General features: G+C 40.7%; 1 long non-coding RNA gene across 1 annotated transcript; it reads right to left on the bottom strand.

Annotated features, from left to right (window-relative positions):
• Nucleotides 1-31145: 31145 nt before the first annotated feature.
• Nucleotides 31146-46126, bottom strand: LOC122466653. Its single transcript, XR_006292342.1, has 3 exons — nucleotides 46114-46126; nucleotides 45417-45421; nucleotides 31146-31278 (listed from the first exon to the last, which is right to left on the bottom strand). It is a non-coding gene; the product is annotated as an uncharacterized LOC122466653 (long non-coding RNA).
• Between the last annotated feature and the right edge of the window lie 25963 nt (nucleotides 46127-72089).

The following is a 72089-nucleotide window of genomic DNA, read 5'->3' as shown; positions in this document are numbered from 1 at the left end:
TGACTATAGTAGCCAATATATAAAACACACCTGATAAAAATCAATGCTTCAATACATAATGACCATTTGCATTTCATATTTAATTTCTGCTGCTTCTGCAAGAAAGGCAAAATAACTTACAGAAGGCTATCATTTGCTGGCCAGATTTCCCAAAGAGCTTCATTCCTATTCAGGCGCCAAAATAAGTGGTCTGATTTTTAGAAATGCTCAGCACAGGGGGGGTTGAATTGTTTTGAAACATCTGGTCAGAAGTGTCACATTAGCAGCCAGTGGCAGCTGGGCCCTTTTGAAAAACTGGCCCAAATGGTGGGTTCTTTTCTGAGCACTTGAGAATCTTCCCCCCACTCCATGTCTATAGTTGACACTTCTGAATCAACCAAAGCAAAATTTACAATTGCATCTTTGTAAACTAGAGATGCCACCAAAAGAGTTGAGCTTGATTTAAAAAATTGGCTGCCCGGGCCACATCTGGCAAACTGAAAGGGAGTGAAACAATAACAGGTGACCAGTGAGAACAGAGCATTTTATTTTTCTGTTCCTTGTCTGGGATGCTGGTTTTTTTGCTCCCATACCCCTTTTTCAGCACCTGTCCCCATTATAGAATTTACTGTTCCACCTGAAGTATGATCCTACTAACAGTAGGAGGCATTTTTCAGTATTCCACAACATAATCCCTCCCCCCCCCCCGAGATAACGACTATTACATCATTGATGTTCCCATCTTCTGCCAGTTGGGTGACCAGATAGCTACTATGAAAAATCAGGACTTTTTTTCAGAGTGGGGAGGGTATAGTTGTGAATACAAGACAAAGCCCCTAATATCGAGGTAGTCCTGATAATATTGCCAGATCTGGTACCCTATTGGCCAGCCCTGGCATACCAAAGTAGAGCACGAATGCAGGTTTCCAGAGTAATAGCACATTAGCTATCAGCTAAGCCACCAAATGCTTGTACATTCATTCCTTTTTCCCATGAGAATGACATAACAGTAGTAAGGGACAATGGATTCTGTTAATGAGATGACTTATTTCAATCATAAATAAAGCTTAAATGTCATTTGAATTAATTTTTTTTTGTGATTTCTTAAATTGATTTTCATAAAGAAACAGACATCTGCAAATGTGATTTAATAAAATGTGCCAAGCAGCACTGAGACAGTTGAGGTTGCAAGTTAAGCACTCAAAAGCCAAGCAATGGCAATGCTAAAGTTGCACATTCCACCTTAACTCTGACCCTTGTGCATGACCATATACTATTTTCAAAGCAGTATATAATATACATGCTAAAGGTAAATAGGATGTAATGTAGCCTTGTAGCTCTGCTTGCTCTACCAGATGCAAAGGCTCATACAGAGCCCTGCTTCTATCTTAGATATGTACATAGACACTAACACTGTAGTATCTGAGTGCCTTATAATCTTTCATATATTAATCCTCTCTACACCCCTGTAAAATAAGGAAATGCTATTATCCCCATTGTACAGATGAGGGACTGAGAAACTAAGTGACTTGCCAAGGATTGCATAGGATGTCTGTAGCAGATTCGCAGACGACATCATACTAAATGCTGAAAGCACCAACCAACTGCAAAGCATGCTATGAAGACTCGACAAGAAAAGCAGTCAGGTCGGCCTGAAAATGAACTGCTGCAAAATGAAATACATGCGATCAGACGTCTTACGAAAAGCCCGAATAATGGTAACAGGAGAAGAAATCGAAGAAGTGGAACAGTACATATATTTCGGCCAAGAAGTTAATATGCGCCAAGACCTGAACGGAGAACTCTCGCGAAGGATTCAGGCAGGATGGTGTGCATCCTCAAAGGAAAAATCAACAAGACCACACGTGCAAATATCTTCAATTCAACGGTGCTGCCAGCCATGCTGTATGGCAGTGAAACGTGGGCACTGATGAAGAGAGAAGAACAGCAGCTGTCGGTAGCTTAAAGAGCAATGGAACGAGCTATGTTGGGAATTTTCTTTCTGGATCGCATCCCAAATGAAATGGTCAGAGAACGCAGCGGTGTGAAAGATATTGTTGTGGAAAGCAGACATAACAAGATGTGATGGGCGGGCCACACAGCACGGCTCACGGACAATAGGTGGACCACAATCATTGATGAGTGGTACCCGCGAGAACAGAAAAGACCACCCGGTCGGCCTCCAAGAAGATTTGAAGATAACATTGTGAAACATTTCTGATGAACGGCAAGAATACGAGAAAAATGGAGGACGTGTTGTGATCAGCGCAGTCTTAATGACAGCTGAAGACCAATAGATCCAGGTGATGCAGGTGAGGTTTGTAGCAGATCAGGACTTGAATCTAGGGTACCCACAGCCCAGGCATAAGCTCTAACTATTGGACTGTCCTTCCTTTCTTCATTCACTGACCACCTTACAATGCATGCAGGAAGTGAGGCAAAAGCTCCAGAGTCACATGCCTCATTCATTGTGCCCACTTTCCCCAGATTTGTCACTGAGTCCAGGTAGCATTACATGTGTGGCATTCTTTAGCTATGCTTTTTACCATCTTATCTCTACTGTTGTTGAAAATGTACTGTGAACGCATGGTATTAAAAGGCTAACAGCTTGGTCAAATCAAAACCAGTTTTCATACTAACACCCACAGACCCTTCTCATTGCTTTACCAATTTATAACTTTCTTCCCCCGGCCATTGCCTTTAAAGGATTATTCATAAACAGGTTCCACACATTTTTTTATGATATAGAAAGCACTGGGTTGTTTTTTTCTCTGTCCCTATATGCCCAAATGACTGAATAAATGTTTGCCTAAGCTTTATAAACAAATTCACTCTCACGCAGAGACCACGCCTGGAAAATGGAACACAATTTATTTTGTGCTTCAGTTGTATTAAAGATGTTGGCATCATTCTAGGGATTTCCTAACTTGGCTTCCCTCTGCTGGTTTTGGAGCAGAAGGGCACAAAGTGCAATGCTCAGAGAAACACAAACTGTGAAGCACTTTGTAAGTCTCACTGTAACAATGCTTGTTGGTTTCTTTTCCCCCATAAAACTTCTTAGTGATAGAACAATGGTTTTAAAGATAAATGGGAAGATTGGATGGTTCAGGAGAGTAATTATGGGTTTCAGAGCCTCATGGGCACTGGTTATCCTGTGGTCCACATTAGCTATAACCACATGTTTTCACCCTCCGACAGCTCTTCAGTGGTCTATAACTAAGGAAGGAAGGATTGTTCAGTGATTAGGGAGCTAACCTAGGACTCTGCGTTCAGTTCCCTGCTGTCAGATTTCTTGTGTGTCCTTGGGAGAGTCACACAGGGCCAGATTTTTAAAGGTATTTAGCCACCTAAAGGTGCAGATAGGCACCTTAGTGGGATTTTCAAAAGTGCCTATATGCCTAACTGCCACTGACTTAGAATCACTCTTGGCAAAAATTGTTGCCATTTAAATTCTGCCCTGATGTACATATCAGGCAAACCCAGTAGGATTGCATGGGTTGATGTAAGTCAGGACAGACCCAAAGTTGTGATTGATATGGAGCTGTTTGTTGACCTGGTTATTGGGATGTTTACGATATGAATATGTTGGTTTAATTTAATAGTGGGCAGTAAGTAAAATTAAGCAAGAAGGGGAGAAGAATAGTCAAGGTAATGACTAACACTTGGGGGTTGTTACAGGATAATGGCAGATCCACTGGCTCAGAGGAATCTGACTCAACCACCAGCTGAGATCTCCAGACTGGTTTGGTCCAGAAAGGCAAAATCCTGGGAACATAAAAAGGTCCAACAGATTACCGCAGTTAAACAAGTCTCTCTCTCTCCAGACAGCAGCCAGTTGTTGGGAAGCTGTTCAAGGAGGAACCAGGCTGTGACAGAGGCACCTGCTGGGGTTTCCGTTTGAAGAAGTTAGGCCTGCCTTGGTTATCATCGGGGATGGTAAGGCTTAGGTAAAATAGACAAGCCTGTAGACTATTTGGTTTTTTAAAATCCTTTCTCTCATGCTTTGTTCCTACTGTGAAAAATAAACAGTACTTTGGTTTCAAACAGACTGCCTGGTCATGGTATACCTCTGGATCACACACTTTCCAAGGGAAGAACTGCAGTTGCCAAATCCATTCAGACTTCTGGGTAAAAATGGTTAATACACAGGGTGTGGTAGGCCAGGGCCCAGTCTAAGAGTGAGGGAATTACAGAATTCCACCCCAGGGCAAGTAAAGGCACCAAGCCTGATGGCTAAAGGGGTGCACTCAGAGAGACTAGAAAGGGACATAGAGAGGCCAAGGATTTGGGGACAAATCACATCCTGATTTATATATCAAGTAAACCCAGTAGGATTGCATAAGTAAGTGGAAATCTGGGCAAAATTTGGCCTGAAATAATCATTGTATCTGCCCTTCCCTTTCACCTCTAGAGATGCTCCTGGCAAATCAGAGTGGAGAGCATTTATGAGACAGGGAGGGGGAAGCTAGCTCAGTATGATAGCCCATTAGTACCTCTTATTCAGCAATGTATACATCACATAATGAGATGCACATATCACAATGAAACTTGCATATTACATGCTGAAATCCATATTACATGCTGAAAACTGTCCGTCACACACTGAAACAAATACAACACACAATGAAGTGCATGCATCACAGACTGAAAAGTGCCATCTGTCATGAGTGTCTTAACCATGTCCCTACAGAATAAGTTCCAGAGAACTCAATATGAGTTCAGTCTGCCTCAAAGCTGCCCTGCTGTTTGGTTGTTTAAACTGTGGCTGCTAAAGGAGAAAAATAAAGAAACAAACATGGCTTGGTTTCTCTCTTGGTTACTGCAAGTTGGTGGGGAAAAAAACTGTAAATGGTAAAATGCTTTTATCTTTTGAATTTTCTGGAATTAAATGAGAGAAAATAAAAAAGACACTATTACCTGAATGATTATTGCATGTTTCCACACCCCAAACCAGACTCTCACAATTTCCTTGAGGCCTCAGTCATGCTCCCATTAAAATCAAGAGCAAAATTCCCATTGTCATCAACGTGTGGTGGATCGGGCCCTGAATATGGATTTAAGGTCTGATTTTTAAAGGGGATTTTCAAATGTTCCTAGGCACCTAGCTGCCATTGAAATCAATGAAGATTAGACACCTGGGTGCTTCTGAAAATCTCAGTAGGCACCTATCTGCATCTTTAGGTGCTTAAAGAGCTTTAAAAACCTGCTTCTAAATGCTTAACTGTAGGCACCCAAGTCTGAAAGTTTGGGGCTGGTGCCATTCTCTATGTGCACATTCAAGGGCAGTATCAGATCTTCTAAAATACTGACGGCAAGACTAGCGTCCGAGGAGAAGACAGAACCCCTTTAGAATAGTCCACCGGGATATCAGACATTTATTTGCAGGTTAGTCAAAATGGAGACCTAATTGTCTCTCCAGTTCAAAAACGGTATTAATGGGGTTGACTGAAACTCGTGAAAGCAAAGAAATTCAGAACCGAGACAGCCACTTAATATTTGGTCTCCTCTAAATGTGTCTAGGTACATCACTTCGTTTAGCCCATGATCAAGACATCACAGACTACTAGGTAATCTAAGATTACATACAACATGCCAAGGCATACCAGCATGTGTTCGTGACACAGATTGACAGTCAACTGTTATTTTCCTTGTTTTTTTACTGTGTTGAGTAAGTTACACATTCTCTCATTTTTACAGTCAACTTTATTTGACACAGAATGTTTTAAATAGCTTAAAAATATAACAGCCAAGGATCCAGATAACCTCCTCCACCCTCATCGTTCAGAATTTGATAGCTTATTTAAATTATAAATTTAAGGACGCTTAGCTTTGTATACCGTCAAAAACCAGCCTGCCCCAATTTGCTCATTAGCTCTGATTTTATACGTGTGAGATGTCAACAATGGGGCATCGGTAGTGAGAACTGTTTAAACAGATTCTAAGCTCATTCCTTTTTCCATTGAAGTCAAGGGGAAAATGCTCATTGATTTCAGTGAGAGTACAATGAGGCCTTAATTATGAAAGAGAGAGAAAAATGTGTGTATATAGAAGTACAGATACTGATATATACCTAGAGATATAGCCACACATCTATAATAGGGTATGAAAAAAGCATAACATGTTTACAACTACAGCCACTAAAATTGTTGTAATAAGAATCTTTTGCTGTAATAAGAATCTTTTCCAAAATGTATAATAAAAATATTAAACAATTAAATTATTATATTCACAAAACATAATAAAGGTGCGTTAAAAATTATTGGAGATTGAGAGGGGATTTTGTTCAATGTATAATCTTAGGGTCTGATTATGAAAACAAAGTTAGGTGCACAATTAACTTGCATTCACAACTACTAGTATTCCGGTTTTGAATTAGGCACCTCCTCATACCAATAATGAATTCAGGTCATCTTCATGCACAATTATTTGATGTACATGGTGTAACAATGGTAATTGTGAAAGCACAACATTTAAGTGCATGTGTACATGCAACTGCACACAAACCTTTTAATGCTCAGTCCTATGTTTCACACTTTATATGGTGTACTGTATTTCATAAACCACTTGGAAGTCATTTTATATTGTTTTCAATGGACCGCAGCTGATAGTATCAGGAAGGCTGTATGTTTGGTCTCCGTAGTAATTTGTCAGATAATCATCACCTAACCACTTTTTTTTAAAAAGATGCTAATGATTACAAGTTTGATTAATAACTGAAATAAAATGTTATTGTTTGAAATGCCATAACAAAACCTGAAGAATTGTGACATAAGAAAATATGTTAAGAACAACAGAGTTGATAATGCTTCATGGAAGGAATGTACAACCTATAGTCATGTTTTGTTTTATCCTGCCATGCTTTTTCATTAGATCTTTGAATAGTAACCTTACATGGGTCATTCAGCGGTCAACTGCTCATCTCTACTGTTGTTCTAAGCAGACTTACCCAGTCTCTACAGGAAAGGCAGGATGATTCCTTTAAGGAATCGTGCTATTTATAAAATAAATATAAAATCTAATATCTATTTTGCACCAATGACAGGTTATAAGAACTCCAGCAGCTATATATTTGTTGAATACAAGCCTCCTGTGAGTATAAATTGCACCTTACTGAGTAGAAATATAATACAGTCCACCAGAGACTTCGCTGCAAGGTGTAGCTGCTTGTCTATGGGCAAGTAATGACTTGCGTTTTCAGCTGCTTCTTAGTAAGAGCCTTAGTAATTGGAATCAGTTATTCAAAACATCTCTAAATGTGATTTAAATGGCAAGGATTTAATAACATAGAAAGAAGTCATTACAGAGGTTCAAGCAGGGGAGAAGGGAATTCCGTTTTTCAGAGTAGAGGGAGAAAAATAAAGCAATTACTTGATGTAAAGGCCAGAAACAGGACTCCTGCTGTCACAGAGAAATCAAATCTGTCAGCAATTAGTGGGATCTTAGAAGGCAAAGAACCCTTCAGTGTTGAACAGTGAATAAGGGGTTAGCAATTATATGAACTGATAAAAGTGTTCTGGTTTTCAAACAGCAGGTTAACAAGGCTTACTTTTTTCATAACGTCATGCAGATGTGATGAGTCACATTTTATGACATTTTTCAATGGGTTTGTATGTAACGTAAAATAAAATAATAATAATAATAAAGTGCATTGCACTGGCTCTTCTCATCCAAGATGCTGATGATTTACCTCAAAATTATGCGCGGCATAACAATTTCAACAGCTTGATGGCGATGACTTTTGCCCACTCAAGGCAATAACATCCTTCCTACCTCCCCAGAAAAGGACCTTTCTTTTAAAATGCCCACTTATTCTGTGAGTGAGCACTTCTTTCTGAGGAACTAAATTCAGGCCTGAGTCAGCACCATGCTGAGCACCATCCTGGAGAGGTTATATACCCAGGAGTTGAGGGCACCCAACACCAGGAGGTATTCAGCATCTTGCAAGAGAGGCCTAAACATTGTTTCTCAAAGAGAAGTGCTCAGACACTGAAGAAAAGTATGCATTTTCCATAGAATGTAAGAGGGATGTTGCCCGGTTCAGGCCTTTTAATAATACCAGGCATTTTTATAGGGTTCTATGTGTTCAAAGCACTGTACAGGCATTAACTGAATACCACCACAAAGTACTGTTATCACCAGATGGGGATATTGAGGCAGAAAGGTGAGGTGACTTCCCCAAGACCACATGGTGAAGCCAATGGCTGAGCCAGGATTAGAACTCAGGACTTCCTACCTACCAACCCTGTGACCGTTGCCCCAGAGTCAACAATTTCTATTGCCTACCTTTTCTATCTGTCTCAGGTACTTATATGGCCCCCATTATCATAGTGTCGGCACTTCAAAGTCTTCATTTCATTTATCCTTACAACACGCTTATGGAGCAGAGAATCATTATTCCCATACTACGGCTGGGAAACTGAGGCACAGGGAGACTAAATGATCAGCCCAAGGTCACTCAGGAAGTCTGTGGTGAAGCATAAAACTGAACCCTGCAGTCCCAAGTCCCAGACTAGCACTTTAACCACTAGATCTTCTTTGGGAATGCTGATATGAACAACATCAGTTGCCACAGGGTAAAGAATATTAAATGTTTTACGTGTAATTTTTAATGATGCATATATGTAGAACCTTGTTCATAAATTTAGAGATAATCATGATTAGGTCCTGATCCTCAATGGATGTGGAATACCATTGTGGTGTTGGAAATGGAGTTGCTCTGTAGTAATTTATGAATACTATATGTTCACCTGGTTATTGGAATGTTTACTGTATTAATATACTGGATTAGTTTAACAGGGGGCTGTAAGGAAAACAGCAGGAAGGGAACAGAATGGGTTCCAAGCCAGCTCTCGGTAAACACTTGAGGGACGTTAAGGGACAATGCCTAGGCTGTTAGCTTTGAAGATTTTACCTCTTTCCTGTCAAAGCCTGGGAACTCAGAAGAACTTTGGCAGTTTAAAAAGGGGGGAGCACTTCATGGGTGAGTCACAAGTACCCCGCTGGGGATGTCTGAAGAGTTGGACTTGCCTAGCTTGCCAGAAGGAGTGGATAAGCCTTCAGGTAAGGTTGACATGGATGAAGATTATTTGTTGTTGTAAAATCCTTTATTCTCTACATGCTTTGTTCATACTGTTAAAATAAAGAGTTACGAAGGTTTTCCTTCACTATGCACACTCCTGGTCACAGATTTCTGAAGGGAAGAACTGCAAGTGCCCAAACTCAGTCCGACCTGCTGGGTAAGCACTGTTGACACAAAGGAAACTGTAGTGCATAGTCCAGTCTAAGAGTGGGAGAACTGCAGAATTCCACCCCTAGAGAGGAAAAGGCATGAGGCCCAAGCATGCTGGAACAATTTTTATAGTGGGGTGCGGAGAGCCATTGAACCAAACTGTAAGGCTGTATGTAATGGAAACCACTTCAAGCCAGGAAGTGCTGCAGCAACCCCAGCACCCCTAGTTCCAGCACCTATGATGGGGCCTGACACCTGAGGGGGTGCACCCACAGAGACAAAGAAGGGGGTCCATGTGCAGATAGCCGTCACTCCACTTGTTACACCTCATTACACCAGATGAGGATGTTGACCAATTTTCTCAAGATTCTTAGAAATTACGCTCTAATATAGAACTATCAGTTTACGATTGATCTTGTTTAAAACGTCAATTCTTTTTTTTTTTTATCATTTATATGTCTGACAACACTCAAAACTGTGCAAGGCATGTCACAGAGTAAGTAAAAATACATGTCCCCTGGCCCAAAGAGCTTACAATCTATTGTAAGAATAGGGGAGATGAGAGAGACAAAAGAGAGGAGATGCGAAGACACAGGTTACATTCAAAAGATTTGATTGGCCATTAAAAGCCATATGTCAAGGTTCCTTCCCCACTCTGAACTCTAGGGTACAGATGTGGGAACCTGCATGAAAACCCCCCTAAGCTTATTTTTACCAGCTTAGGTTAAAACTTACCCAAGGTACAAACTATTTTACCTTTTGTCCCTGGACTTTATTGCTGCCACCACCAAGCGTCTAACAAAATATAACCGGGAAAGAGCCCACTTGGAAACGTCTTTCCCCACAAAATCCCCCCAAGCCCTACACCCCTTTCCTGGGGAAGGCTTGATAAAAATCCTCACCAATTTGCATAGGTGAACACAGACCCAAACCCTTGGATCTTAAGAACAAGGAAAAAGCAATCAGGTTCTTAAAAGAATAATTTTAATTGAAGAAAAAGTAAATGAATCACCTCTGTAAAATCAGGATGGTAAATACCTTACAGGGTAATCAGATTCAAAACATAGAGAATTCCTCTAGGCAAAACCTTAAGTTACAAAAAGACACAAAAACCGGAATATACATTCCATTCAGCACAGCGTATTTTATCAGCCATTTAAACAAAACAGAATCTAACGCATATCTAACTAGAGTGCTTATTAACCCTTTACAGGGGTTCTGACCTGCATTCCTGCTCTGGTCCCGGCAAAAGACATCCACAGACAGAGAGAACCCTTTGTCCCCCCGCCAGCTTTGAAAGTATCTTGTCTCCTCTTTGATCATTTTGGTCAGGTGCCAGCGAGGTTATCCTAGCTTCTTAACCCTTTACAGGTGAAAGGGTTTTTCCTCTGGCCAGGAGGGATTTAAAGGTGGTTAGCCTTCCCTTTATATTTATGACACCATATGATCCATCAATCAACCTGACATCTGAATGGTGGTTGATGAGGACATTAGAACATGCTTACATGTCATAGCCTAAGCAGTCCAGGAAAGGTAAATAATCTAACCTTAAGTCAGATACTTATCCTAAGAATAACTAAAAAAACTCTTTAACTTTCACGCTCAGGCCAACTGATTCCTAATTTGATTTTTTTAATAATTTTCAAGACCCTACTTAATTCATGATATTACAGAAATTGCAGATCCCACAATATTAGTCTTCCACCACAATTTTTGCCAGTGGGAGCCCCTGCCCCTCTGGAGCTGCCCACAGTGGAGGCTGCCGCCCTCAGCCCCAAGCTCCTGCTCTCAGCTCCAGGTGGCCAACAGCAAAAAATTGGGGAAAAGTAATAATGGACCTTAGTACTGCAAACACTGCAAATAATAAGGTCCATTATTACTTTTCTGTGATTTTCCATGGCTTGTCCACAACTCAGTTACAATTTTTAGAAACTCATCCCGTGATTCAAGTAGAGCCTTAATAGTGCGTGTTTTAGTTCTTTGGAAGGTTTGGAAACCATCTATTATTTAAAGTTTTGAATAAGTATGACAAGCCACAAAATAACAGGGAAGTGTGTGCGTTGGGTGATAAGCCTACCTCATGGAGTGCATTCCTGCCTTATAAAAATGCTTATTTATTTATTAAAATAACACACTTTTTGAAGAAAATCCAGTTTTCAGCTGTTTGTGTCCTGCATCCTGTTCTAAAAAAAGCTCCTTTTTAAATTGCATTTTTAGGTTAGGCTGGGAGAGGGATATTATTTCCCAGCCTTCCAGCCCATCCCACCTCACATTCTCTCCTGCGTATTTTAGGGATTACTCGAGCTAAATCCCATGCCATCTGTGAAAAGCTCCTTGTCTAGGGTGAGGGAAAGGCTCCAATGCGTTCTTTTTCAAATGATTTCATCCAGTTGCCCTGGCCCTGGATAAACCTTTCGGACATCACCTCGAACCCCATTAGATTATCCTAGCGTTTCCGTGCTTTTTGAACCCAGCTCTGAACTTCCCCACTGTCCCGCTGGGTCTCGTGCCTGGTGTTAACGTGCACCACTGTCAACAGATGAACAGGAATTCAAGCATTTCGAGATCAATCCCTGTTTGAGGTGTTTCCCTATTGAACTTTAGGGTCTACCTAACTAGTAAAGATTGATTTTTTTTTTAAATATCCTGTGTGGGTGATTTTAGGAAATACCTCACAAGAAGAGAGGCTGCAGACGTTAATGATGAGGGAGTGGTAGGAGTAGAGAGAAAGCAAAAAGCAAGAGTCAAAATATAGACTTGTGTGATGAACTCTATAGGGTTGTGGTCATGTGGGCTATGTGAACTGTACCCTGCTCTCAGGGACTGCCTGTGAATTGTCCTGCCAAGCTCAAGGACAGGACCAGCTGTTTGCAGTTATTTGGAGGTGGCCCTTCTCTCATGCTCTAGAGGAGCCTGTTCTGTGATGATAAACTGCCCCACATGCCCAGGCATAAGGGCACATTCTTTCCACACTGGTTTCATTAGTGTTGGAGTCCAGTCTCAAACTCTTGGCAGTGATGATCTCTCTCAGTCCTGGAGCAGACCTTGGCTCTGTTTGGCGGTCTCTCCTGTTTAACTGCAGTAATGATATATCCAAACTTTTGAAGAGTGGGGAGCTCCAATCCTTCAGTTCAATGTCTTGAAGTGCCAACTCCTCTCAGAAAAATGGTCATTTGGACCTACTCAAGAAGCTTGTGCCAGATGTTGGCAATTTCACCCACCATCAGCCTGTCTCTAACCCTCCCTTCATGGGGAAAAATAATGAGGTTTGTGCCAAGGCAGCATTGGTGTAAATTGGAGTCCTCAAATTTCCCTAATCCCTTTCAGTCCAGTTTCAGCAGTGGATATGGCACAGAAATGATACTGGTTGAGTGGGTTGATGATTTCTTCCTGGCTGTAGATAACTTTCAGGTTTCTATAGTGGTTCTTTTAAATCGAAGAATATCATTCAATACTGTTAGTTATGTAATGCAAATAATGCTCATCTGTCCCAAGAAAGCTCTCACGTGGATTTCCACAAGGCTCTATTCTGTCATTTCTTCTGTGCAATGCATACCTGAGGCTGTTGTTAAGAGACCAGTTAAGAGGCAATTTGGGTTGCAACATATAAGCATCCGGTGGCTGCTGGCAGGACACTTTCAATGAAGGGAATGCTGCTCTGGAATTCACTTCGCTCATTGGTCCGACAGAGCTCAGTACATTGACCTTTAGGGCACAATACAAAGCCCTTTTATTTTTTTCCCTTGATTATTTGATTGAGAAGGCATGTGAATGTGGGAGACTGTCTGTTCTTTTCTTTTTGCTCCTTGAGAGAGAAGTGACTTGTGCATTTTTATTAAATATTGTGTACGCCATGTTATATTAGCCAATTTTCTAAATAAATAAAGACAAGTGCCTCAGCTCCTGTGGATACAAATTCATGGAGATGATTGTCACTTGTGGGCCACTGTCTAGGATGGCTGTGCTGGGGCAGCCTGGTCCGTCGACCAATAGTTTTCGGTAAGTATTAGTGGTGTTATGTGACTGCAACAGGAGCCTCGAACTTGCTCCTTCATTGGACTCTAGTGAATTTCCCTTGACATCTTTATTGAGTCATTTTCTCAATCACCCTTTCAACATCTCAGTGACAAAGATCATATACCTTTGACAACTTTCATCCTGAAGGAGCCTAAAGCACTTTGCAAAACGATATACAAACTACACACTATTATTTGCCTATTACTTAGTAAATTGGCTGCATCATACTTTAGGAGAAAATGCCTTTCTTGTCAATGAGAAAGGTGATCCCATAAAGTCTCTTGGACAGCATGTATTGTAATAATTTTGCATTGGGTTACAAAGACTGGAGATTTATCCCAATTATACTTCAATTTTCCTTTAATAAGAATTTTTCATGGTTTAAAATCCAGCTGTAGTAAATTGATAGAACTCTATACCTCTTTATCTTGCTAACCTGTGGGTGGAATTTGAAGGGGTGATTTTTTTTTTCTTATCAGGAATCTGAAGGAGGAGAATTCTTTTCCGATAAGTAAAAAGTGAAGTTTCAAAATAATCTGCACATTATAAACACTCAGACTCTCACCTTGCTTGACTTTATATTTCTTGTTTGTTGCTTTGCCTTTTCTGGACACGGATTATTTCCTTTGCTGTTGAATGCTTGTTGGGCATCTTGTCTGGACTGCAAATTTGACAGAGAGAATCTTCTTTTACCATTATTTGCCCTGAAATGGCAAATGAATATTATTTCAGTGGATTTAGAAAGTGATCAAGTCCTTCTAGATATTACTTTCCCATTTTAAAGAAAGGGGATGTTGGTGGGCAAGGAAGCAGCAGCAACAGGAGCCACGGGCTGACAATCAAAAGTGAGTGGCCATCCTCAGGCATGAGTTTAGCAGCTGCACAGACTGACCGAGAAGGAAGCCAGGGCTGTGTGCTAGCCATATACAGTGGAGGATTTGCATGCTGGTTGGTAGAGGAAGGAGTAAAGTGATATCCCTAGAAGTGAAGAGGAGAGATGGGCTGGGGAAAGGAGCTATAGAGCTGGATAAGACTCAACACTGAGTGGGAAAAAAAGTGTTGCAATAAAGTGGGAGCAGCTGCAACACTCTGATCTTGGGGCTGGAAATAGGGAGTAAACAAAAATCTTAGAGACTTTGCGTCTTTATTCCGTTGATTTGACTCCTGATACCCAGCTTTACCAATCACTCTTCCTCCTGATATTTTCTCCACCAACTCCTAACCTTCAATGGAGACTTAACTATTTAAGCTGGCAATGAAGAGCTTTTAGGTCCTTGCTGATCCTAGCACATTGGCTATTCTGTGTCCATGAGCACCATGCAGAAGTGGTGGCCTTTCTCGCTGTTATTGTTGGGTGAAAGTCACCTGAATACTTGAACTGTGGAAGCAGTAGTGTTCAGCATCAAGTCAGTTTCAGCTCTTGAGATTTGAAAGGCAGCCACTTGGAGTTCATTACACAGTTCTGCTCAACACTCATGCCTTAACATTGTATTGCACAGGAATTCTTAATTCATTCTGGCTGTGTTACAAGGCCTGTTTTTTCTGCCTGGATGCTCAGGTCTTTCTTTCCATTGTGTAGCTTGGTGTCCAGGAATAAAGGATACTTAACATTTGACTGGGGGCGGGGGAGAGTAATTTGTAAAGAAAATATTCCCACTAGTTCAAGTTTACTGTGGGTTTTTATAGAATCTGCATTTAGCCAATCACTTCATTTTGAAAATTGGATTTATTGTCTTACAACATAATGCCAGTGGCCTCTTTATCCAGACTGCAGTTTATTTCCTTCATTTGTGACTGATATCCAGGAATGACTGACCTTTTCAGAAAATACAATTATTTCATATTGGAGCTAGTCAAAAAATAGAGAAACTATTTTGCAAAAAAAATTCAAGTGCGAAAGCCCCTGCTCCTCCCTCCCCTTCAGAGGTGTAAAAATGGGCCAATTCTCCATTTTGTGAAGTTTTTTCAACAGCTTTCTGAAAAAACACATTTTTTCACTGAAAATTGGGGTTTGGGTAAACAAAAAATTTCAAAAATGGTTACTCCCTCCTCCCCCCAAATGTCAGTAAAAGTATCAGGAAAATGTGGATGATGAACTAATGCAAATATTAGTAGATTAAAGTTGATCTGTCACACTGTATCAAGTATTGTTATTTTGATACAGACACAATGCCAGTGTCACAGATGTAAAAAGGGCAGTTAACAACATTGGAGTGTTCCCATTTCAGGTCAGGCACCTCTTGGGACTTTCTCAGCAAACCTGAGGAGCAGGATATACACATACCAGGTTATTGCATCTATCTGGAAACCTCCTGGGCAAAACAAGAAATTAAGTATTTAAAACAGCAAGGTAAAAATGGTATAAGAACCTATATAGAACAGACCCTATACAGAAATGTCGACTTTTAATTGCTCATTAACAAGTCAAAATATTTTAATTAATATTTTGCAAACCCTTTTTATTTTCAGAAGGAAAGGCTATTACTACCATAATCACATATATCACTTCTTTGATCAGTTTCAGATACCACAATGCCTGATACCAATGGGAAAGTCACCCTTTGACTTCCATCATCTCGGTTTCAGGCCCACAGGTCTTTTTGCATTCAAAGTTTTATAAATAGGAGTCTATCCATGATAGTCAGACTTTTGTTCTGAGGCCTATGGTGCATTCTGAGATGCAACAGCAACTATGATAACAGATAGGCAGGTGGCAGGCTGCAATTACTGTGATTAACTGTTACGGCTTGGCTACAAATTTCAGACATAGTTGCTCTATGTCGAGCATCCCATTATTTTTGTTAGTCTGTCCTCCAAGCTTCCCTCACCATCCTGTTTGTCTTGTCCACCTGTTATGTGTAAACCCTCTGAGGGCAGGGAGTGTCATTTACCATATGTTTGTACGACACCTAGCCCATTGGAGCTCTGACCTGGTTGGAGCCTCTTGCTCTTACTGCAATAGAATTGCTAAATAAGAATAATGCTGATGATGTATTTGGGACACAAGCTTTGATTTTGTGTTTTCCAGGTAGCTCCTGGTCCTCAGATTTTTAGGGTGTTTTGTCACATTAGTTGCACAGAGAGAAAGAAAACTAGCCCACTGGCACTGATCTGCCTCCATAATAGCCTTAGTGCTTCTTGCTTCATTCCTCCCTTGCCTCTAAATCACTGCAGGGTTTATTACTATTTTTACAAAAGAAGATTAATGGACTTAAAATGGGCACAGGTAATTCTGCATTGTTCAGAGTCTCTACAAATAGAACCTGCTGTAAATTCTGGAGTGCTTGTTATCTCTGCAACACATCTCGCTCTTTAAACAGTTTGTACGGGTGGAGGAAGGGTGTGAAGGGTCAATGTGCCCTGGGTGTTTTTCAAAAGTTTCTTGTTTTTATGGATGCCCTGAGTTCTTCCCAAGGCTTGCATCCACTACACAGTCCCGCCACAAAGCTCCACAGAGCAGCAGCTCTCCAAATGAACATGTTTCTCTCTGGGAACTCATGTTGCTATTACAGGGCTCGCAGAGTCTGCGGGAGTAGTGCCCATCCTAATGGCTGCAGTCATTAACTTTTTCTTTTGTAATTTCCTCTCTCACAATATGTTTGCGTCTCAGCTGAGCTTTGTTCCAATAGCCCGGGGGAGATGTGACTTCACCAAGATATAAAACACCCACACACACAAAAAGAAAATGCTGGAAAAATTGCAATGACATGGTTGTGTTGGTAGTTTGTGATTTACTGAAATGAAATGTTCCTACACAATGAAGGTTGAGTCAGGGTACTATATTGTGCAAGCACCCTTTGTAGCCTAGAAAGAGTCTAATTGCAAAAGCTATGGACCACCAACATATCTGCCTTGTGCAATATCTTTCCCAAACCAGACTAGTGTTGTAAAATATCAGAGATAATATGGTATTAAGTAAGGTTAGAGCCTGTTAAGCTCATGCAGCAGGTTATGATGGATGGAAAGAAAAATCCAGTGGAAAATCCAGAGGTCTAGTTTACAGAGACTACATTGCGGGATACTCAAAGCTCTGCATGCATGTCCATCACAAGAAATAAAGCATTTTTAACTAGCCTCTAGAATTGCACACACCAAACTTCCCACTCTACAAACTTTCCTTTGCACGCAGACTTGTGTATGTGAAATCAGTATTTTGACATTCAGATCCCAACCGAATAGTGCAAATATTCTTTTCAGCATGCAAATATGGGATCATTGTACATAACTATTTGTAGGTGCAAAACCATAGGCAGTTTCAAGAGGCGGCTTTGAAAACTTGGCCCACTGGGTTTACATTGACTCATGGGCACCTGACGCACAACAGCATGGGATAGTGCAGAAGTGTCTTGAACCTCCTACTGGAAGGACACAACAGAACTGTACTTAAATGTCAGGAATTTTTTAATGTGTTGTTGCAGCCCTGTTGGTCCCAGGATGTTAGTGAAACAGGGTGAGGTAATATCTTTTATTGGATCAACTTCTGTTGTTGAGAGAGACACGCTTTTGAACTTACACAGAGTTCTTCTTCAGGTCCAAGAAGAGCTCTGTGTAAGCTCAAAAGTTTATCTCTCTCGCCAACAAAAGTTGGCCCAATAAAAGATTTTTCCTCACCCATCTTGTCTCAGGAATTTTTAAACAATGCAATATCTAAGAAAAAGAAAATTAAAACTATACAAAAATATTTTTAAACTACAAACTGACAAAAGCAAGGAAATGCTATCAGAGAGTTCTTAATACCCTCCATTGTGCTTAGCTCTTGTCTACGTGAACTGTTCCCTCTCTTGAGACAGTCAAACTGCATAACCCATCACCTGTTCTACTATAATTGGCTGAATGTCTGGGGCTATTTGTGGGTGTAGAAAGAGGGAACCCAGTATTGGACTGCTTCCTATAATCAACCAACCACAATTAGAACTGGGTGAAATTTTTCAATCAAAATTTGTTCAGCAAAAAATGCCAATTCTATGACACTGAAACATTTCACTAATTCATGCCAAATTCACGGAATCATTTTGGTAGGAAGTAAACCTACTTACAATTCTGGAAAAAAAATCAAAACATTATGTTTTGACATTTTTCAAATGAAATGTTTCAATTTTTCAAATCAAAATGACTTGTTTCAAAATTCCCTTTAATTTTATTTTAAAAAATTCAAAAGCGATATAAAAATGTGCTCAAAAATGAAACACAGCATTTTGTTTTGGGTTGAACAAAACATTTAATTCAATCCAAAATGATTTCCCCCCAACTTTCTGATTCACCAAAACATTTCAAACAAATTTCAGTTTAGGGTTGACCCAAAACAATTGTTTTAAATTGCCAGAAAATCAAGGAATCCATTATTCACACAGCTCTAACCACAATCCCCTAGTAGCCGACTAGGTTGTAACTGGGCAGCCCACCAAGAGACACCTCCACCCACCTGACCTTCGGCCATTGCTACAGATAGAAGAGGTCCAGTCCAAGTCAATCTAACACACCAGCTAATCACATTTTCCTTCAGTCCCTCAGCTGGTTGATCTTGCTTCCCAGCAACCAAGAGGCTGTGTTAGGTGAATAAGTAGAGATTGCTTGCCAGGTGCACTTCGACAAATGGCTAACTAGCTGTAATGATATTCAACTGCAGTCATGCTGTTTGGACACAAGATGTCTCTGTGGTGCATTAAGGGTTTCCTTCCCAAAAGGGGGTGGGCTCAGATCAGAGAAAAAGGTGGAAGCCAACTTGGTTAGTTCATAGCTTGTTGCTATGCTCCCTAATAAGTTCTTGGTCACAAAGGACTGTTGCCCTACGCATTGTGACACTAGCATTAAAGTTGCCTACTGAGGAGCGAAGGAGCATCCACACACATGCAGGTACACCCATTACAACATCGCCTGGGTATCAAAGCAACTCATGTTGTCCAGTATGCAGTGTTGTTGTAGATGTATTGGTCCCAGGATATTAGAGAGACAATGTGGGTGAGGTAATATCTTTTATTAGACCAATTTCTGTTGGTGAGAGAGAAGCTGTCAAGCTTACACAGAGCTCTTCTTCAGGTCTGGGAAACTTACTCAGAGTGTCACAGCTAAATACAAAATGGAACAGATTGTTTAGCATAATCGGTTAATACATATTTCAAGGGACCATTCAAGGTGAAGTGACTCGCTAACACACATCCAGTCAGAGGGAAGAAAGGAAGAGGGGGGAAAGAATTGGGGGGGAGGGTTTGTTAGTGGGTTATAGATTGTTGTAATAAGCCATAAATCCAGTGTCTCTATTCAGTCCATGATTTTTAGAGTCTAGCAAAGTTATGAATTTCAGCTCCCAGGCTCGTCTTTTGAAAGTGTTATGCAGGTTTCCTTTGAAGATGAGGACTGATAGGTCAGAAGACGATAGGTCAGAAGATGAGCCGGGTAGTTTAAATTCATAACTTTGCTGCAACGTATAATTTGGGACAGGAGAGGTAGCATAAAGGAAGGGCCATGATGAGATGGCGTGGAGCTGAAAGCAAGGCATCTTTTGCTAGTTTCACTATGGATCTACAGCCTAGTGGCACATTTGAAAGAAATATGCGAGTAAATGACTAAAATAATTTTATTGGAATTTGTATTTACACATACGGACAAGAACCCATTATAATTATCTTCCTATTGTTGTTTTACACAACAGCTGTAATGCTGCAAGTGCACTTTGGTCAGCAGTTTCATTTATTATAAAGTAATATATTAGGAATATTTTTCCTTTGACAATAAGTTTTATGCCAAGATTTTATGTAGCTTCAAGCAAGTTGTCAATTAGGCTACTTAAATTAATTTTTGGCAGCAGTTAATTGATGCCTAAAGTCTTTTGTCTTTAAACAGCTAATCCTAAACAAAAAAGTACAATGATTAAATGTTTCTTAAACAATATTGTTCACAGAATTTAAAATATAGTATTTAATTAGGATTTGAACATGTCCATTTTATTTTTTAAGGAGAGATTTAGTTTAAGTTTCCTGAAGTAAAAATGGTGCTGTGAGTCTGCTTAGGGTGGCCCACTGCAGAGCTATGGTCTGGGACCTTCCACCACTCACACAGCTCTGATGCCCAAGGGCATGTTACTCTGGATTGTTTTCTGAAGAGATATATTGTGCCTTTTCTCACACATTACGTATTCACCGTAGCAGTTCTGGCTGCCAGACAGCTGTGGGTGGGATCCCAGGGTAGCGATTCAAATTAAGAAAAAAAGAGTAAGAGCTAGCAACTCAAGTAAGTACCCACCATCTTGGGTAGGCTTGCGCAGGCCATGCTGTCATGGCTCCACAGCTATTGTTATTTGAGCCTGCTAGATGAAAGCTAGCTCAGGTACGTCTACACCACTGACTGCAGCATAGACATACCTGAAGACTCATTGCAGGGTCGGGGTACGTTCCACCGCTGTAGGACTTGGCACAGAGTCCTCACAGAATGGGTTGGGTGGAGCAAAGGTCTGACATTTATCCTCCTAGCTAACATCATTTCTCAAAACTTGACCAGTGCTGGCATTAGAACAGGGCTGGCCTTTCGGGTGGGCAACATAGATGACCGCTCAGGGCTCCATGGTCAGGGAGGGCAACGTCTGAGTTCCACAAGCTGGCAGGCCTGGGCTGCCAGAATGGGGGTGAGTGCGGACGAGCCCAGGTCTGGAGCTCTGGGCCAGCAGAGCAGGGGGCGAGTGATGCCGCCCAGAGCTGCCAGCCTTGCGGGGAAGTGCAGGCAGCTGGGCTCGCCCCTGTGGAGCCAGCAGGGAATCAATGCAAATGTTGACATTGACATCTTTGGGAGCAGGATCAAGCCCTAGGATAGGGAGAAGCAATTTTCACCATCAGAGATCAATCTGACGCCAATCTTTTAAATGAGAGCTAGAATTATAAAGGAGTAGCTAGTCAACTACAGAATGCCATCTGTCAGGTGACCTACTGCTATTATAGATCTGCCATAGGGCTTGCAAAAAAAATTCAGAATTCCCAATTTTGTTGAAATATTTCATAGATATTTTGAATTTCAATAACAAAAGCGTCAACATTTTCAACAACATTTTGTACAAAAGTTTGTCCGTTTTTTCCAACCATCTTTCATCTGCTCGTCCATGTTATAAATAAATAAACAAATGGCTTCAGCAGACATTCCCAGCATCTTTGGCTTCCTGGTAGAAGACTAGGAGTCCTTGTGGCACCTTAGAGACTAACACATTTATTTGAGCACAAGCTTTTGTGGGCTACAGCTCACTTCATCGGATGCATAGAATGGAACATTTAAAACCTCTCCAGCGCATCATCAAAGATCTACAACCTATCCTGAAAAATGATCTCTCACAGATCTTGGGAGACAGACCAGTCCTCCCTTACAGAGAGCCCCCCAACCTGAAGCAAATACTCTCCAGCAGCCACACACCACACAACAAAAACACTAACCCAGGAATCTATTCTTGCAACAAAGCCCGATGCCAACTCTGTCCACATATTTATTCAAGTGACACCATCATAGGACCTAATCACATTAGCCATGCCATCAGGGGCTCATTCATCTGCACATCTACCAATATGATATATGCCATCATGTGCCAGCAATGCCCCTCTGCCATGTACATTGGCCAAACCGGACAGTGTCTACGCAAAAGAATAAATGGACACAAATCTGACATCAGGAATCATAACATTCAAAAACCGGTAGGAGAACACTTCAACCTCTCTGGCCACTCAGTAACAGACTTAAAGGTGGCAATTTTGCAACAGAAAAGCTTCAAAAACAGACTCCAATGAGAAACTGCTGAGCTTGAATTAATATGCAAACTAGATACCATTAACTTGGGTTTGAATAGAGACTGGGAGTGGCTGAGTCATTGCACATATTGAATCTATTTCCCCATGTTAAGTATCCTCACACCTTCTTGTCAGCTGTCTAAATGGACCATCTTGATTATCACTACAAAAGTTTTTTTTGTTTGTTTTTGTTTTTCCTCCTGCTCATCTTATAGCTCATCTTAATTAATTAGCCTCTTACAGTTGGTTTGGCTACTTCCACCTTTTCATGTTCTCTGTATGTATGTATATATATATCTTCTTACTATATGTTCCATTCTATGCATCCCACATTATGTAGCCCACAAATGCTTATGCTCAAATAAATTTGTTAGTCTCTAAGGTGCCACAAGTACTCCTGTTCTTTTTGCGGATACAGACTAACACGGCTGCTACTCTGAAACCTGGTAGAAGACTGAGACACTTCAACAATTGGAAATACTATTTGTAGCTTCAAAAACACAGACAGCCAAACCCTCCCCCTCACCCCCAACCTCCCCCGCCACCCCCCAGTCTAACAAAATAGTTTCTGGTTTCTATTACTGAGAGTGATTATAGTTGGGAAAATCAAGTTGTGGTGTTTCCTGGGGTTACTCAGAGTTGTGAAGAAGCTTTGTCTGTGCCTAGTGTAGGTCAATTCCCTAACACCACTAGCTTCTGGCAATACAAGCACTATCTTCCAGGCCTCTATAGACCCCACTCTTTCTTTACAGATTAACAATAGGCACACTCCAACCCTTGAGTCCTCTGAGTGACTCCCTGGAGTGCCCAGCCCCTGGTCCACTGGACACACACAGAATTCCTAGTTCCTCTGTTCCCAAAGGAACAGTATTCCATATCTTAGTGGTTACATGATAGAACATAGTTCTGCCTAACATACAGCATTTAGAGTTATTTGTAGAGAAAGCAGGTATACGTTTATTTAACAAAGAACAGAGATTCAAATGACGGGAAGCATAAATATTGGAAACAAAGGGTTACATATAAAATAAAATTATAACATGCATACAGTAGAGCTTAAACTTAACTAATAAGATGTCAGGTCATATAGAGAAAAGGTGCATGCAAAAGCTTCCCAGCATATTAGAGCCAGGCTCATCTGTGATCTTCCATTCATGAAAGAAGCATGCTTTCCTCTGGCCTTCCCAGTGGAAAGATCCAGAATTTTCCTCTGTCCCTACAAGTTATAGTCCAAAACCCATTGTCTGCACTTGCAAACCGAATAACCCTTACTGCTTGTGTTTTCTTGCCTAGGATCTTCCCTGTAGTCTTTGTAGTCACTTGTGAAGCCTTTTGCCCAGACTGTAAATGGGTGACCATTGTGAACTATACAATACTCAATTTACATGTAGACAGATAAACATTAGCCCCCACTCACAGACCTTAAGAACATTATTTTCAGTATATATACACATAACTCCTTACCTATTTCACAATGATTATGAGACACCTTTCCTATTACCCATACATATATTTTACAATGATTATGAGGACAGTATGACACAGGCTTTCATTAGAGACCTTACATGACAATCTTTGGTGAACTATAATGTAGATAATAGACCCAGGGTATTCTTGTAACCCTTATATACCTTATGTGCCCTCTGACGGTTGACATCAATAGGCCCTTGGTTTGCACAAGAAAAGGGATGTAACATCCCAAGAACTCATTCCTTCATTCCAGCCACATTCTGCAAACCATAATGTATTAAACTTACGCAGGGATGTGGTGGATTCTCCATCATGTTAAGTCTTTAAATCAGGACTGGATATTTTTCTACCTAAAAGATACATGACAGCTCAAACAGAAGCTGTGGACTTGATGTAGAAATTACTGGGTGAGGCTCTTTGGCCTCTGTTATTCAGGTGACCAGACTCGATAATCATAATAGTTCCTTCCAGCCTTAAATGCTATTAAATTGGCAACACTGGAAGTGGGAAGTTAACGCAGCTGAGGATAATACCCAAGATCCATGCGTTCGGTGAAGATAAAGGGTCTTGAATCCTTAAGTGGGAGCCACTATGCCAGGCTGTCACATCAATACCAATAAAAAACTTCATTATTATTTGTTTGCACTTAAATATCCTCCTGCAGTTTGCAACCCCAACATGGCAAAATTGAGTTAGTACATGAGAACTGGAAGGTGAAAATGACTAGAATCAAGAGTGAAATTGAGTAGTAGGTTTTCATTGTCCAAGATGAATGAAATTCAGATTAACAATTTCAATGAAATAGTGAATAACTGTGATTTTGGTATAATGTTTATTTTGACACAATGGTTTGACCTATACTGGAAATCCAGAGATTGGGAAGATGGTCAACAAACATCAAACCAAAAAGTTGCAGCAAGGAAAAATGCTTAACCTTGTGTGAGAGAGGGAGCAAAGATTGAACTATTTAAATTAAAAACAGATGCTTTAAATTAAAATCCATAAATTATTGAGGCTGATATAATAAATTTTAGTGATGAAAATATATCACTCATGACTTTAAGGTCGATTTTAAAGGTTACAGATTTGAGTATTTTGTTTTATTAAATAAAGTGTCACCTGAATAAGTTCCTAAGAAGAATGCAGGAGGTAAAGTATATCAGAATATTGTGATATAATTTGACTACCATTGCTGCTTTTGTTCTGGCTTGTTATTGGATCTAGCAGAAATTTCTTTGTACCCTTTTTGGTGTATTTTCAGGGTCAGATCATGCAGCCTTTATTCTAATGCATAGTTCATTCCATTTTGAAAGATTCTACCAGCTGGAGCAATATTCCCTATACTTAACATGGAGAACACAGCTGGAACCAGTAACATCTCTGAAAATGGATGGAACTTTTTAAGTTCAACCATTGTATCACGTTTCAAACTGCTTAGTGTCTTTCAAAAACCAGAGTAATTTGGTCCTATTTCCACAAGTAGAGGCCAGATCTTGTATAAGTGTATGGAAAACTTCCACAGCCTTTAGGCAGCGCATCAGGTAAAAATGCTGTTTTTCTATAGTAAATGTTTAAAGGGCTGTATGTAAAGCTCCGTATTTTAGAGGATTGAAATTTATTAGACTTTTGCATTAAACAGATTAATTTGTGAACAAATTAGCTACAGTGTTTGAAAAGTACATACACTTCAGTACAATTCATACATATATAAAATGTGTACTGCGTGCGTGCACACACACACACTCGAGAACATGCTCTTTTCCCTAACTTCATACAGATGAAAAATATCTTAAGGCAATTCAAGTTTTCATGTATTTACACATAGCTCTTCATGCACAAACATCTTTGATTTCTATTTCTTTTCAAACCACTTTCAGACCTTTCTATGATGACCACCCAACATTTATATTTAATTTTCTGTGTCTAATAAAGCCATTTACATCTGGGAGTTGACTGGATACAGATGAAGTGTTGCTTAAGGAGAGAATATAATGTTCAAAGTCTCTGTTTATCCTACCAACGTCCTGCCCCCCTAAACCTCATTAAAAAATTACTTTGTACAGTATTTGTTCCTGAGGTTTCTTTGAATTCTCTGTTGGTGTTACTGCTAATTATTGTCATATAATCTGAAAAGATGGCAATGTCCATAAACGGGATAACCCTGGGTGGAGAGGGTATAAATGACAGAATTATTTCCCCCAAATATCAACTTTTCGCTACCCTGTTGATGTCAACCTTGTCAAAGATGCATGTCTCACGCATTCTGTATCCTCGTCCTGCAAATTGAGTGCACTATGTATGGCCACTAATTTTTCACCTGAATGCTACTTTCATCATGAAGCCTACCAGCACCCTGTGTTGAGACCTCCTCTTTTACCATAATAGGACATCCACTGACTTTCCATTAAATATGATGAATCATTGTTTCAATCCTTTCTCCACATATGAAGTGCTACCTCCTGAAGATAACCCACTGATTTGGACACCCAACCCCTGCTAATTTGTAGTGGGATTGGTTGTCACATCTCTCAGGCAGCTTTGAAAGCATAAAATAAATGGAACCAATAGGCAAGCATTTATGCCTATAAATGTTTCCTGTAAATGTAAAACACAATACATGGAAACAATATGATTAGGTTGGTCATCAACACAAAGATAATTCAATATCTAGCTCAATCAACTCTGCCACAATCTCTGTTTCAGGGGCCAGATTTAAAATGGGCTAGAATATTCTGCAAGGTCTAGGTGAGCTTTTATGATGCTCCCTTTAGGTATGGCAAGTGGCAAATAGTTTAATAGATTTTAAATCCAGAAGGGACTATTAGATCATCTAGTTTGACCTCCTGTATAACACAGGCCATAGAATTTCACCCAGTTACCCCAGTACTGAGCCCAATCACTGCTGTTTGACTAAAGCCTATGTTCCAGAAAAGCACCAAAGTCTTGATTTGAAGACATCGGGAGATGGAGAATCCACCACTTCTCTTGGTGGTTTGTTCCAATGGTTAATCACCCTCACTGTTAAAAACATGTGCTTTATTTCTAATTTAAACTTGTCTGGTTTTAAGTTCCAGTCATTGGTTCTTGTTATGCCTTTCTCCCACAGATTAAAGAACCATTTTGTACCCATTATTTTCATATGTATTCCTCCAAAATCTACTTGCACCTGGCCCCTTGGTAACTCCCCATTCTGCATATAGCATTTTAGTACAACGCACGTTTAAATGAATCTATTTTCCTAATCAAAATTTTATTTTTCAATCTCCCTTTGAATCGTATGCAGCAAATCCACTGATATGGAGCTGCACTAACCTTCCTATGACCTTGAAAAGGTAAAGGAAAACCCTCTGTTAACAATTCTTCTCCCCCTGATTTGGGTAAACTAGAAGCCATGAGAGATTTTTTATTGACTTTCACTATGGTTTTCACCCTTGGCAGTACAACTGAACCTGCCACGACCTCTTTTGACCAAGCGTCTTTGTCCAACAAACTGTTCAAAGCATCTTGCAGCCAGATGTGAGCCCCCACACCCTGAATGTGCATGCTTGACTCTACAGATCTCATACTACCTCCACTGATTGCTTATACTGCCAACAAATGCCTTCAGTTTGTTGCCAGCTGGCCTGATTTCTGAGACAAGGTAGTCCACTGCCAGGTTCAAAAATGACACCTGATCATGTGGGTGGTGTCATTCCCAGGAACCGCATCCTATCAGAGGGCTCAAATGTGTCTTTAAGAACTAATCCGTACTGGGGAAGTGTGTGCCTGTGCATTGTATGCTCCCCCCACACCATGGCTGGCCAGCCCCACAGTTGCTGCAGAGCATGTGACAGGGCTACTGCCCCACTTCTTCCTTGCCCCTACCTAGAATTGCTAGCTCTGGCACATTCCTGGGAATCAAGGGAGCATCAGGCTGTCCCAGGCACCAGAGGTGCAATAAGGATAGGGAAAGACTCCATGTGCCTCCTCTCCACCCCCCCCACACCCAGCCGGTGTAATCCTGCTGGTTGCTTAGTGCTGAATCTGACGACATTCTCCACTTGAGTGGATCGCCTCTCACAGTTAGTCCCACAGAGGTAACACCAATATTGTTTGCAGAAAATAGCATCATTTATACACTTCTCTTCTGATGTTCTCCTTCTAGTGAGTCACCATTCCTTGCTCCCTCCTCCACTTGACCAGTTCCAACATCTGGAAAGCAGATGTGCCCTTGCAGTCAATTTGACTCACATTATCTGGAAATAGCCTGGTTCCATTATAACAAGATCTTCACTGCCCCATTGCCTTTATGGCCAAAAGATTTCTCAGCCAATAGGGGCATATAGAAGTGTCCTGAAGGGAAAATATGGTACTCTTCTAGCTAAATGTTTCTCCCACATATAAAACAACCACCACCAACTGAAACTCAGGACTGAAAGCTTCATTTTAACCCCTGAAACCTGGATCCACAATGAAGGATTGCTTTATATTCCGAGGCAAACTACTCCCCTTGGCAAGGTTTGCTTAGTAGCCAACCAACCAAAGTGGGTGGAGTAATCAAGAAGTTTGAACTTCTGTCCAAGTGAATCCCCCAGCTGAATGCTGTTATAGTTTCATCTGGAAAAATTATCAAAGGAAACACTAAAAGTGTTTTTCTTTTCAAGTAAAGTAATCTCAGGCTATGCAATTATCAGCCCATCCTACAGGATGTAACACTGGTGATAGTACTTGAAAAATAGACAAAATATGAAACCTTCCTTCCCACCCCATTGACCTCACTCAACACCAATTTTTTGGATCAGGTGTTTTTGAAGTTTGCACATGGCAGTCTCATTTGCATTTAAATGTCCTTCAGATTACTTCCTTTTTGTTGTGCTAAACACCTCACTCAGTTGAGCCTAATTTGATGAGGTCATGCTGTGACTCCTGACCCTTTGGGTCCTAAATGAAACCATCTGACTGAAAAATAAGTGGAGTGAGTCCTTTGCTTGTTCACGGACATTTGATATTTGCAGATGTGCAGCCAGCTTTACAAACGACTCCCTTGCCAGGTTAACACTTGATTGGAGAATTGGAACTAAGCAAGTTCCCAGAGAGAGTTAAATACTTGGAAAATAAATGTGTCACGTTGATCCAGTGTCACAATCAATCTAGCCAAAATAAAAAATAAATCATCCAGCACAAATACAAACGTGCCTAATATCTATTATATGAGCCACCACTACCACCAGCCATGTTCTGAACCTAGCCCTTTAAAAATGCCCAGAAACAAGCTATTTCAGGTTGAATGAAATGTTCAATTCAATCCAAAATGGAACTTTGCTAATTTGCCAAAAGTGACTGAATTTTTTCAGTTTTGGTTTAACTCAAAACAATTTTTCAGATCTGCCAGTGAACTGAAAAAACAGTTATCACACAGCTCTCTCCAGGATGTTGCCTTCTATCGCTCTCCACTAGTGACCCCATCTATACTATCCACCACCTCCCCAGTTTGAATACAATGGTTAATTGACAGTAGTCTGTTGACACTGCCACTTTATAATCAATGCCCTCCACAGCAATGAAGTTGACTATTTCAAAATTATCTGACTATACTAAGTCATCTTGAGATATACTGTAATTAACTAGGAATATGTAAAGCATCTGACATGATTATCTTTGAAACACATCAAAGTACATTATATTATGAAAAATTAGGAAAATCTGTAGGTCATACGTTCGCTAAATCTTCTACCTTATATGAAAATTACTCATTTTCCATCTTGCCCCCAGGGTGAGAAGGCTGTCAGACGAAGAAATAAAAGACACTGCTAGTTAAAAAGACCAGACCATGCCAAATCACTAATTAAAATTTAGATTTTTGTGTAGAAAGCAGGTGCATATGCTAAAGGCTCCAAGGGCTGCACTAACTTTTACTGACTTTTTATTTTACACCATTTTACATTCCTGAATCAGGGATTTAAAATTTGAATATATTATTGAACAGATGCCTCAGATGTACACAAGCCAAGATTTAGCATTCAAAACTGTTTCTTATAATTGAAAGTGCATACTTTAAATTAGTCTGGCAGCTTCCAAAAGCATGACAAAAATATCCGTTTTCAAAAACAAGCTTTTTAAAAAATGGTGCAATGGATCAAATCCGACTCACAATACTACAGACTGATTAAAAAAACAAAACAAAAAAAACCCTAACCCAGCCTTGATTTCTGCTCACTGAATCTACAGTTGCAACCTCAATTATTTATGCACAGAAAGTAAGGCATGCAGTCTTTTACTATCATTATTTTTTTACTGTGGTAGCACCTATAGGCATCAACCAAGTTGAAACCCTATTGTGCTAGGCACTCCATAGGCATGTAGAGAATGAAAGATCGAAGATCTCTACCTCAGAGACCTAACAGTTTAGAAGACAAGATATGGATGAAACAAACTAGCAAACTGGTGTGAATGGAAGGCGGGTAACAACAATAGTATGCATTAGAAGCCAATTAGTAGTAGTATTCACAGTAATTACAACTTGCCACCTGTCTAGTAGCTATAAGACAGCAAACATTTACAAAAGCGTCCACTATGTTGGGCATCCAATGTGAAACACCTCGGTCAGGGATCGGCAACCTTTGGCATGCGGCCCGTCAGGGAAATTCACTGATGGGCCGGGACGGTTTGTTTACCTGCAGCATCCGCAGGTTCGGCCAATCGCAGCTCCCACTGGCCACCGTTCGCTGTTCCAGGCCAATGGGGGCTGAGGGATGCGCTGGCTGCCGCTTCCTGCAGCCTCCATTGCCCTGGACCAGTGAACCGCAGTCAGTGGGAGCTGTGATCGGCCAAACCTGCGGACGCCAGTGGATTTCCCTGATGGGCCGCGTGCCAAAGGTTGCCGATCCCTGACCTAGGGTATGTCTACCCTGGCAAGTTTCTGCGCAACAAGTTATATCACTTTTATTAAAGCACTGGAATTAAACTGCTGTTGTGTGTCCACACTGTGCTCCTTGTGACGCTGAAGCTCATTCACATTAGCAGCTCTTGCAACAGCAAAGAAAGCAGTGCATTGTGGTAGCTCTCCCACTGTGCAACTGGCCCCAGGGTGCTTTGGGAAGGGTTTGCAATGCCTCATGGGAAAGGCACACTGTCACATGATGCAGGTTTCACAATCCCATTGTTCCATGGGCATCCTACTACATTGCCAGCTGCTTTTCAATTGAAGTGGGGGTGGGGGGGCAGCGTCCGTGTGTATGGAGGGTGGGAGGAGAGACAGCGTGTTTTGGGGATAGAGAGTGTGTCAGCATGCTGTCTTGTAAGTTCATACAGCGGCAAGAAGCAACCAGTCCTGAGGCGGGGCAGGGGGAAACCCCGACATCAGCCCCCCTCCTCCCTCCCCAGCTGTCTTCACAGCAATCTCTCTCTCTCTCTCTCACACACACACACCCCTCTCTGCCTCTGTGTTCAACAGCACAAGCATTCCACATTAATGGTTTGCTTTGTGTCCCGGAGCAGATCAGCACAGCATTCAAGGGCTGTCAGAAACGGAGCTTTGAAAGGGGAGGGGCGCATGTCTCTAGGGCAGTCGAGTTCAAAACAATGAGCAGAGTGGCCACTTGAGGGATTATGGGAAACTTCCGGAGGCCAGTTGATTGCTTTCTGCGCTGTAATGTGTTTACACTGCCAATACTGTGCTGAACCCTCTGCACTGTACGGCTTACGACTGTCGGCGAGATGGTTTTTTTACAGCACTGCAACTGAGGAGTTTCTGCGCACTAAGTGGCTTGGCAGTGTGTACACCTCGGGAGTTACACGGCAGAAAACTGCTTTACTGTGCAGTACCTTGCCAGTGTAGACAAGGCCCTAGTGTCTGGTTTTCAGGGTCGCTGAGCAACCACTATTCCAAATGAGTTCAACGGGAGCTGTAGGGGTCAGCATCTATCAACCAGGCTTTAGATGTCTCGGGCTGCACATCCAAATCTTGAGACACCCAAGGCATAACCACACAATGTGGAAGTGGGGCCACCGTACTGAAATTAGACATCTTGGTAGGGTGTGCTGGTGAAAAAGCTGAATGCCCTACATTATGGGTAAACTTTCCAAGCGCCTAAGTAACGTAGGTGCCTTATAAGTCCCATTGAAAGTCAATAGGACTTAGGCACTTTTGAAAATTTTACTCTGTGACAACAGTGAAATCTAAGCTTGCAACTGAGCGTATGTTGGGGTCATCTATGAAATCACTATTAAACAGGATTATGGTGAATTCAGACAAATATAGAGCAGGATTTTCTTTGTATAGGACAAAAGAGGTGGACCAGGAAAGCAAGTAGCAAAGCCTGCTGGTACCTAAACACACTGGGAGTTTTTTCCAGATGGTTCATCTTTACACTGCTTGAAGATTACTCATGTAACCGTGTTTGTAGAGCCGAGTGAAACTGCAACATATTTTCCTCAAATATCCACTTGAATCCTGAAATGAATTCACATGGTTTAGATTCCTTAGGTGTTTGCTTTCCCCAAGTATTCTAGCAAATGAATTTACAGGCAGGAATAGTCTTTGCAGGAACAGCAAATATTGCAGAATATTATTTTTATGTAAGTTATTATAATAATAATTTGCACTGCAGAAATACCAAATGTCCCCAGTCCAGCTGGGAGCCTCATTGCGCTAGGTGGAATTCATAATCACGGAAATTTGCACCAGAAACCTGATCCTAAATGCAACACTTTTAATTATGTAAGAAGATCTATGTGTATGGATCTCCCCCATGGAGACAGAAATCAGCTGCCTCCATAGCACCCTTTAGGCTTTAGAGAGAGATGAAACATTATAAACACATGGCCTTTACAGAGGTATATGCACCGGGGGTGGGGTGTAGAGGGGTAATGGGGAAGGATGGGCAAAGCTCATCATCCCCTGAACACACAACAGAAAACCAGCTGAAAAATTAATGCTGCTTCAGGCCTCATTAGCTCTTCTATGAGTCACCCCTTGAGTTGAACTATGGAGGGTTTCTGGGGATAGTAGGCATGGGAAGCCATGTTGTCAGTGAGTCATGGTACCATGAAATCATGAGGTGCAAAGAGCTGGCAAATTTCTCAAAACTCATACAGATCTCAGGGCATCTAGCGGGCCTGTGGTCCAGATCCCCTGCTCATTCCATGAAGGGCACACCCTGCTCACTCAACACCAGAACTGAGAAAACCTTCTCAAGGTGAACCTAACAGAGATTTCCTCTTCCTAGACCCACCTGTCAGAGGGCGGGACATCAGGCCCAGGGAACAGAAGCATATCACATGATGTACGTATCTCAGCAACACAGGTTGAATTTCAAGCCCCAGCCATGGACAGTGTATTTCTCAGGAGGAAGCTACAGATCTAGAATCATAGCTGCTCAACATTTCTTTTACAATTTTTTTGGTCAAAATTAAGATGTTCGATGAAAATGGTTAGAGTTTGATGAACATTTTCAATTTTTCCAATGAAAACCATTCCTAAACTGACAAATTTTCTTTTAGATTTCTTTTCATTTAAAAAACAAACACATTTTCCACGAGACATTTCAAAGAAAATACTATAACTGGACATTTTTCACAGAAATACACTTTTCCCCCCCACCAGCTATAGCCAGAATCATTGACTAAAATTGTTACTTATAATGAATAAATTAGACATTATGATCAATGAAAAAGGCTGAAAAATATTCAAATACAAGTATTATTAATTATTTACACTAGTTATTGGTCCCGAGACCACTCTGCACCCACTTCTCACTGCCACTATCTCCACAGCAGCATAGAGGGGAAGTATGAGTATGGGGCTGAAGGAGGAAAGAGGCATTGCCCTGTCACTTAGCCATCAGTGGAGGCTCCTTGCTGTAGCCCCATGATGCTTGCCATCAGAGTCCCTCAGCTTCAGAAATTCACTCCCTTGGCTGCTATGAAATTGTCCTACTTTGTCAACTCGCAAGGCGTGCCATACTACACATTTGTTTTCCCAAACTGAGAAAGTCTGGGAGGTCTCTCGCAGGAGATCACAAAGATCAGAAACTTCATTTCAGCTGCTGAGTTATGATTTTATGCTAATGATGGGGCAAAGGAGGGCTCCTAGAGCAGTCATTTGTCTGAAGGAGTACCTAGAGCCAAGCATCTACACCCCTTTGTATGGAATGCGTATTACAGGAAAGTAAATATATAAAATAATTAAAATACAAGTAGGTTCATGGCAGGTCTATTGGCCAAAATCTTCTGTGCACAGAGAGGCAGACACCTCTACCAACTGTGGATTGTATCAACAGCAGCTCTGGGTCTAGCGAGAGGATTCCACTCCCTACAGAGATCCCTTGTGTAAGAGCTGTTTCATGGAGTTTTGCTCAGGGGACCAGGATTTGGCTGCAAGACAGAAGAAAATCAAAGATCGCATGCAGCGAGTGATCAAGTCTGATAGAAAAGGCTCCTCTTTCCTGCTGTCTCACTGAAACAGAAAGAATTTATTTTGGGGAACCAGTTATTCATTTTGTTACATACTGAACTCAGATGCTTTAACAGTGTAAATTTCATGGTAGGTGACAAAAATCTCTTTAAAACACACACTGTTCCTTGTTTTATGCCAATAAAACTCCCACTGATGCAGCAGTTTTGTACCATATTTATTTATTTTTAGCAGAGGATGGAGAAGGTCCTTTCCAGGATCCAGGAAGATCATTTCAAACGCTAGAGGCAAAATCCTCCCATCAGAGCAACAACTTTGGCCTCAGATTAGTGGTTTACATGAAGTATTTGTGCCGAAACCTATCAATGGGGATGCTCACACCGAATAGTGAGTATGTCAACTCCACATTGGTTTGGCATTGAGGCAAAAGGATAGGGTGAGGCAACTCCTCAGTGCGTGCCATGCAGGCCTGTCTGAGCCTGATCTGCAGACAATATGACCCTGCTAGAGCTCCTGCTAAGTGACCCTACCCTTCAGCTCAACCTGTAGAGGCAGATGCTCTGAAGCGCCTTCGTTCAAGCCCTGTCCATGATCCATACTGGAGTCTGTTTACAAGCCCAGCCACAAAAGGGTTCATTCGGGGTGCGGGTGTGCTGCCTGTCTAGCAGTTGCCCCAGGTGCACTGTCTGTGCAGTGCTGAGGCATGAGGAAGGACAGTCAGGAGAGGAGATTGATATTCTCTTTGATAGGGTACATTGTATTCTAGTCTATGAGCCTTAGAAAGGAAGAAGTGGCAGGGCCCTGGCAGCACCTTGAGCCCCCTAAGGGTATGTCTACACTGCACTTGAAAATCTGTAGCTGGCCCATGCCAGCTGACCCAGGCTCGCAGGGCTTGAGTTAAGGGCCTGTTTAAATGCAGTGTAGATGTTCGGGCTCAGGCTAGAGTTCGAGCCCTGGGACCCTCCCCCCCCGCACAGAGTCCTAGAGTTCAGGCTCCAGCCCAAGCCCGAATGCCTACTCTGCAATTAAACAGCCCCTTAGCCCGAGCCCCATGAGGTAGAGTCAGCTGGCACGGGCCAACCGTGGCTGTCTAACTGCAGTGTAGACATACCCTCTGTCGATTCCCTTGTGGCATGCCTCAGGCTGTGCTAGCCCACTCATCCCCTGTGCTCACGGAGTGGTTGCACTAAAGTGGGGCAGAACTCCCTGCCCTCCTTCATGCATTTTTACAAGAGCAGGTGTGTGGAAACTCTGGACACTGAAGAGTGATTCAAAATTAACCTGATAATGGGTGATGCTACTAGGCCAGTGGGGTCCCAGAAGATATTATGGCCTAGATTGTCAGCTGTTTAGCCTTTGCCTCTGAATGTCGCTGTTCCACCTCCACTCATGTACTTGTCCCTTTGCAAACAGCAGCACTCCGAAAACAACTTAATACTTCTCGTTCAATTACCTCAACCACTTTACAGACATCAATGAATTCAGTCCTGTAGCACCCCTGGGGAGCTAGGTTAGTGTTGTTGCACCAATTAAACAGATGAAAAGGAAGGTGCAGAGAGTTTAAGTGACTTGCCCGACATCACATAAGAAGCCTGTTGCACAGCCAAGAATGGAACCCAGACTTCTTGGCTCTTAATCTGGTGCCTTAACCACAACTCTGCTGGGAGCAAGCCTCTCCTGGGAGATTTTTCTCTCCATAAAATCATCTTGGCAGTATGTGACAGGCATAATCCTCCTTCCATATGTTTTATTTTCCATACATAGAAACTCTTCCCACTAGCATTCTGTAATCTCAGTAGATAAGCAGCGTGAACAAACAGAGACAGAAACTATGTGCATGTTACTTTCACAAAATCGTTTGAAATTTCATACAACTTAGAAGTGCAAAATTGGTTTTAGTTTTCCTTTTTCTTATTTTATACTGTCTGTGACACAAATGAATGGAATATGTGGATCCAAAATGTAAGAAAGGGATGCAGCATTTCATGGTCCATGGCATTCATGGCAGTGAAACAGAAAGCACGTCACAAACCCGTCTTTTGGCTGTGACATAGCACATAAGCTGAGTAATGACCCATCTAGCTTATGACAAGCCACAGCAAAGAGACAGATGTGTGACATGCCTTTCATATCATGCTACATATCACGAAAGCCCGCAACCCTCACTATGTTCCTTTGAAGCCATAACATCTTTGTGACAGTAAATACAACGGTACAAGATGTACATGATCTTCAGTCATTACTGAAAACACAGATTCTTTCTGTATAACACTTCTAAGATACTGCCTTTACTATCCATCCACACAACTAAAACTCTGATCCACCCTTCTCTCTGGCTTTGATTAAACACACTCTTGCCCTGCTCTGATCCATTTGGAACACTGCTGCAAAGATCATTCTCCTAGTCTGCTTTGACCAGGTCACCCCACTTTCCCGCCACACCTCTATTGTATCAAACTTATCTTCACCAGAAAGGCCCTTCACACCCTATCCCATCATCTCTTGTTCACTACTGGGATGGTGACAACTGGCCCTGGTGGTGCTAGCCTCCGTTGCCTACTTATTAATTTTTCAAAGACGCAACTTCATGTTTTGTCCCTTGCTGTTCCTTGCACGTGGGAGGAGGTCCCTGTAAACATCTGTAAATGAATGAATTATCCACATTCAATACCCTTCATAAAACTCTCATTCTCCTGGATGCCTGCAAAAATCTTAACGGTTAGGGTGTGCTGAGCCCACAGACTGTCACGCTGACCACTGTTATCTCATTGTGGTCCCCAATCAGTCTATCTGTATCTCTTCTCTCTTGTTTTATGCTTAGCTTGTAAGCTGTTTAGGGTAGGGACCATCTTTTTGTCAGGTGTCTGTACCGTGCCAAGCACAATGCAGTTCTTGTCCACGATTAGGGTTCCTAAGTGTTTCGAGTAATGCAAATAATAAATAAATAATGCTAATAATAAATATTGTTGGAAAGCAAAGCATTGTTGGGGATAAGATTCTCAACAGTATAATTTGCTCTTATGAGCTTTAATAGAAGATCCCACAACAAATTTCTTTCACTGTAACATTTGAATGTGCTCTCCAGAGAGATAAGATTGAATTATTTATGAATAACTGTTGAACACGAATCTCCCAAAGTTCTGTTTCTAATACTGATCTTTCTGAAAAAACAACTGGGCCTAGTAAATTAGCTTCCTAAAAGATGTATGAATGCATAACTTCAGGGGGATAATCACAATTTAAAATACTTTGTAATGTGTCTTCTGTATCAGGATAACTTTTTTCTATAGCATATTTCACGACAGGACAATTTTAAATAAAACAAGCATTTTTTTCCTCTTAAAATAGGGTACTTGTTATTACAGCATGTTGAGACAGGCAACCATAGCAGAAACTCTTGGTAGAAGTGTAAATCTTTCTCAATTATCATGGAATAATTCACACCTGTCTACTATGAAGTCAGCCTATGTGCATTGTTTATAAAGCAGAATGTTTTCCTGGGATTGGAGAAAGGAGTTTAGTACCATGAACTCTGTTTAGGGACAGGGCAGTTCTTCAGATTAAGCCACTGAACATCACTATGGAGGTTGACAATTATGAGCTTTATTATTTCTGAAATGTATGGTGTTAGGCACTGAGTAAACTCCCCGAATCCTGATCTCACATGTAAGTGATGCAGCGGAAAACTAGAGATGGGTTCTCTGAGGGTAACCTTTCCTTCAGTTGGTCCGAAATCCTGAGCAGTAGAGCGGGTCAATTTTTTCCCCAAAAATTTCAATATTAAAAAGAAAAACCAAAACACAAACAAAACAGAGGATATTTTTTAGAACACCCTTTCTTTAACCAACTTTAGAGCTGGCTGAAATGTCATTAATTTCAAAGTTCAAAAAAGTTTTAAAAGTCCAAATTTTGAGTCTCTCTACCCCCAATTTCACACTCCTTATTCAGGCAAAACAGTCAGCTTCAAAGGGAGTTTTTCCCTTGATAGAGCGTGAGTAGGGGCTGCAGAAGACAGGCCTGTAATGTAAAGCAAATATATTCAAGAAAGCACGTGCTTCATATTCTTAAAATTATATGTAGCAAATTCGTAGTGAGATGAAAAAGGATTAATAAGAAAGGTCCAATACATTCTTTTGACAGTTTAAAATCTTGACTTTTAAATGTTTTCTTTTTGAAAATCTAAATGAAGATTCTTTTGAAAATGTAGTCTAAGAACTGCAATGTTTGCATTTTACTTTTTAACTTTTCATGCCATTTGGACTTATTTAGCAAAGTCTCTCCTGAGATGCAATACAATGTAAATAAAACCTACAGTTTGATACATAATAAATACAAAGTGTATTCATTTATCCTTTGGAGTATAATACTCAACCGTAACTAAATAAAATATGCTTGCATTTTTTTCTCTTTATGAACTTTGGAAGCCGAGTTTTGATGAATAGATCATATAGGATTATTCAGTTACAGTTTGCTTTTATATATTTCAGAAAGAAAATCATAAACATGACCTCATATATTAATAAATCAATTATGGAATGTCATTTTACACATATGCTCAAAACATGACCCCTTCCAAGTTCTCTTAAAGCAGTAAGCACTAAGTCAGAGTTCCGACTGAAGAAGTTCTAGTTTTAAAAACACTGGGAATAGTCTTATCTAGTAGATATGAAATAAGAGTGTTTTTCAATTACAGTTTGTATTGCTTGCAGTGGTTTATTAAATTCCTCTCAACAGCACCACTTAAGTTACAGATGAACAATCATTGCCATTACTAACCCGTTCTTAGCTTTAGAAGAAATCTCTCTCTAATCTTTTCAAGCATTTTTGAGTCATGAAAGGGTAAAATAGAAGTAGAAGCCTGGATTTGATAGAGATTCTTTTGCACTCTCAGAGGCAACTCAATGCTAAATCATTTTCATTTTATACAACAGAATATTACTGGTGATTCATTTGTAATGGAGACTACAGTAAAAACTTCTGGGGGGGATTTTGACAAAGAAAAATGTCTAGTGATCAATGCACTAAACTTTAAAAATGGTGTTAATGAAAATGCACAGCACATTTTTCTTGTTACTAAGTTTCATCAAGTGTTGTTCTTACAATGTTACAATGTTTTATATTTATTCGTCTGCTAGAGATAAGAGCAGGTTAAAAAACATCTGATATAAAGCAAAAACAACCACCCCATTTCCTCTGTTCTTTTCTATCTATGGCGCTTACACAGTCCCCATGCATTTGATTGACTCACAATCTTTCAGTGCATCTGTAAGGTAGGGAAGGTCTAATAGCCCCCATTTTGCAGATAAGGAATCAATCCATGAGGAGAGTAAGTGACTTGCCCAAGGTCACTTAGGAAGTTTGTAGCAGAGCAAGGAATTGAACCCAGGTCTCACAAGTCCCAGGCTAGCAGGCTAACTATTGAGCCATCCTTCCTGTATTAACTAAACTTTGCAAAAATAAACTTTTGTGGGAAACTTCATGAATAAACTTCTCCATTTTGGTTTGGAGCTATATTGTGTTTCCCACAATACTGATTTCTGAGAAATTACAAGGCTGTGGCTATATTTTGCATTGAATCATGCACAACAAGATACTTTCACATGAAATTTCCTGCCTATAAACTTTTTTTGTGTAGAAGTGAAAATGGAGTAAGTGGCCATCCTTAATTTTTACTTATATGGGGTGATGCAAGAAACAGAGTTAGTACATTTTATTTTGTACTTAGTTTTCTGTGTATGTACACACACACATTCTTTTTGAAAGGGAGGTGAGGAGGAAATCCAAGAGTAGCCTAGAAAGGAAAATTCAAATATAGCTGATGGTGAAGCATAGGAGGCAGATAACTAGATTTGAGCTACTGCAGCTCTTGCATAGTTTAAAACTGAAGTATTTTGAAAACTGTACAAATGACAAGCTGTCACTTTAAATCCTGGTCCTGCCTGCAGGCTAAGGTGTTCTATAGGAAAGGGTGTGATCTGGACCTAGCAGTCAGTTTGCAGACAGCCAGTTTACAGTAAGGTGGTGTGAGCTGGGCTTTTTTTGCTTTAGGGAGCAGTCTGTTTTGTCTCTCTCTGTGTTGTTAAGGTTTGGGATTTTAAGATATAAAGTAGTGGTACATAGAATGCTCTTTCTGGAAGGTTTCAATATTTTATATTTAACTTCCCTGCAGGCATGCTGTGAACATAGTGGACAGAAAGCTACTGACAAGGATGGGATTCAAAAAAACTGAGAAGAAGAAAAGAGAGAGTATAAAGGTAAAATGGCTGTGTATAAAGGTTACATGGACAGTTTTGAACTTAATTAAAAAGAGGAAGATTTTGCTGCTTTTTATATATGTAACATATATTCAGAGACTTGAGCAGTATTTTTATGCAAATACTATAAGAAGATAATGATAAATAGTGGGCTATATTCCTAACATTGGTGGGGGGAAAACAACTTGCCCAAAAACAGATGTTTTCCAAAAGAACCTGATAAGCTTGAATATAAGGACATAATAGAGATTCTAAAGAAGCATTATGTGCCTACCACTAATGATTTTAACAGCACAATGTACGTTTCGTCTAAGAAGCCAAATGGAAAGAGAAAGTATCTCTGAATTTGTGGCAGGCCTGAAAAAAACAAAAAAAGGTCTGTAAAGTGACTGCTATATCCAGATCACTACTGGACACTGCTAGGCCCACTTCCCTATAGAGCTGCCTAGCGTGCAAACAGGATCAGAATTTAAGGTGACAGCTTGTAATTTTTACAGTTTTCAATACATCACACTAAGATATAGGGAAGTAATTGCAGTATCTCACATTTCAAGGTGTTACAGTCATTGATTTTTTATTATTATTAATTTTATTGTGGTAGCTTAAGGTAAGAGTGGTGCTCTGTTGCACTATGCACAGTTCACACCCAGAGGAAGAAATAATCTCTCCTCCTGATGACCACCATAAAAGCAAATTACTACTGCATCCTCCAGATAATACAACCAGCAACAGCAGTGCAAGATTACATAGAGAAGCATGCAATTAGCAGATCGGTAACACCTAGCTAGTGTTCTAGGATTCCTCCCTACCAACCAAGGGTTATGAATGTGTCAGAAAGCCCATACAAGCTATAAACAAGAATTCTTTTTTAATGTGCGTTAGATAATCAGGGAGAAGAACTAAAACAGTAGGAAGTTCAAATCTAGCTAAATAAGTCAGTGAATCTGAGTGGAGCACACGTAGCTACCGTCCATTAGAAAATGCTATTATGCTGTGAGCTACTGAGCTTCCATCTGCCTGTGAACTTCCTTTATAACATTGACGCTGTATCCTATCGATAATATTTGATTGAAGTATTTATACTTTGGTGAGATAACGGGCCTGATGTCAATGGAGTTATGCCAATTTACACCAGATGAGAATCTGTCCCAATGCATTCAATTTATGGTCTGACACTGACATGAGGTCCAGTCATGAAAGGCGACAAGCGCTTCTTCCAAGGGTATGTCTACACAGCAAAGAAACAACAACACATTTATTAAAAACCAAAAAACCAAAAAACCAAAAAAAAAACTCTTGTAGCAGTGAGTCTCAGAGCTTGTGACAACTTGCTACGGGGCTAAAAACAGCAGCATAGATGTTCGGGCTCAGACTGGAGCTCAGGCTCTAAGATATTTCCCTTCCCCCTACCTCCGAAAATCTACTATTTTTAGCTCCATAGCACCCAGGGTTTGAGATTTGCTGCCTTCTCCTCCCCCCCCCCCCCCCAGTGCATACATATCCTACGCTCCGCTCCTGAGCATCTTCATCTCCCTTTGAAGTCAGATGGGAGTGGAGGGCACTCGGTTCCTTGCAGCATCTCTGTGTCTAAGTATTTCTACAGACCCCATTGCCTCAATATCTGGATGCCTATGAAACTAAAATGAGCTTGCTGCCATCAATACACCTGTAAGAAATAGAGTGCATTACTGCGTATGACCTACTGCATATGTCCTAGAGAACAACATTGTTAAAGGACACAAATGGGATACTCAATTTGGATGCTTTCCCATGCGAGTGAAAGGCATCACTTGGAGTACCCTCCTCATGCAATTCTAAAGGAAACTGACTTGATTTAGGCAGGCAAGTATCAGCTTGTGATTACCATTTAGGTGAGGATGCAGTTATGTACTCTAGGAAACATTGGTGCATGTGTGTTTTCTGTTTACTATATTATCTAATGTGTACTGCATTGGCTTGGTGTGGTCTTTTTGTTGTTGTTGTTGTTATTGGTTTGTTTTTTGTTTTTATTCTGGGTGGAGAACTTTTAAATTTTTTTAATGCTTCCAACCACAGAAACCAGTTTGACAATTTGTTCACAAAAGTCTCTTTAAGTCTGTGGCAAAAAATTCTCTGAATGATTTCAAGAATACCAGTGGCCATTCCAGGGGCTGTTTTGGCTCTTGCTGCTTCTGATACCATTTGTATTGATTTTTAAGGCATCCCCCTCACATACCCTTTCAGCTCTAACTCAAAGCTTAATTACTACTAATGGGTCAGACACTGGCTTAGTCACTTACCTAAAAAAAGACAGAATTGTTCTAGAAAAGCTCAGAAACCCTTTCATCTACTGTTTGGGCTTGAAATGTAGAAGGAACATTCTGCCAAGAAGCAAAGGATGTTGAAACAGAATCATGCAGTGTGTTAATGCCATAGGGTATTGGAAGTAAGATGCCAGAGACTTCAAGCATACATGGCATGATCTTTGCGATACAGCAAAGAAGATGGAATAACATCAGAGAGCTGTACACACAATGCAAAAGGAACAGTATAATCATGCATCTTCCCTCCAAGCAAATCAGTGCTGGCAACGACAGTCTCTGCTCTAACCATTCATGTTATAGTTCAAGGTGTGAATATCTTGAGTGGCAGATCCCAAAAGCAATACCCTCCAGCACTATGGAAATGGAAATTTGCAACACTACTTTACCTTGCCCAATGCTTCAAAACACATCTGACCTGGTTCTTAATAGGGCTGGCCAGGAAACAAGAATTCTGTTTAACGAAAAATGTCAAGGTTTTGGAATTTGGTTTCATTCCACATCAGAATGCAAATGAGACCTTTCACATTTTTAGGTGAAAAAAATGTGAGTGATGCATCCACCCCCAAAATAGCCAATTGAGTTGGTCGCTCACCTGGGATGTGGGAGCATTCAGTTAAGGTCCCTGCTCTGACTGATTCAGAATCTTGGTCTTACACATCCCCAGTAAGTGCCCTAACCACCGGACTATAAAGTCTCTCAACATCTCCTGTTACAACTGTTCCATTTTGTATAAATAGGTAAATAGAGCTGGGCAGAGTTTTGGGGCGGAAGCTTTTTTCAGAAAAAAATGCAGATTCAGCGACACCAAAATGTTTCCCAAATTCAGGTCAGTTTCGCTGAACTGTTTCAGTTAAAAATAAAAAAAGTCTAAAAAACCGGAAACATTGCCACTTTTGAAATGAAACCTTTCAATTTTTTGGTTTAAAATTACTCAATTTCAAAATTCCCTTCAATTTTATTTTTTAAAATTGAAAGTATGTTTAAAAATGGTCAAAAGTGTTTCGATTTTGTCAAAACGAAGCATTGTGTTCAATGAAAAACAATGGGGTTTTTTTACTTGTCAATTTGTTCAACCCCAAATGTTTTTTTCCAGTTTTTTTAAATTTCCATCAAACTGAAAAATCTATTTCTTGCCCAGCTCCATAAGTGTTTGTTGGACCAGAGAGCGAGCGAGTGAGAGAGAGCAGGAGCTACTGACTTCATAGCTGAGTGGTTAGGTTACTGATCTGGAATATGAGTTAGACAAACACAAGTCCCATACTGCTATATTCTCAACAGGTGCTTGAACATGGCTATCCCATGACCTGGGCAAGTGCCCTAACCACTGGAATACAGGCTGTGCTGGGGTCTTTTCCTCAGACCTGAGGAAAAAAGTTTCATTGAAACCGATACACTTCTATGCGAAGTTTTGGTTTCATAAAAACTTCCCAACCAGCTCCAGTTCTTAGATGGTTAGTGTGGATGCTCTAAGGTGGCTAAGAAATCAGGTTGTATAATTGAAACCATGTAGTGTTTAAACTGGTTTTGCTTTTTTAAAGGTTCAGATCCATCGCTCAATAAAAAAATAACAAAGTAAATTCAGAGCACCTTCTGCTACTCTTGTCTCCTAATTAGCACTTCTTTCCTCACTTACACTGTTGTTGATCTCAGACTGAGATATATACAATTAGGGTCTCTAATTTTAGGGCAAAACTCCTAAGAACCCACTTTGAAGTGAAAAGTTAAGAATGTATTGTTTAATAAAATATACATTGAGAATGCCCCAAATGTACAGATTTGGCAGCATGGGAATATTTGCAGATGGGTCAGTAGCTGCTAACCATCTCTTGTGGTCACTGGGAACATATCCCTGGAAGCTTGGGGATTTGTGAAGGGCTAGTTTTTAATTCAAAGAAACCTAGGTCAAGATTTTCAAAAGGAGGTGGGTACATTTAATCTTCTGCGTGCATATTTAGACTCCAAAATGGGCTGATTTTCAAAAATGCTGAATACTGAATAGGTCCCATCAAAGAGAGGCTGAGAGTGCTGAGCATTTCTGAAAGGCAGCCTACATATATGAGAGCTTAAATCAGGATCTAGAAGCCTAACGTTAGGCTTTTATTTTTGGAAATGGTAGACCTAATTAAATGACAGATTTTGGTCCTAAAAAGAAGCCTACATTTTCCTAAAAAATAAACAGTGACAAATCAAATACTACAAACTGGAAACTGTATGTATACTATGTGGAGTTCTGTGATACAGTGATCCGCTCACTGTACTTTTAAGCACAGAGCAATACTTGAAGACTGAGAAGCAGTCAACACTTCCACTTAAATGGTGAAACCAAACTCTAATAAGAGATTATCTAGCCAATGTAGCCTCAGATTTCAGCTTTCAATACAGTATAATACAGTCTAATTTATAAAGTGCCTTATCATGCAAACATCCATAGGCACTGTAATTTAAAAGGGATTATACATAAGCCCCTCTAAAAGCAATATTAAAAAAAATTCTTAATCTTGCAGTACTTTCGTAAACATTGAGTGAAGGAGCTTCCTGGCGTTTGAAGGCGTAACTAGTTCCAAACTGAAGAAAGACCATGCCAAAATTTTAAAACTTGGGTGCCTAAAGATGGTTAGTTCTCATGATGTCACTTGAGGCCACCAAATGCGTTATGCACCTCCAGGATGTTCTGTCCAAAGCCAAATCTGGCCTGTTATTTACATCCATATTTAGGCACATAAATAAGGGGTGTATTTCATAGCTTTGTAAGGCTCAATTCTCAGCGGGTGTAAATCGGCATAGTTCCATTGAATGGAATTATGCCGATTTACAGCAACTGAGGATCTGGCCTACTGATTTTAAAGCCAGAGAAACGAATGTGAACATCTAGTCTGACTTCCTGCGTAACACAGATCATATCGTAGTTCCTGCAGGAAAGGCAATTGTTCTTCCCTACTCAGTGAGCACACTCTAGCTCAGTAACTTGTGCTTTTTATAAAGCCAAAGACTCCAAGTGATGATGAAGTTTACCAGGTCTCTTGTTAATCCACTCAATGGTTCACTACCCTCAGTCTTAACTTCAACTTCTAGCCAATGGGTTCTTAGGTCTTTCTCTACTATGTTTCCAGGGATGCAGAGTACCCATGATCCCCACTGGCATGAGTTGTGAGTTGCACATATGGAATGGCAACAGATTCAACTCCGGTTTTTGTTTCTAAGCAACTGATGATTAGAAGACTTGAAGTTCTACAGAGGGGTGTTTTGATGAGAATGAATGCAGCTTTTTTAATGCTGCTGGGGTATTCTATTGCAACATTTCATTAAGTGTCAGGGCTCCCTCACATAGGCAACTTTTCTTATTCTTAAATAACCAGATCTGTGCAGGGTTCGTGTGTAGAATGCCAGCTGATTGTATATCCTGAAAAAGCTGCCACAATGGAGATTTTTGCTTCTCACCAAGACTCTCATGAGCTTCCATTCAGAGGTTCAGTTAGGTGCCAACCTTGTGAACAATCATTGACCTAGGGTCCATCGTACACCATGGATGTTCACTGGAGTTAGGCTGACCAGATAGCAAGTGTGAAAAATTGGGACGGGGCTGGGTGGTAATAGGAGCCTATATAAGAAAAAGCCCCAAATATCAGGAATGTCCCTATAAAATCGGGACATTTGGTCACCCTAACTGGAGTTTTGACTTGGCTCGAAGAAGAATAGGAGGATCGATAACATTTTCAAAAGTACCTAGGTAACTTAGGAACCTAAGGTCCATTGACTTTCAATGAGACTTAAGCAGTTTGGCTTTGATCATCCATCACCTGCGGTTCACTATCAAAGAAATTCCATCTGATCACGTTAAGACACTTGGTGGAGCAGAGAGCGTGAATGAACCCCCGTGTATTTATTATTACTATTTAATTTATATGTGGTGGTAGCACCTAAAGGTTGCAATAAGGGATCCAGATAACAAAAAGACAGTCCTGGCCCGAAACAGCTGGTTTTCTGATATCGCGGTATGGTATGTCCTGTGGTGCTGTGCAGCCATTACATGCACTTTCCAGCTACTGTTGAACATTCTCAGCCATGACCATTTCTAGGAAATGTGAAACCTGGAGCATAGCTACTTACTATAAGGTGAACTGCTGCCAGTGTCTCTACTTAATGGCGGTGGACAAATTTCTAACCCAGAGTCTTAGTAACCCTGAGACTCACCCAGAACGTCACATTCACTCATATGATCAACACCTTCAAATATCATCACCACACTAAATGAACCTCATTGTTAGTTTATTATTTCCTCTGCCCCACACACCCCCTCTAACGTTAATTGATGGGAACTTATAGGAAGGAATCTTCATGGTAATATCACAGGACAAAAACAAATGCACACCAGTGATGAGAGGTCAAACTACTTGACATCTAAAGAGGTTGAGGTAGGAGGCCCATCTTTAGCTGTATTTTATAAAATGTGTATAATATCTCCTTCCGAATAGATGCCGTTCCTATCATGACCTGTTTGATATTCTGCACCTAGCAACAATTAAACAATGTATGTTAAACAATATAAAGGGCATTGATTGTATGGCAGTGATGGAGCCATTGTAACTGATTGTGCTGCAATTTATCAAGATGTTGTGACTGTAAGCTGACTGGGCTCACGGACTGCACCGGTTATTGTGAACGGACTCCTTATGAGAATGAATGGAATGCCTGTGTTATGAGCAAATAAAGAAATCAAAAGCACTCACTACAGGAATCAAACCGAAAAGTGAAAGTTTAGGCCTAAAAAATATTGTGAATCATCCACAGACTGGTCACTGCACTGGACACAAACTATTCATCTTCACTTTCAAGGCCCATCATGACCTATCATATCTTACCTATCCCCCTCTCTATGCTATCAATATGTCGACTAACGCCTCAGAGTGGCCATCGATGCCAGCCTTCATCACCCATTTGTTAGATTTACAACAGGCATCTTTGCATTTTTGCCCAGGCTGACACTTCATTCATGGAAGGAGCTCCCATAAATATCTGCAAAGCCACCTCATTGTCCTCCTTCAAGTCCCCCCTTAAATGTCTCCTTTGCCGTGACGCTCACAAAAATACAGTTGTTAGGCATCAAGTGTACTCTGATCACGGCTTTTCATACTGACCAATATTAACTAATTGTTACTTTGTGCTTCCATGTCAGTCTGCTGTAGGTTATTTTCTCCTGTTTTCACTTAGACTGTAAGCTCTTCAGGGCAGGAACTCTCTCTTTGTTCTATGTTTGTACAGCACCTAGCATAATAAGGTCCTGGTCCATGACTGGGGTTCCTACACACTACTGCAATTTAAATAATAACAACTATTTCTGAATTCCGCAATGCATTCTTTACTTAAATGTATAGAAAGGCTAAAAAGGGCACCTTGCCATAAGCTCTAGGTACCCTTGCCACAACATAAAAATGCAAATAATACTCTAAAAGCAGCAATGTAGTTTGATATAAACCACCACTAGTAGGCCAGGTAACTTAAAAACCCAATTCTTCACCTCTCACAATTATTCCTCATTTTCAGACAGCTTGAGGGGAAAAAAAAGAGGTGAGATTTTCAACATGCCTGAGTGTCATCCAATTTAGGCAGTCTCAGATTAAAAGGGGGAGCAAATTCCAAAGCTGTGAATCTCTTTTTACCATTATTTGACTAGCTCAGATAGAAACACAAGATCTTCTACAACCTGTTGGGAAACAAAATCCCACATGGATATAGAATTTATTGTGGATGAATCGGAGACGTTCGTTATTTGAATCGCAGAGGTTATCATATAGCATATGGCACAGATGATGTCAGAAAAATAAACATTGATAGTTGTGCCTACAAAGAAAACCTCCAGAAGTAAATCAATCAGTAACAATTGCACTTCATTTACTTATTTTTCTGAAATAATCATTCACTTTGAGACCACCTCTTCCTACTCCTAGAGTTGTATTTTTATGAACACACCCTTGAGGGAGTCATGTGTATATGGTAGAAGAAAATGAAAGGGGGGGTATGATCCCCCTAGTAACAAAGCCCATTGACTTAAATAGGAGCAGGTGTCACCCCCAAATAAATAAAAACATTTTGTTCTGCACCATGTCAAATTAATTAAGTACACTGACATGTTAATGTTTATATGCAGATTTTAAAGGGACACTGGCAGGTCCAATTTACCCTCCAGAAACAAAATTTATCAAAAGTAGAATAGCCCACATGTGCTTAAAGAACAAATAAATAGAATGGTCTCTGTGATTTGATTTTTTAAATACCAAAAGAAATTATTTTTAATAAACAAACTTTCCTATGAAATGCTTGCAGCCCTAACATTGCAGCATTGTGCTTGTCTATTGCGTGTGGGTGGTGGTACAGTTCACCTCTGAGCACAGAGTCAGCTGAAGGCCTATCTAAGCAGGACTTAAATAGTGCACATAATCCTTGTGCCGGCCTCTTGCAGTTTCACCTTGGAACAAGAACATGAAAGGGAAAGGAACGGACTATAAACAAAAATTAAAGGTGCACATGCCATTATCAGCTGCATGATACACAGGACAGTCAGTTGTGTCAAGAAAGTGGGTACATTTATATAGGGAGCCAGGATGGACCAGCAGCTGTCTACATTCTCCCCCTGGGCCTCAGAAACCCTGGCAGTTCCTCTATAGAGTAGGGGTGGAGAGAAAGAGGAGCTGTGGGAGCATTGGTGTATTCTCCTCATGTCTAGGAGGATTTCTGACTGGAAACCTGGCGTGGAATCAGATCAGGAGTAACTCCATTTCTGCATCTGTAATCTACTCCTGCCAGAGATTCTGGAGCAGATGCTGTTGAGAACTCCATGGCCCTATGAAGCCATGGGAAATGAGTAAGCCCAAGGAGTTGTGGATATGCTTGGGTCCTCTGGATACTCCTTCTCCTGTGTGTGCTCTGAGAACCATGAGTTTAAGCAACTGAACTCCCTGGTCTTTCGATAGAGCAGCGACACTTCTCCCCGTCACCTGAGGGGATGAGTAGGAAAGTGCAAACTGATGGTTTTTCCTAGCCCTGAGGTGGGTAAATATGCATGATTTAGAATGTGGGCCAAACCGAATAGTGTATTTTTTGTTGTCTAAAATGACAGCTGTGTATGGCCTAACCACACAGCACAGACAGTGAAAGGCAAATGACGTTCAAAAAAAAAAATCACAAGAATTTTAATAAACCAAGTTGTAGTTATGGATAGGTCCTCAGGAGGGATTTCTCCACGTGCCGTCTCCCCACTCCTCACAGAAATGCCTATTTGGGCTGGAAAAAAATAGCCACATCTGTTGCGTTAGCCCGGCTCTAGGCCCTGACACCAGTAACAATCCCCAGTATTTTTACATGCTGTCCTTCCTTCCCCATTCATTGCACCATCTAGAGGCTTTCTGCATACAGGGCATCATGGAGTCAGGGCAAATACAGGACAGGAGCAGAGTATGAGATACTGTGCAAACTCCCCCCACCCGCTCCCGCCCAGGCATAGCAAACTTCATAATAATGGAAATGAAAATTAAACTGAGGAGGCAGATTAAGATTATCATCTCATCAGCATAGTTCTATGCAGAGTCTAGAATGATTCATTGTGTAGAATATGACACTGAAAACCATTCCCCTTCTTTACAGTGTCATTGACTCTGCTATTTTATCTATGTCACATGGTTCCAGGTATGCCATTATATAGGCATATATAGGATGCAACAGCAGGATGCAACAACCTATATCTAGTTTTCAAATGCTTCAAGTGCCCCCAAACAATTCTCTCTTGTAGCCTGCCCTTTTCTCTTCTGCAGATTATTGTGAGATTTTCTCAGAACAGGTATGTAAACTGATGGGAGAACTCACTGGCCAATGTACCAAACACACTCTCCAGCCACAGGATTTCATTTTCTCTCTTCAGGGACTTTTCTCCAGAATAACACAAGTTTTGTTCCTCAACCATGTCCCTTCCCTGTGATACAACAGGGTCTTCTTCAGGGACCTAGTTGTTGCCAACAGGATGTCACTCCACAGAACGTCTGCCTGGGAGTCAAGAGCTTCTCTGCTCCCTTCTCCTTCTTAACCTGCTACCTGCAGTATTACGCTCTACAGGTCGTCCGCCCTGAGAGCCATACAGAAACTGGGCTGTTTCCCCTGACGCAGGAACTTCTGCAGGAGCCCATCTACTCCCTACAGCTCTTCCCAGCAACCGAGTACAGAACAATGAGATTTTGGTACTTTAATTTATTAATCAAACATTAACAATGTTCTATCAGTGGATCAGCTGCCACTATTAAAGGCATTGTGGGATGTTTTTCTCATTTCTGCCAGTTTTACAATGCAGACTAACTCTTTATTACTGCTGATGCTGCGGGTTTGGGTGCGGAAGTCAATGGGGGCTGTTGGCCTGTATCCAAGGGCACAATTCGGCCATAGTTTACAGGGAACGTTTTATTATTATTGACCCCTTATGTACTGCGATGAGGTGAGCCTTGCCTGTGGGGCCCTCCTGCAGTAGGCCACGGCACAACGGGTGCACCTGCCTTACTTTCCCCTCTTGTTTGGCCATGAAAGGAACAGTCTCTCATGTTCAACACAAAGTCGCACCTCAGGGCATAATTTATTCATTTACACTAGTGCAATACCCCTCCTCCCAAAAAACCCTGGTAGTAAAATCATTCTGAACAAACCCACAGTAAATATAAAGATACAGCAGTTTTTCCATTCCCTTCTCCAGGAGCTTCACTTCCATATCTCCAACCTGTGAGTCCACAAGTACTTTGTTTCCTGTGCCTTTGCTCCAGAGCCCCACTGTCTTCAGGCCGTCTTTCAGAGAGTGACCCAGTCTTATAGCTCGTTTTCCCAAATACAATCCAACCAATTTAGCCCTTTGCATTGGCTCCTCAGCTCAGGATGATCAGCAAACTAGCTCCTTGGCTGATTTCTTAGCCCTAAGACCTTTTTAGCCTCCCACCACTGGCTCTCCCACTCAGGAAGATTCATAGGCTGGCCCCTCTGCTGATTCCTAGATCTCAGCCCTTTTCAGCCTCCTGGACTGGCTCTCTAACTCAGGACAGTCAGCACACTGGCCCCTCTACTGGCCTCCTAACCAAATTTGTCCCTCTTCTGAGGGATGTCCTGCAGAGCTTTCCATTCTCTGCATACTCTGTCTCTCTCCCAGGCAGCTCTCACCTGTCTTTTTTTTTTTGTTCCTCCAGTCTGTGTTCTTTGACAGCCCAGTCTCACCAGATCTCTCTCCCCTCTGAGGCTCAGGTATCCTTTTTTAAACCTAATTGGGAGACAGCTGAAGGAGTCACGAGTGCACTGTAGGCTGCTCCCTCTTCTAAAAGGGTCAGTGCCACCCAGTAACATGTATGTTTTCTCACAACCACTTGAAATTTAAGAGTTGTCAGGGTTAAGCGTTAGACTATATACCTCTCACAGGTGAGCTTTTCCCCACACAAACCATCCTACTGAAATCAGTGGGAGAGTACTTGTATGAGTAAGTGCTCCCAGACATGAGCTGAGGGGGAAGAGCAAGGGGGTTGCACAATCTAACTCTCAAGCATTTACAAATTGAGAGTATCCACGTCTTACATCTCTTTAGGAAGTAGGGATGTAATTCCACAGGCCGGCATAGTATAGGTCAAATAGTCAAAATGCCCACCAAACTTCAGCTCAGTCCAAGTTCAGATGTACATTTGGGAATTCACATTCTGTCCATTTCCTGTAATAATGGACCTAACCCCTGCTCCATTGAAGTTCATGGCAAAACATCCATGGCCTTCCTATGGGAGCAGGGTAATGCTCATTATCAGTGCTGAGACAGATAGCATAAAATACTTGGTACATATTAGTTGGCTTTCCATTAATAAAACTGACAAAATGTGAATGCTGGAATCCACTAAGAAAACATCATTTTTCAATATCTGAATGCATTCAGAAGTGTTTTACCAGAATTTACCCACCCTCTCTTAATCCACAGCATGTTCTTCAATAAGAGAGGTATCTGTAGCTTTAGATGTAATGCAATGAGATTTTTTTTTCTGGTGTCATGAAGCAACCAAACATTAATCATTGTGAGAATTTGGCTCCATTGCCGCTACGGGAATGCGTGTGAAATATAGCCTTCTTTTCCAATGTAACAAAACACACTAACTCTCCATAAATTGCTATAATGTGTGATTACTTACTGTGCTGTCTGTAAGAACTGTTCAAACATGAATTTCTCTGTTCCCCACAGCACTGAAACCTCTAAATCCAACATCAACTTTTAGATTGAAGACTTTCTATTAAAAATACACCTACTGTAACTAAACGGTAAATAATACCACCTTTCCTTTCTCTAGTATCTTCCATCCACTCCAGTGTTCAAAACTCTTTACAAACATTACTAAATTAAGCCTCACAATGTCCCAGTGTGATAGATAGGCATTATCCCCATTTTACAGACGGGGAATCTGAGGCATATAATTCCCCATCCCAACAGGTGCTGAGCAAACTGAGGTTCACTCTCCCTTTGTATAAAAAAGATGGGTTCATGGGATTAGGCAGCATTTTCAAACATGGGTCCCTAAAGTTAGCCATCTAAATCCCCATTTATATTATAACTGTCTGGATTTTCAAAGGTGCTGAGCATCCCTTGGGCCCTTTGAAGCCAAGACACTGCAAGTGCTCAATATTTCTGAAACTCAGGCCATTTACTCAGGGACCTAAAATGGATGTAGGTGACTAACTTTTTGCACCCAACTTTGAGCATTTTCACCTTAGTGAATATCCATTTAAGCATACTCTCTAATTCTGTTTATATTTTGACAGTATATGAAGCGTTCTGTCATGTATGACTGGATATAGAATGTTAGATAACCTTTCACCTGAGGTTACAAGATCAGATGCAGTCCAGGTTGCTAGTGGTCAAATGTTATTACTCTCTGAGAGGGCTGTGGGGTGACATCATTCTACGTCCTAGTGGATAGGAGCCCATATAATAAAATCCACCTCTGCACCGAGAACTAAACCACAGTTTGATGAGAAAAGCCCAGTGAGAGTTGCTGTTCATTAGCACTGTGGTGTGGAGGAGATTTCACTGGCACTGCCCACGTTATGCCTGTTCTGTGGATAAACAAAGGATTTCAAGGCCTGTCAAACCAGCACTATAGTTAATAAAAAAATAAAACACTTTTGGTTGCACTATTTACTTTTGATTGTATACTATGAAGTTTGATTTCAAAGGATACAAATGTCATTCTGATAACACAATTGCAATTTCTGCAGCTATTTACCTTGAAATCTCTGCATTGCGGTGCTAGTGATGCTTTATGAAAATAAAATATTTACACAGTTATGGGATTCACTCATCAGTTTAGAGAGTACGTTTGCCGAAAGGGAGACTGAGAGGTTTTTATCGACCTTGAAGAGTACCATTATAAATAGGGGAAAGTAAATATAAATGCTTTGTGTTTTAAGGATAATATATAGAATGTGAGAATGTTGTCTCATCCTCATGCCTCTCAGTAAGGAAGTGGTCTTGTCATGAATAGAAAAACAGACAAATTATAAAATTGTCTATGACTGCTGGGGATTGATCTGCGTGAGCCTTTCTCCCTGGCATGTATTTAAATAGCAGTTGAGAAATGATGAACCAAGTGAGATAAAATAATATTAATGTCATTGATAGAAGTTCTATCATGATGGGTGTTATAGAACATAATAATTTATACATATTTATTGTAACCCACACTGACTCACCTTCAGTGCATTCCCTTCTCCTACAGCTTTATTCTATTCTCTTTAGGTTTTCCCACCACACCAATTATTATAGTATATGAGGCCTTTTTTTTTTTCCCCAGAGTCACAAAGGGTAGTTAGGTGCTCACTTCCCATTGAAATCCAACAGGTTTCAGATGCTTTCAAACTCCCCCTCACCAAAAAAAAAACCAAACAACCCCTGGATTTGCACGTGAATTAAGAGGCAATGGGAAGAAGATCCACATAAGAAACAAGCATTGCGTGCCCTTGAATATCGCAGCTTTTGATACATTTCATTTCATTTTCAGGAAGCACTTGTTGGAGCTGCACAATGTTCTAAACATAAACCCAAGCCCTGAGGATGCAGAGTTGCATCACAAGGCTATTAGACTGGGACATTTTGTATTAATTTTAAAATAGAATTTTTTTTAAAAAAAAACAACTTTTTAAAACTCATCTAAATAAACTCTAATTTTAATGCTAATTTAATTTTAGTGAAATGCTTATGTAGATATGCTACAGGAATTTCTATAAAATATATTTATCCCACCAGTGAGGATTATCTGACTTTTATAAACTAATCCCTTGAGTGGTATGTCTCAATCCTATGAGAAGACATGTAACATTTTTACATTACACTTGTTTTAATTTTATCTTCATTAATTTACACAGTAACACTTTAAAACACATCCACCACTTTCAGAGCAGGATGTGAATTAAGCAATTCCACTGCTACATTTTGAGGTTTTGGCAATTATTTTCCATTATCATGCAGCTGTATCTTATATTTCAGCACAATTCTTTTGTCTTCAATCTTATTCCCATTGCCTTTTAATTCACATGCTACCTCATTTTTTTCATGTCTTGGCAAGTATAGGCTGCAACAGTGATTCACCTTCTTATGATTTTTCATATCACAAGCACAATCGAGGAAAGGGAAACACACTTTCATATTTATATTGGATTGCATATCATATACAACAGGCCAAATTCTGCCTTCATATGCTTTTGAAAGCAAAATTTGGCCATGAAATTGAGGGGGTCCATGAATGGACAATCCGTTAACTCTTGTAATTATCTTTCTTGGCTAACGCATGGCATTGGAAAAGGTCTGTCTATGAAAGACAGAATAGAGAAGAATGAGTAACGTGTTGATCCATATTTTAAAGACACCTGGGGCCAGCTCCAGAGCTGGCATAAATCAGCGTAGTGGCACTGACCTCAGTGGAGTTACATTTATTTACAGCAAATGTGGACCTGGCCTGTACTTGGTATTCGTTCAAAAGCTAGTCCTATACTTAGCACTAGAGTCAAGAATTTTTCCCCTTTCTTTTTTTAAATCATTTAAAGTGCCTTGTTCTGACAACAGAGCACACAAAAGTCTCCCCAGAAATTTTCCAGCTTAAAAGTAAACAGATTATTTTGCTAACAGGTAATATCACAATCTGTAGCATATTCATGTTTGTGCTAAAAATGAGTTTTCAATGGATGATGTGAAAGTACTTAGCAAAAGTGTCAAATATGAGAAATATGAGCCAGCAATATGTACAGATATATGTATATAATATATGTATATCAGAAATATGAGCCAGCAATATGTAGCGGAAAGGCAGCTTAATATCAGAGAAATCAGCACTGTGAACCTAATGTTGTTAACAGGGTTGCACAAACTTTGCCACAGCCAAAGAATAGTGTCCCATTAACTTTTTCAACTTCTGGTCATTAGGATGTTTCTAAAGACTGGATTATATAGCTCAGAAACAAGCGATTAAGTACTGCAACATTATGCAATAAGGAATGCAGCATTTTGTGGTAGGTCAGTGTAATGAGAAGCATAGCTCCTACGAAAAGGGAGGATAAGAAACGTGTTTCTTTAAAAAAATCAATCAACCCATGCTTTGGACTTGTCTTGTTGACTATGCACAATCTTTTCGCTGTGTCCCATCTCCCCCAGCCTTTACCCCTTTGTATTGACTCCCTTTGTTGTATCTCGTGCCAATTAGATTGCAAGCTCTCTGGGGCGAGGACTGCATCTTTATTTATCTCTTTAGGGATAATCCATATTTGGGTTCTCAGGATAAAATTCAAACCTTGTGCAGGCAACCAAGACAAGGCTTACAGGCTACTTAAGTCCTACTTAAGACCAACTTTGAAGGCTTAAGTGGGACTTAAGTGACACAGAGGCCTGTGTTGGCCCTCTGCACAGAGATGAGTTTTACACTTAGTGAACGCATAAATGAAAAGGCATGTATTTATTTGTTGTTATAATTATTTTAACTGTGACAAGCTACCCAGGACTTTCCACAACACTTCTAATATAAGTCAATCTAGGTGCCAAAGTCAGCCACTGAAGCCAGTATAGTTACCGTATTTGATCCTGGTCCATAACATCACATAGCATTCATGTCATTGACATGAGTGACACATGTCACCATATGTTGAAACGCCATTGAACATTCTGGATATGAAATTTCCTTGCAGGTGTGTTTGTTCACACATAATGCTATAAAACAATTTTACCCGTAAAATACATGTTTAAAAGATGGAATCTAATTAATTCTCGCCTCTGTTTCTCTGCTTATTCATGGTTAGAAATTTTTTCCCCTTTTTTTTTTGAAATTTCAGAGTGCAGGTTGAAGATGGGAGGAATTATCTCATAGCTAACATGAACAACAGTGCAGAAAATCTGTGTCCATCATTGATGAAAATGCTATAGGTATCTCTGGATCTTTTATATTTACTGCTTTCTGCACCCAATGTCCTTCAGGGAGACAGTCACAAATACACATGCTGTTATTTTGCATTTGGATTGCTGATGTAGCTGACATGTTTTCTTTTTTTAAAAAAAAATACATAGTCAGGCAACACCCTAGTGACTTACACAGCTGCAGATGCTGAAGGGCACAAATTATTCCAGCTCAGGAATAACTTAAAAATTGTCTTTCTGATCATTCATTGTTTCTGTTTGTAAACTGTGATGAATTGCTATGATTTCACCACCCACCCGTGTCAGATTATATCTCTGTTAGGGGGGCTTTCTCAACTCAAATGCAGACAACAGGCAAGTCTACAGATCTCTTCTTTTTTGCTTTGCAAGACAAAATTATACTAGCTGAGCCAAACTTTAGTATATGGAAGCTCACATAAGGCCTATTGACAATGGTAAATTTCAGAGATTCACACACTGAACCATATGATAGAGATGGAATGCCTGAGGGGTAAGTCATGCCCCTATCTATTTAGCACATGTGGGTGTGGAGGGCCATGCCATAGAATTGGTGTTATTCTTGCTGAACAGGAAGTAGAATGGAAATCTAGAAACAAGAAGTGGCAGGAAAAGCCTGCCCCAGAGGTTCCACACTCTCTTCTATTCTGGAGCTGTTCTTTACAGGCGTTCCACAAGGGAGTTTTCAGATGTGATGGGCTAGGGAGAAGCCAGGCCAGTGGATATCTGACTGGACTCAGGGGCCATTCCCCATTGGAAGAGGGGAGCATGCCACATGTAAGGACTGCTGTAGCCTTGAATCATAGAATATGAGGGTTGGAAGGGACCTCAGGAGGTCATCTAGTCCAACCCCCTGCTCAAAGCAGGACCAATCCCCAACTTGACTCTGTAATAACAGGAACAATGCTGATTCAAGTCGCTGAATGTCTTGGTCCCAGGGTATCTAAAAGATGGCCTAAAGCTCTGAGATTAAGTCAATAGTCAACTACTCTATTCCTCGGCATAATGGAACTTTCTACCATATGGATGAAGTTCATCTGTGTGAGAGACTTTCTTGGGGGATGGTTCAAAGCAGTGGTATGAACACCCCCAAGAAATAAGGCCCATCACAAATCACAACTGCTTTCCAAACCAAGCACAAAGCACATTTATTTGACCTTGCCTTTTCTAATATAAACATACAGCAACGTATGTGAAATTCCATTTCACAGAAGATTTTGAGATTTCAAAATTTGTTTTCACTCTGATTCAGAATGAAATCCCAAAATTTTGAAATTCTCCATGAAAAAAAATTCTGACACCCTTCCCCTCCATCATTTTGGATCAACTGAAACATCTCACTTATATTTCAACTTTAAATAAATTTTATATTATACTATATAATACAAAATAAAAAAAATATTTTGCCAAAAGGAAAAATCAAAACGTTTCATTCCAAAAATGTTGAAACACAATGTTTCAACGCAGAACTTCTTTTCTCCCTTTTTCTCTCTGAAAAAAATTCTGCAAAATGGACATATCGTGATGGTCCTGCATTTTCAGATGGAAAATTGTTCCATCAAGGGTTTTCCAAACTATCCTGTCCAACACAAAACACTCCACTGCACACACTTTCCCCCCTGGGGAGAGGATGAAGTAGGAAACACATGATAGTTGTTACTCATATTGTTTAATTCACTGCTGTAAGGCACTCAGATACTACGGTAACAAGCACAGTATAAGAACCCATATAGAAAACAATAGAATAGAATAGAATTCACAGACAGCAGGGCAGGATTCTTTGTCTCTAAGACCTCCTGCCTAACACCCCTATGAACAGGCCCATTCATTTGGCCTGTGCACAGGGAGAACAATTTACCTGGGAATGAATGGCATCTACGTTTCAAATAAATTAATAAGGGTCAAATCTGATTTGCTTTAACTTCCACTGAAATCTAAAGGACTTATAGCATATAGACTCTGGCCCTAAATGGATTAGATTTGGGGGCATTTAAAACTAATTTTTTAAAATAAATATGTCTGAGTTATATCACTCCTGGCATACCAAGATGAGCACCATATTAGTGCTCAATTCTGCAAGCCATACTCGTCGTGAGCGGCCCTGTCTTACTCAGTTCCACTGGCGTCTGCTCAGGTGAGTGTTACTCCGCCTGAGCAAGGCTTGCAGAATCGGGCCTTCTCTTGTTCCGTCGGAACATGTTACTGCGTTCTGTTCAAATACATTGAAAACATATGTTGCATTGTATCTGGTTATGTGAAGTTACAATATGTGATGTCACCACATGGGATGTAACCAAATGTAATGTAACACACATTGGAGCTAACCTCTCTTTCCCATTGTGGGTAGGAGTAAATTACAGATAGGAGTTTACCATAATTAACCACAAACTGGCAAGCAGGCCTATTTTCTGTCTACCCACATTATTATCAAGTTAGCATGGCCGTTCTCGAGCTCACTTGTAAAAACAGTTAAAAAACTATAAAAGACATTTAATATAAATCAGTTCTGTAGATAAATATGTTGTTTACATTACCCAGAATATTTGGAATGGAGCCTTAAGTCCAGGGAGTTGATTTGGTGGGGCACGTTTGGTGAATGTTATATGCCTGGTTACAGTTTATCAGAAAAAATGTTTCCTTTGTTTTCTGCGCAGTTATCCTGCAATGAAAGTCTGAGCTATTGTTACCTTTTAACAATAACACAAGTCTGAATCATGAGCAGCAGCTGTCCACAATGTGTGCCTCCTACAGCTGAAATCACTTGTTCATTTATTGTTCCAAAGGACCAAATAAGGGCAGAAATCTTTTTAAAAATCATCGTTTTAAAAGACTAAGTATCAGTCTATTCTTTTTGCCTTTGATCTTCTGTAATCACAGATCCAGATTTCTGTAACTATTCAGTATGTGGCCTATTTAAAGAAATTCCAGATATTCAGTTGCTACCATTAATTACCTGCCTGCTTCAGTCAAACAGCAACCTTATTTCAAATGTAAGATTTCTGAATCTGGAAGAATGCTTGAAACATCTGAACATTTAATGGAGTCTCAGAAAAGACATGTCTATCTGTTGAGGGTATGGGGACAGAAAAGGCATGTCAAGAGAGTTAAGCACTCTGTTATTATCAGTTTGTCTTTTACTGTCTCACCAGTGGTTCTGTTTTGCAACATGCATGAACACACTGGAGTAAATACAGCCTTTTGAATGAGACCCCAAATGAACACTTTGTATTGTATTCCATATCTGTATGTTTAGCCATTAACAATTAATTTCTTTACCGTAATTCATCCAAAAAATATCAGTTTCACATTTTCATGTTGCAAAGTATACCGCTTCCTCCTAACCCCTTAGAACCCACAGCTTCATTGGCTTGGACCAGACTGTTAAGGATTGTTCCTTTTGTTTCACACATGTGATTCCCATCTTTCTTCAATACTCACTGCAATCTCTTGCAGTTGTGGAATATTGGCATACAGAACATAAAAATACAGGGTACATCTAAGAACAGAGCTTGCACTTTTCAACGCAAATTCAGTTTTTATCTGATTACTTAAGCGGTTGATAGAAGTCTAGCAAAAACTAGACAAACTCATGTGAATGGGCTGAGTCCCTACCCTATTCTCAGCAGAGCACACAGGGCATGAAATAGTATTGGAATTCATCTCCTTCCTGGGTATGATTTTATCAGTAACAAGTCATTCGTGTCATCCTAAGCATCAGCCCTGAGTGTTGCTTTCTCTAGCGTTTCCCTCCCTGACCTTCCCTCTGTCATAAAAGCACCTCCTACCTCTTGTATAGCCAGAGCAGAGTTAATAAGTCAACAGAACTTCAGTAACTCTCTGACACCTACTGACAGGGTAGGTCAACTAAAGAATTCTACCATCCTATTCTGTACAGGTATAACAAAATGGTTTCCAATTCTGCCCTGTTCAAGTTTTTGCTTATCACCACAGAATCTGAACTTTCTACAAAGTGCACAGATCAAGATGATGCATCCTTCCAACCTAAGGAACTTGTTCAAACTGAACTCATGCACCAAAAACTGCTCTGGGAAGTGGTCTCATTGACTTCAATGGAACTATTCAGATGAGTGAAGTTATGCTCATGCATAAGTGTTCGCAAGATTGAAGACTTAATCTCTCCTGCTTCTACTAAGAGGCTATTTTCATCAAAAATAGTCTTAGTACTCTAAGTCAAGATTAATTGTTTGTGATTTCATTTGGCAAAGTAAGCTGACTTTATTTCATCCTGTTTTTTAATGCAAAGAATTTAGTAAGCTGACTTTGAGGGCCAACCACATTTCTTCTGGAACTAGTCTGTTCTCTTAACTTTGGACTGTGATCTCCTCCTTCTCTTGCCTCTCTTTTTATATTTCATTTCATTCTACCTTTTTATAGGTATATTTACTACAAATCTGGTATATGATTTTAAGTGATTTAGGAGAGTTCTTTATTTTAGATGTGCCCAATCCTGAAATCCTTACCCAGATGAGTAGCCTGTGATCAAATGTGTTGTCCCATTGACTCTATTTTCAGGAATAAAGACTACTTAGGTGACAAACAGTTTGCAGAACTGGGCCCTAGATGACTAAAAACCTTTATGGACACTAAACATATCAAAAGTCAGCTATTTAATGCTAATGTTTTGCCCATGTAATGTTATTGTTTAATGCTTTAACTATTGCTATATTTAAGAGCTGCACTGCTATTTATCATCAAGGACATGAAAAAAGAGAGAGTATGGTGCTGAGACTTATTGTATTAAGAGATCGTTTTAACAGATTGTTTAGTTTTGGTAATATAATTTGACATCTAAACATAAGCTGAGAGGGATCTCCCACAAAACCTTTGATAATATGATTCATTGTCAAATGTTTGTTTTGCCTATCTGGTACTCATTAATTAATTCTTTTTAATATAGCTTGGATTTACTGATTTGGAAAAAGAGAATTATTCTTATTGATGTTGCTAAAATATCCAGGTGGCTTGAATTTCACCAACTAGATGGTATAATCTAGCACATTTGTGTAGACCTAATCAAATCTCTGCTAACAGATGTGAAGAGCCCAGTATGGGAGCAAATGTTTGTGTCTATATGATAATTAAATTATCTCAATAAAGAGAATAAATGAACAATGATGACCATAGTTTTTCTAAACCTAGGTTATCTTCTTTAGGCAAAGCCTCTATTAACTCCTTTAATAATCAGGCAAGACTTGACGTTTTGAGTTAAAAAAATGGATGCTGTATTTCAGGCAACACTTGTACTCAAATCTAACATCCAGGTACCTCATTTAACAATTTCAGGACAAACCCATTATAGGCAGAAGGTAAATTAATCTCATTGCCAGTGATGTTAGAACTTCTGCATTTGATGTCGCTCTCTGAACAGCAAAGGCTTCACTCGTCCATGTTTTAATTCCTCTGCTAATGCTGTGGCTTGGGGAATTATCATTTTAATTAATTGATCATACCATAGAGATCCTTGGCCAGATTTTTAGAGGTATTTAGGCACTTTAAGATTCAGATAAGTACCTAGCGGAACTTGAATTTAATGGGAGTTAGGGACTTTTGAAATTCCCACTAGGGGCTTATCTCAATCTTTAGGCACCTAGATGCCTTTAAAAATGTGGCCCCTTACATCTAGTTTGTCACACAGCCCAGCCAGATAACTTCAGTTTAGTGCCAGCAATATGTAGCCAGAATCTAAACTTTAATGTACCACTGATAATCCTTTCCCCTGTACTTCATCTTGGAGATAAATAGAAAAACAAATTTTATAAGGCGAAAAACATTTTAAAGTAATCCACGATTAAAGGTGGGCATGTGGAAGTGAGACACCTAAAGAAGAAAAGGAAGATAGTCCTTAGTAGTGGTGTTAGTCCTTAGTAGCTGTATTAGTTATCGTTAAGCAGGGCAGGCTAAGTTGCAGCTGGAGTTTAAATCACATTTGACCATGTTTTTGCTACAAACATAGGAACAATTCTTTCTCTGTTCACTTTACTCCATGCTCTGACCTTGCTGGAGGCTAAGTAATGTCACCAGCTGCATGTGTAACATGGTCACTGGCGATGAAAAGCAAACCAGTGTAGCTCGCCTAGGGATGCAACCCCTTTTAACATATCTAACATTCTTGCAGGTGTGGTTGCTTTATTTGTGTGTTTAACTGTTTGTTTATTTGCCTGACTAATCAACTCAAGTCCATGTACTTATCGTAGCTAGATCCTTCTGATTTAACATTCCTAATACTTTTGGTGTTTATGGTATAGATTGTTTCCAGTCTTAAGATGTAGAAGACAAAGGATAGAAGCAAAAGAGATTAAGGCTTTTTCCTAAAATTAAACAGCTATCTTGGTTTTTAAGCAACTGGACCATGACATATCCAAATAAAAATACTGTCCTGCTAATCAGGAATTCACAGAATGTGCTCTTATCTCTGTAAGGTCTTGCTGGAAGGCTGACATAACCAACAGTATGCAGAGATAGCCAGAATGTTGAAAACAATTATTGTATCAATGTCATAAATGGAAATCTTTAGCCAACCTGATTGATGCATCCATTTGGTTGAAGTCATTCTAAAGGCTTGTTATACATCATTTCTACATTCAACTAAAAGGAACATTTTTACTGAGCTTTCCTTACTGTGATGGAACAAACAATGTCAAGAAATTGACCAATTAAATACAGAGCACAGGTCCACATCTAGAGGGTTTTCTGCAAAGACCTGAAGACAAAGATGGCCATTTTGTGACTGGGTTTATATAGGTATGCGTGAGTGGCAGGCCCCAATGAACCCTCCATATCACTGGAGCTGCTGCTCGGTGCTAGTCGAGTGATGGTAAAAGCTTCTCAAAATGGGAGATAAGTGATTTCCAAACTGCAGACTCAGCATGCAGTCTAGTCACTTCACACAATCACTAAAACACACTTAAACTCAGTGGCTTTGCCTCAAGACAATATTTTGCAGCCATCAGCCTGTGACAGTATTTTTCACTACCCTTCTCTTATATTTCTTTATACAGTGGATCAACAGGTCCTTCCAGAATATTAGTATATTTCAAATTCCACTGTAGTGTCTGTGAGCTCCCAGGTTCACATGAACCACAAGAGTATTCGTGATGTACAGTCCAAGCTGTATGATGTTATAAAGAGATTATTTGCAAGTCTCTGGTATCTAACGTTTGGTAGATTTACTTTTAAAGTCTGGGTTTTGTTAGTTTGTTTTCCCCCCACTCCATCATTTCAGTCTTCTAGGCAAATCTTCACTGGCCACGCCTGGTGGATTTTAGACTCACTGTTGCATCCATGCATGCTTACTTGTGTGTTTACATCCCTTCACCTCCGCACAATTAACTGGGTGTTTATTCTTGCTTCTCTTTCATCTGTGCGTGTTTTAGGTCTTGTGTTAAACTTGTTTTACCTTCTTCTTTTAAAAGGCAGAAATAACTCTTAGCCCATTGCCGCACTCTGGAGTCAATGGGAGTTTTGTCATTGACTTCAGTTGGCCATTGTTATTTAAAGATTTGGGTCTTACGTACATTCCTCAATATGACAACATTGTGCTCTAAGTTATCATTTCATTTGCACAAGTGGATACTAACACAAACATCTGTAGTTTACACTAATGGGAGATTCTCATTTAATTGAATGGATGCTGCTGGAAAGACTAAAAGTATGTCTACACTGCAGTTAGACAGCCACGGCTGGCCCATGTCAGCTGACTCAAGCTAAGGGGAGCAGACTAAGGGCCTGTTTAGGCTCAGGCTGCAGCCCAAACTCTAGGACCCTCCTCCCTCGGGGTTCTAGAGCTTGGGCTTCAGTTTGACTTTCTACAATGCAATTAAACAGCTCCTTAGTCCGAGCCCCTTAGTCCAAGTCAGCTGGCCCAGGCTGATGACTAATTGCTGTGTAGACGTACCCTAAGATGAGACTCACCATGTCAAGACAAAATGTGAAGCCCTTGTCCTACCATTCTGAATAAATGCACCAGATGAATAACAAATGCCTAATACATCCTTGACATACTCTATTTTACCCAGGAATGCATGACCTACAAATGTCCCCTCTCTAACACACACACTGAAGGGAAAGTCATCCCTAGGAATGTCACCCTCTGCAACGGTAGGTTGTAGCTGACTTGTGGTAGAAGCCAAAGTCTGGAGCACTCTCTCCACTCACGACCTCTTAGGATGCTTGCTAAACCCTGATAAATATAACAGTATTTATCCTTCATATGGGCTTCTCAGTCAATGCTTCACTTTTGGGGAGCTCTTTTTTAGATTGAAAGTTTTCAGGGCAAGGCGTATACCTTCACTAGTTCCTCCTGATCAAGCCTCCTGCATTATAGCCCAGCTGCCCAACAGCAACAACGACCCCTAGGCAGACCACTAGGCTCCCTCACTCAGGGCTAGATTGTGCTGGTAGGCACAGCCCTGAGCAAGGAGTGGTGCATAAGCTAGAGTAGCCCGTGGAAGTCTTGTGACTCAGAGACAGCCCTGAGGCATATTAATGAGAACATAAGAGTGGCCATAATGGGACAGACCAATGGCCCAACTAGCCCAGTATCCTGTCTTCCAATGGGTGGCCAGTGCTAGATACTTCAGAGGGAATGAAGAGAACAGGGCAATTACTGAATGATCCATCCCCTGTCATCTAGTCCCAGCATCTGCCAGTCAGAGGCTTAGGGACACCCAGAGCATGGGGTTGCGTCCCTGACCATCTTGGCTAATAGCTATTGATGGATCTATCCTCCATTAACCTATCTAATTGGTTTTTTTAATCAATTTATAGTTTTGTCCTTCACAACATCCCCTGGCAACCAGTTCTCAGGTTGACTGTGCGTTGTATAAAGAAGTACTTCCTTTTGTTTGTTTTAAACCTGCTGCCTATTAATTTAATTTAATTGGTTCTTGTGTTATGCATTGTGTTAGGTGAAGGGGTAAATAACACTTCCTTATTCACTTTCTCCACACCAGGCATGATTTTACAGATCTCTGTCATATCCCCCTTTAGTCGTCTTTTTTCTAAGCTCAACAGGCCCAGTCTTTTTAATCTTATGACTTATTACAATTTAATTTTTCAGTTTGTTCCAAAACCTCCTCTTTTGCCACCTCAAACTGAGATAGCTCTTCAGAATGGCTCAGGTGTGAGAATCTCCCTCACATCTTCTGCAGAGAAGACCAATGCCAAGAATTCATTTAGCTTCCCTGCAATAGCCTTGAATTCTCTGAGTGCCCCTTTCGCACCTCAGTTGTCCAGTGGCCTGAGTATTTGGCAGGTTTCCTGCTTCCGAAGTGCTTAAAAAATTGCTGGTGGCTTTTGTGTCTTTTGGTAATTGCTCTTCACATGGTTTTTTGGCCTCCCTGATTATACTTTTACACTTGACTTACCAGAGTTTAAGTTCCTTTCTATTTTCTTCAGTAGGATTTGACTTCCAATTTTTAAAAGATGTCTTTTTGTTTCTGCCTCTTTTACTCTGTTGTTTAGCCACAGAGGCATTTTTTTGCTCCTCTTACTGTTTTGTTTTGTTTTTAATTGGGGTATACACATAGTTTGAGCCTCTAGTATAGTGTTTTTAAAAAGTTTCCATGCAGCTTGCAGGCATTTCACTTTTGTGAGTGTTCCTTTAGATTTCCATTTAACTAGCTTCCTCATTTTTGTGTAGTTCCCCTTTTTGAAGTTAAATACTATTGTGGTGGGTTTCTTTGGTATTTTCCCCCCCACAAGTGTTTTACATTTAATTACATTATGGTCACTATTACCAAGAGGTTCAGCTCTATTCACCTCTTGGACCAGATCCTGTGCACCCCTTATGCCTAAATCAAAAATTGCCTGTCTTCTTGTGGGTTCCAGGACTAGCTGCTCCAAGAAGCAGTCATTATCTCCCTGATTCCCTTTTACTCACCCCAATGTATTTATTCTCATAGTCTCCCCTTGTTTCCAATGTGAATTTTGCGGTGTGTTTTAAATTACTGTTCAATTATTTTCATTTTTTCCTCACCCACCCTTTATGGTTTCTGTTTTTCATGGGCATAAAACATTTCAGAAATACAGGGGTTAAAACTTGTGAAACAGAATAGCTTCCTCTTTTGCTTTCGTTCAGAACCGTATGCCTTTCCTGGGCTTCTTTATGGCTTCATTTCCCTACAGTTTTTCATTTTGCAACCAAGGCTCAGTATTGCAGTCTGCCTCTCTCATAAACATTTCTCCTAAGTTACACAAGTGTGATTTTACTTCAAGTGGAAATAGTCTCCGAATTTGTAAATATGCCTTGGTTGAAAAGGAGTTAAAAACACAGTCAAAGAGATTTGCTTTCCTCATTTCTTCCTGTGGATCATGACCTTTGCTTTTTTCAACTTCCTCAATTTAGTTTCAGTAAATTGTCATAGAATGGCACAACACCTGCTTTGGGTACTTGAGAAATTGACTTTTCCTGAAAATTACCCTGATCAGTGACCTTGTCTGGCTACCAAAGGGGTTTGCAAAAGCAACAGAGCTTTATGTGTGGCCATGTTCCATCTTCTGATTGGTATTTAGTCCTTTGAAGTTCAGTTATCTTCTTAATGTACAGTATATTTTGAAAAATGCCACAATGCACTTGTCGTCTAGAAAACCAAAATACCAGCAAGAAAGGCAAAATGCATTTGATCCCATAAGATACATAAAGCAGTATAATTTGAAAGCTTCAAATAATCACTTCCTAGAAAGAACTGTATAATATTTCTCAAACTCCTTAGCTGTTAAAATATTTCTGCAAGACAGTGGCTGGTATCATTATATCCAAGTGATATTTATGAGAAAGGATGTAACACGGCTGACCTTTCATGGCTATCATTCCTTTTTTTTTTTTAAGGCACTTCTGTTTGAAGAAAAAGCAAAAATCTGCTCCTCCACATGCCACACAAGTATCAGGGTCAGAGGTGACTTCTGGAAGCTCAAAAGGTAAAATTATATTTTTATCCTGTAGCTTTGATTTTGCAGCATAATGCAGGGTTTTTTTTAAAAAAAATTAATTGCTCCATCCTGCTAACAGGTGTTAGTCCTCAAGTGTGGTCCCAAGGGCAAATAGCCTGGGGATAGTGTAATCCACAGCAACCTTGAGCAAATTGGTCCAGGAGAAAGTTCTGAAGCTATTTCAAGGCTAGATGACATGAGAACCTATGTCCTTGTCAAATATCAAAGAAAAACAGTTAAAATGTAAACTTATATTAAGCATTGGACTTAATTCTGACATGCTTTTAGGGTGGAATTGCAGATTTTAGTCAGAAAAGGGGTATTAGTCCAGAAGCGCCAATCAGGATGGAGGGGAAGCTCATTTAGAATAATATGCTTGGCCCTCATCTTATTTTTCACAACTGCTCTGCTTAATTTAGCTAAGCAGTTGGAGTCACAGCTTGTGGCTCTGAATCTGAATCTGTTCTACCTGCAACTTGGGCTGATATTCTAGACCTTAAAAGGAAATGCCTGAAAGGTTACATCACATTTTTTATTTTTTTCATTTTTTTCGCAACTGATGAAGATTTATTGTTTGTAATTTTAGAAAATATTTAATACACAGAAATGCAAATTCTATTGGAATACCTGAAAGCTTTTTTTTAAACCTTAAAAAAAAAGTAGAAACTGGGACCCAGATCTTGCATGTCCCTGTGAACAGACACACCAAGGCTTTCATAGTCTATCTACTTAGACAGCTCACATGAGCGTAATACCTGAGGACCTGCCAATCATTAATAGAATTTTATCTTCACAACACCACTGTGAGGCAGGAGAGTATTATCCCCATTTTACAGATTGGGAATTGAGGCACAGAGAGATAGATTCAGGGTGGGATCCACAAAAGTACTTCGGCTCCTAAGTCCCTGTTCTGAATCATAGAATATCAGGGTTGGAAGGGACCTCAGGAGGTCATCTACTCCAGCCCCCTGCTCAAAGCAGGACCAATCCCCAACTAGTCCAACCCCCTGGAGCCAGCAGGACCAATCCTTCTGGCTCCATTGTGATCCACGAAACTCCCACCGCACCCTGTAGGCATTTAAACTCTTTTGGCACCTACGTTTGTCAGGGTAAAAATTCCCTCAGTGCCTATGTTTCTGCCTCTGGGCATGTGCACTGCTGCCTCCCTCCAGGCATCCAGATGCCTACTTCCTGCCTCAGCCCCAGAGTGATCCATAAGCCAGGGGAAGACAGGTGTTCAGGCACAGAAGTCACATGCAGGACCCAATCCTGTAGACATGCTCAGAGGGCGCCTACCAGAGCAGGTCCCATTCTAAATCCATCTGGGAGAAGTGGGGGTGCCAACCTGATAACTTTCCACCCACTGGTTAGATCACTTGCCTGGGATATGGAAGATATAGGTTCTGCCAGAGGAGGGGGGGAAAGGATTTGGACAGGGGTCTCTAACCTCCGAGGAGAGTTCTCTAACCACTGGGCTGTGGGATATTCTGATGTGGGGCTCCCTCAAGCTCTCCTGTTGAAGCTGTTCCACAAAAATAGTGCAAGAGTGGTTGTAGCAGGGGGACTGGACCCAGGGTCTTCTATCTCCCAGGAACCCTAAACACTGGACTACAGAGTCATTCCCATTCTTCCCCCTCCCCTCTGGCCCAGTGACTATTTTAGTATTTGTCCCAAGGGGAACAGTCATTGGGCCAGAGAAAAAGAGAATGGGATTGACTCTGTGGTCCACTGGTTAGGGCAGCCACCTTGTTGTGCAGTCCCCCTTCTCTAATCACACTGTTATTATCGATCCACAATGGAAGAGGTTCAACAGGACAGATTAAGGGAGCCACACATCAGAATATCCCATAGCCCAGTGGTCAGAGCATGCTCCTCAGAGGTGGGAGTCCCCTGTCCAAATCCTTTCTCCTTGTCAGCCCCAGAGGGCGAAATTGAATCTGGGTCTCCCACACCCCAGGGAAGTGCTCTAAACACAGGGCTAAAAGCGATAAGGTATCTCCTCCTCCAGCCATTTTCTGTGGAGTTACGCAGGCACCCAGGTTATTCCTGTAAGAAAGAATGTAGCCACCTAAGTCATCTGAGTCCAGGGGGCAGGTGCCTGTCAGTGAATTGCTAAGCAGAGCTACGCACCTCCCTACAGCCTTGACTTGGGTGCCTATCTCCGAGAGAGGGTGGGGACTAGCATACACCCTTCTGTTCGACATCTCCCTTTAGTTAGCTTAGATGGCTCCCCTCCCAGCAGGCTGGCTTTTGTGAATTACATCCTTAGAGGCCTATCTCACCCCAAGCATTGTATTGGGAGTCGAGGCACCTACCTTGGCTTTGCGAATTGCAGTGCTGTTCCTTGATTTTCTAGGCACCTAAACGTCCAGTGCCATGCTCAGTGCTGCAAAGCCTAAGTCCCTTTGTGGATCCCATCCTAAGTGGCTTACCCAAGATCACACAGTAAATCTGGTCCCTGGAATCCCAGTTCAATGCTCTATCCCCTAGACCGTCCTTCCCACAACTTGAGACCTCGTACACTGCTTTATCTGGAACATCTGCTGTCCATGGAAGGCTGACGAACAGTCCTAATTGAGGAATTCATGCCATTCGTTATACGTGTAATGTATTTTCCCTCTTTCATTTCACAGAACGTCCACATACATCTCTGAATTTCAGATCGTGACACTCAGCCTTCCTTTCTCCCGCCTTTTTGTCAGTCTTATCTAGTGAATTTAGACGGCAGGCTTTCCAGGACAGGAAGTGTCTCTTGGGATGGGCTTGTGCAGCATCTAGCATAATGGGGTGCTCGTCTTGGTTAGCGATTCTAGGCACTACTGTACTACAAACAACAAGGAGAAAAGTTTGGATCCACACCTGAATATTGCGGCTCAAGCCCATCTCTAGTTTTACTAATTGGAAGATACTTTGGACCCCCTGAAAACAATCCACATCTGAATATTTGTCTGTGTGGCTCCTCCCATAACAGGTTCATAACAGGGCACTGTCCCCTTCCCTACAATGTCCTTCTCTTGCAACGGGCTTGGGCTTCTATTGTTACAGTATCTATCTTAGCTGTAGGATGCCAATCACTGTAGTATATAGGTACTATTTCCACCTTCCTTTGCTTACACAGGAAGCAACCCATCCTGCACGCATTGAAGACAATGGTAACAACTCCCACAGATTTCAGTGAGTAAAGGATTGAGCCCCTGGAGTGTAATGAAGTGGTAGCTTCCTGGTGGCCTTTCATGATCCCATTTCTCTCCAGATCTTCAGGACCTGGGCAGCTGACTCATTTCCACCATTTCCTGCCTTGAGATGTCCCAGCAAGGTAGGCACCATTGCTTCCAATTTTCTGCCAGCTTCACACCGCTCCCCCTCCTACTGGAATAGTGGTGGAAATGCTACAGCTGCTACCCTTGCCCTTTAAACACTCTGAGTCCTGAGAAAGACTGTGGAATGCTTCAAGCCAAGGGCGTCCCCTTCTCACATGATGGATATGGGGTTGGGGAGCACAGTATGTTTTGGAGCTAGTTATTATTAGGCTTCACGGACATTAGTGCTCTTTGACAAATGAGCTTTAGTCAGTTGATCCGTCGTTATAAAATAGTATTATAACTGTCCTTCGTTTGCATTTCAGAGCAAGTCGGTAAAAAGGAATCCCCGATGCTCATATCTGAAATACACACTTATTGATACAACTTTCGTCCTACCCACTCCAAAAGTATAGCCCTGTTCCTAGGTATGCTTTGTGTGAGGGAACATAGTGGCAAGCAATAAGGATAGCAACTCCCACACCACCACCTATGCGTGGGAGGAGCGCTCTGTAAAAATCCACAAAGCTATCACATTGTCCTCCTTTAAATACTTCCTTAAAACTCACCTCCGCCAGGATGGCTATGAGTGCTGCTTATCACACTGATCACCACTGTCTCACTGTCACCACATGCTTATTGTGCACACCTGTTGTCTCCCGTCTTTGATTCTGAGCTTCTTTTTTTTTTAATGTTATGTTTGGACAGTGCCGAGCACAATAGGGCTGAAGCCTCTAGGCACTATAGCAATACAAATAATAGTATGCTCCTCTCCTACTGCATAGACTGACAGGAAGAGAAATCAAAAGCAAACAAGTGCAAAACCTGAACTATACAAATACAGAGAATTTCAGACCTAAGGGGATTCACTCTGATCTTACTTATCCCAGTGTAAATTACTTCAGTTGAGTTATTCCTGACTTATGCCAGTGTAAGACTATAGATGCCTCAGGTTATTTTTTTAAAGTATTC

The sequence above is a fragment of the Chelonia mydas genome, chromosome 7 (assembly GCF_015237465.2).
Source record: "Chelonia mydas isolate rCheMyd1 chromosome 7, rCheMyd1.pri.v2, whole genome shotgun sequence".
In the NCBI taxonomy this organism is placed as follows: Eukaryota; Metazoa; Chordata; order Testudines; family Cheloniidae; genus Chelonia; species Chelonia mydas.
This window is presented reverse-complemented; position numbering and strand designations above follow the sequence as displayed.